This window comes from Thermobia domestica, chromosome 6 (genome assembly GCF_964235325.1).
Source record: "Thermobia domestica chromosome 6, izTheDome1.hap1.1, whole genome shotgun sequence".
NCBI lineage: Eukaryota > Metazoa > Arthropoda > Insecta > Zygentoma > Lepismatidae > Thermobia > Thermobia domestica.
The window spans coordinates 46,241,877-46,313,965 of NC_137459.1; positions in this window are offsets into that span (position 1 = coordinate 46,241,877).

Here is a 72,089-nt window from a genome sequence, read left to right on the forward strand (position 1 = left end):
TTCAAGGATTAAGTATTTGAGGTTTATATTACGATGGTTATTCAACAATATGAACTAATTTTTTGATAGTATGATATTAGGAAAGTTTAGAAAGAACTACGGAAAATATAGAATGAAAATCAACATTAAAAAGGCAAAAGCAGTGATTATAGGAATGAAGATGTCGGTAACAAATATAAAAGTAGAATAGTTGATTAGTTTCTTGAACCCATGTAGTACTAATAGTGAAGGCACATAGGCCAAACGTGAGATAATATCAGTAATGATGAAAGATGCCTTTAGGAAAAAGAAAAATGTGTTATCTTTGAATAAAGAATTAAGATAAAAGACTCGTGTGGATAATAGATGGGGCAGAAATATGGACACAACGTAGAAATGACAAAAAATACAGGATATTCTCGAAATGGAAGTATTGAAAAGAATAGATAAGATAAGCTGGCTTCAAACGAAAACGAATGAGAAGGTATTTCGAAGTATAGGAGAGGAAAAAATTTTAGATGTATTTTTTTTAAAAAAAGAGGGAGAATACTAGAAATGAATACTAAACTCCAACCAACCATTTTATTTCATAAATTTAGGTTTTAGAATTTAGAATCCAATTTTCATCTCTCAACGCTTTTCTGTAGTTTATGGAAGCTAATTTCAGAAGCAAATTGCCACGCATTAATTTTTTCAAGTGTTAGAAAATCAGAACACGAATCATCCTCAAACATTATCAGGTACTACTCCAATGTTATATTGCCAAATTGTGTAGTTTTTTTTTTTTTTTTTTTTTTTTTTTTAGTACGTTGGACAGAGTTTAGGATTAAATTAGAGTATCAACCAGATAGATATCTTAGTGTGGCTCTGTTAACCACATCCGGAATGTTCCGTTTAGAAGACACTCTGACAGTCTGCACTTTACCACGTCTTGATTTTTAACAAACATGCTGTTACATCATTTGAGCATATGGTATGGTAATTAATGAGAGAAGACATTCGCACAGCTTCCTTTTTCTATGCGTTGCAATAGTATCATGATTTAGTATAAAGGCTGAATAAGGACCTCAGATCTCAAGAAGCAAGCCCAATCCGCTAGTGGCTAGAGCGCCCGCCTTTGGGTTCATCGGGTCTCAGACTTTATTCCTGGTACGAGAGCCTGAAACTTTGAATGCAGTGCAGTACGGTGCTTCGGATCCCATCCTCAACTCATATGAAAACAGACACTCCAACCAATAAAAAAGGAAGAAAGAAAGAATCAAATAGCTTCTTTTAATCCATGTTTGTATTTCGCTGAGAAAACTTTCTAAGAATTTAAACTTAAATAATCACGGATTAGAAGAGCTTTTTCGAATAACAACCACAATATGATGGTCAAAAGTAAATAATTAAACCTACACACAATACTGATAGTGCAGTTGCTACCTCAGTAATCGCCAGTATGGGATAATCGAGTGGTCTGAGGGGTTACACTGATGATTGTCAAACTAAACTTATCGTGGGTTCGAGTCCTACCTAACAACATGTGTGTAAATGTTTCTGTGTTCGCGTCCTTGTCGAGTCTGATAAGAATCAAAGCGTACAAATGTGTCACTTAGGAAGTAAACTATGTTTGGTAGTAAAAACATGGTAAAGCCTTACAAATGGGGGACCAAGTGATCAATTCTTTTGTTTATATATATATACTTCCATAAATAGTGCTAAAACATAAAAGCGGATATATTTCAAAAGAGTAGAATATGTTTAACCACGAGTACAAAATTACTTTAGATTCACATTTAATTATTAGTAAGTGTAATTCTGAATTGTTACACATAGAAATAAAATCAAATTTGGTCGCCCCGCATGGCGTACTTGCTAACGCTCTCAACTTTGGTGAGAGAGGTCCCGGGTTCGATTCCCGGTGGGAGCACTTGGTCGAAAAAATGTAAAAGCTTTTTCAGGCTAGCCATCTTGAGTGAGGTTTTTCTGGGTTTTCCTCATTCATACCGGTCAAATGTCGGGATGGTACCTAACATCCAGAACATAGAGATCCCAGGCCTCTTCCTTTCCTTTCCTAGGATAGTGTGATCACCGAGGGACCTCATGACTGACGGGATAACATGGCCTTAGATGCTGAGAGCCCAGAAATCTAATTCTTAATTTCTTAAAATGAAATCTTTGAGTTTAACGTTCCACGATTATGTCCTTTCGGCTAAGACAGACGATGATTAAGGCAATTGAATGATGATGGAATAATTGGTGGAATGAGAATGTGGAAGGAAACGAGAGTACCCCGAAAAGACCCACAGACATGATCTTGTTCACCAAAAAATTACTTGGGCGACGGTCGAACCAGAGACCCCACACAGCAGAGGTAAGTGCTCTGTCACTGAGTCACCGTGACACTTTACAAAGTGAAATAAATAACTTTAAGTCCGACGACATTTTCACAATGCCGGGACAGGTGGAGAAGTCGTTGATGTAGGTCTCTTGTAGGCGGAATAGTGTGGTGGGGACGTATATAGTGTGAGTTCTAATCTTGCATCATAGTCTGTGTTGTGCACCCACCAACTGCATTGGATTCAAGACTCGGCTGTGTATGTTAATAGCAGGTCCCGTTCTTCATAATCTTTTTGTTGCATAAGAACGCAAAATGAAGAAAGTGAAACTCAAAGAAAAATCTTAGAATAAAAGGCGTAACATTTTGCAAGCGCCGGTTGTTGATACAAAGATCTCATCAGTGCGATACGTCTAAGCGAACATCTGTCGTTCAAAGCAATACTGTTCGAACTGTATCCAAAATTAACCTGAAGCCATGTAATAATCACTGTGCAAGACATTGTTGTAATCATTTTTTTTAAGTTTCTTTTTCTAACAAATAAAAAATGGGCGGTTACAGTATCACAAAACAGATTAGAACTCCTGCCTAAACTAGGAGGTATACAGATTAGGTCGAGCAAGTACAAGCTAGCTAATATAAACTGTCTTTCTTCAACAGTTCAAGAGAAAGAAATAAACTTTAAAAAAAAAGAAAAAAAAACTAAGAAATTTATCGCTGCAACAGGACCAAACTTCAAAGTAGAAATCGTTCGGCTGTCTTGAAATGTAAACAAAAATCCCCATATATCACTCTCTAACAGGTAAAACTTCAGATAGGAAGTAGGCGAGAGACCAATTTAGATTTTAGGAAAAAAAAAGTAAAAACCCTTTTATTGTTAAATTCTCATAGACTGGTTGATTCAATCTACGTTAAACATTAAGACACACATTCTAAAATCAACTGACGAGAACAACTCACGAAAAATGCACAGGATTTTTTTAAATGTTAAAATCACGCTATTCTTTTCAAGATATTGTACAGAATCAGAGTAAGTTCCGGAACGTGGAAGAGAATAGAGAGTGCGCAACTCAAAACCTATTGAGATAGAAATACCAGTCATACATCACGTGTCTACTACCACGAGGACTTACTTTAACCGTAAAATTTGAACTAATAAATTTCTTAACTAAGGGTTAGGTTGTTTATTGAAAGGTCAAAGTAAACACTATTCCGCAAAATAAGAAGCAGTCGATTTAGGACAGCAGTGATGTCAAAATTTACTTTATTAGGAGTGGGAGAAGACAGGGGAAAAGGGACAGACTTTCTTATAATAAAAATTAATAAAGCTGTATAACGTAAAACACAACATATTGCTACGTTATTTTTGCAATATTGTTTAATATTTATAACTAATATGCGCTATTTAATTTTAACTTACGAAAAACTGACCCAAAGAAATATTTTCTGTGTATTCTATTCTATACTTCTGAATTTTAAAATTCGGTGAATCTAGAGAGAAAGACGGAATCACAGGGAGACTTTTGCCCCTCCTGCTCTTCTTAGGATGCGCCAAAGGTAGAAAAAGTTAAGTAATGTTCACCTACCTTCTTGTTTTTTCTTCTTTTTCCACGGGAACATTTTCAGAATTTGAGCCAACAGTACAGATTACCACACTGTAGTAGAAACTCCGATATCAAGAGCAATTACTTGCCTTCCGCAACGATGTTGTTGTTCGTTCTTAATTAATTAGCTTTTGCTGCTTAGGAAAAAAAATCACGAAAATTCACAACACTGATGTAGAGCAATTCTGGTTCTTCAACATCTCAAACCAAGTGAATTTTTATTTAAAAACAAATGAAAAACAGAAAATTACGTTTGTATAGACGTAAGATCAGTGAAAAATAACTTGGTATATACTATTACTAAGCTCGGCTCTAAAGAAAAACTGTCCCAAAAACAGTCCACCAAAAATTCCAACGACCCCGGCCGCTAGTCGGTATCGCTCAGTCCTGAGTGGAGTTCCCCACCTTACTGCGGGCGCGCCACCGTTCAACCCACCGTTCGCACACCGACTGAACTGAAGCAAGCGCGCCGACACCAAGCACACAATCGAAACTCCCTGCTTGATTTTTCGCGTCGCCTTGGAAGAATAACTAATCAATTGCCATCTCCCCTCTCTAAGCTCGCTCTATTAGATGAATGAATACGACCTTTCTTTATCTCATGATATTTTGCATTTTAATTACGAAAGAATGATCTATAGCGGCTAGCACTGTAATAGGCAAATTACAACACAAATTATACAATTAAAACACTGTTTCCCCACGTCATGCTCGTGGAATGCTGAAAAGAAAAAAACTTCCTAAACGCGAGTCTCCTTTCTTCTATCTCTTTCTAAGATAAGATTGCCATTTCTATAGTAATTACAGATAACAAAAATTCTTTATATGTACTGAAACAGAAAAAAATATATATGTATCGTTTGCGATTCTCAAGGAAGGTAGTTATACTTTCCCTTAACAGGTGGCAGCACTTCCTGTTTTCCCTCTCCGAGCCATACACAAAATAAAATCGCGCGTGTTCTTTTGCTACCACTCAACTGTTACGAATAATTCATCACGGGCAAGGGCATTATTGGACGCATTGTTTGCGTAAGACAGAGAAAAGGAAAAGAAAAAGCCTGAAACATACCTAGCAGTAGCATTTTGCGGTTGTTAAACGGATTATGCATTGTATCAAAAGGAAATGACAAAAAGAAATTGTCTCCATTTGAATCACTACATAGTTTGTTTTGTTAGGATCTCGCAGTAGGACTTATAATGTTTACTGTTCGTCCGTCCGTCCGTCCGTTCATTAATCTACACGATAACTCTTCAATGAAAGCGATTATTTTAAAATGCAATATATGGCTAAAAGGATTATTTTATCATCTTCAGAGGGTAACTGTAACGTTAATGGTGGCTGCCCATATTCATTCCCTAGCTTCTATGCAACCTGCACAGTAGCATAGAAAATCTATAACAGGTATGTACAAGTTCAAACAGGAGGCGGGCCAATCACAGAGGACTTCCTGACGTCGAGGGACGTGTGGGACAATATATATAACATTGTCATAACAATCGAATGGATATTTAATAGACAAACTCGTTCATCGAACATTTCACATCAGAGGAACAAAAAACTGTTATGACAGTAAACAAAATGTTTACTTGCTAAAGAAATGCGGAAAAACTTATTTATTTGTCATTTTAGAGGAGAATTTGATTCTTCGTGTTCTGAACTAGTCTCTCAATGCTCCGCGGTACAGTCCTCAGCAAAATACCTGCATCATGAGCATGTAAGTTTATTGTGAAACTACTCCTAACAGCCCAGGGAATCAACATAACGTCTAAGTGACATGAATCACGCCAGGAGAAACCTCGGCGTCCTCCACTGCACACTTATTTTGGAGCAAAAGAATTCGTCGTTTCACAATAAACTTATATGCTCATGTTGCAGTTTTTTTTTTTTTGCTTCGGACTGTACATTAGATGTTAAAACGCGGATGATATTTTTCAAGTTGGACATCAGTTATCCAGAAAATAATTTCAATTTAGTTTAAGATTATGTATGAAGTATGTTTTCAATACAATTCAGGCGGGCCGGATGAAAGGATTCAGCGGGCCAGGACTGGCCCGGGGACCGGTTGTTGCACATGGCTGTCTATAACATTCCCTAGCTTCTACGTAACCTGCACAGTAGAATAGAAATGTTGGTTGCCTATGATGAAAGGATATTGAATCACATTATCCTCTTTAATCTCTCATATCAAAGTTTATTGGTGTTTAGCTGAGTGATAGAGCACTAACCTTCTCAGCACCGTGGATATATTGGGTCTATAATATAAAGGGTATTGGTATAAACTACTACTCGGAAAATGAAATGCGACCTATAATTCAACGTCCCACGACTGTCCTCATTAGGCCAAGCAAGGCAGATGATTAATGAAAGAAAATTATTATGAAAGAAATTGTGGAATGGAAATGTGGGAGGGAATGTGAAAACGTCAAAAAAATCACGAATGCAATGTTGCCCACACAATCTCTTGTGACGGGCGATCAAACTAGGGATCCCTTCCACCAGTAGTGAGCGCTCTACCACTGAACCACTTGTCACTCTAAGACAATTCTCTCTCTCTCTCTCTCTCTCTCTCTCTCTCTCTCTCTCTCTCTCTCTCTTGCTAATCATTTTGTCAATCGTTGCTTAGGTCAATGTCGCACTGGTCACCTGAGTCATGATTTTTATCCAGGTCTCCAGGTCCGGATGTCACTTCTCAGACACGGTCTGATCCTGTATCCCAGACTGGTCTCTGGTGGTTGGGACAGACATAGCTACCCAGACAAACACGTCCTGATTTGGAGGAAGCCAAAGTATTAAAGCTGAGCTCGAATACTGACGCATTCGATTCTCAGTGTGATGTTTCTTAGTTAAGGTATCATGTTTTGAATATTTCTCGTATAAGTTCGTTTATTGATATTCCCATACTGAAAAATAATGCAGTGGTTTTGAACACAAACTATGCAGAAAGATTAATCAAAACACTGTTTCGGCTCACCGGCATCTTTTTTAATATATATATATATATATATATATATATATATATATATATATATATATATATATATATAAATGACAAGTTTTCATGCTTTCTTGATTAAATTTCGACTATCTCTCATAAGATAAACATGTAGCTTTTTTCTCTGTGATTTACAAACGCTTATACTTTGATAGACATTGTGGTTATCTCTCAGTGCAATAATTTTATACCAGTAGTGAAACTAGGATATTTTTTTAGGGATGGCCAGTGAGTAGTGATGAGCAAATGCAAGACCAAGACCAAGACCCGGGTGGTCTTGGTCTTCGTCTTGGTCTTGCACTGAAACCCTTGGTCTTGGTCTTGGTCTTGCACATCCAGTTTTGGTCTTAGTCTTGCTTGTAAAGATTCTTAAGCTTTTCATAGGTAAATTTTACTCTGAATATAAGGAATAATAAATTTTACAATGCGTTAATAGTAACGGAAATGTATGTTTCTAAATGTAACATACTGTAGTTTACCTTCGTGTAAGTATGATGATAGTGTACAATATAGGTTATGACCATTTTTTTCAATGGGTGCCCACGCTTCACTACTTATAAGAGAAATCACAACGTTTCGTTATCTTTATATATATATATATATATATATATATATATATATATATATATATATATATATATAACGGATCCAATACTCCACTGGTTCCAAAACTGGGGAGGCTATCTCTGAGATGAATGAAAGAAAATCAAGACGGCACAGATTACTGAAATTCCATGAACTGCAAAATTATGTTTACACTCTATAGCAGCGTTTCCCAACCGCTGTGCCGCGGCACACTGGTGTGCCGCGAATGGGCCATTGGTGTGCCGCGAGAAAATCGAAACAAAATGATTAATTCTATGGCAACTAAATTGGAAGACATGAAAAAAAATGTATATTTGTATTTCACATTACTATGAACGCTACATTGGAAAAAAAATACTGTAATTGTAATATATTATTGTACATACATTACTGTGTGAAGGACCCTTTGCGCATTCTGTCCTACAGTCGGAAGAATTAAATGTCCAGGAAGAAAGTGCATTGTTTGATGTGAGGAATGGCCGAGGTTTGAAGCTCCAGCACTCACAGCAAGAAATGGCATCATTCTGGATTTCTCTCCGGAGAGAATCTCGAGCTCCTTCTACAAAGGCTATGAAAATTCTCATTCCCTTTTCAACATCCTGCTTAACTGAAGCAAGATTTTCTGCAATGAACACAATCAAGTGTAAGAATAGGTCACAACTGTTAACTCCGGGACACGATATATGAGGGTTTGTTTATCAACTATCCGTCCACAATTGACGGATAGTTGCACATTAATTTTGCTTCGTGCATCAACTTGTCTTACTTATTTTTGAAAATTTGTAATTTTCATACATTGATGAACAATTGTAACTTTCAATAAATATTGTGGAAAAATTGTTACATTACTAATATTATTGAACAATTCTAACCTTCATATATTATTTAAAAATTGTAACGTATATTTACCATGTTAATAAATTTTTGAATTATATTTGAAGCATATTTGAATTATAAAGTTTTATGCTGTGTTACTTTACTGTACATTTTAAAGTTGTAAAAAAAGTATTTGTTATTATTATGATCATTATTGCTTCTTTATTATTGCAGACTATTTGGTAACTAAATGTTAAAATATCATTCAATTCTTTCGACAAAGCAAACATGCATACAATTTACCTACATTTGTATCTTCAAAGTACAAGAGTCTTGTTTGTTCGTTCGTTATTTAGTGATCTTCCTTTTTAGTGAAAGGTTGGATATTGTTTTCGAAAAAGAAAGTGTGTTTTTAAAACATGTGTCCTATATTTCATTCAATTGTTTTCTATCTTTAAATTAGAATGAAAATTAAGCATAATGACTTACCATAGGGAACAAAACAGTGATCGAGCTTTCTTTTTGTGAGATCAGTAATTACAAATATATATATATATATATATATATATATATATATATATATATATATATATATACCACGGTATTTTATATTTCTATGAGTGTGCCGCAACAAATCAAGTTCCACCTGTAGTGTGCCGCAAGTTGAAAAATGTTGGGAAACGCTGCTCTATAGGCATTAGATTTTTTTTTTCTTTTCAACCAGAATAGACTTCCAATTAAATATTGAGATTTTGTTTAACTGATTCCAATATGTACTCTATGGGACAGAAACATGGACATTATGCAAAAGCGATGAAAAAATGGAGACTTTCGAAACGTGGGCATGAAGAAAAAAGGAGAGAATTAGCTGGGTTGAACGGAAGACAAAAGAGAAGGTGTTAGAAATAGTAGCAGCAGGAGAGAAAAGATAATTTTAGATGTAATTAAGGTGAGGAAGAGGAGCTGTTGGGACATTGGATGAGGAGAAGCTGTATTATGAAGGACGTACAAGAGGGTATGGTGAAAGAAAAGATAAGGAGGAGGCGAAGGAGATTGTAGTTGAAGGAAGGTATTAAAACAGAAAATTGCTACGTCAAGACGAATTAGCTGAGTACTACCGTACATCGAAGCTTCTCAGTTACAGCAGGTGACCTGCCAATAATGGCTGAATAGCTATAATGATGTCGATAATATGTTTAGCAATATTGGCCACAAAAGAGAGAGAAAAATTAAAATAATAATGATTATAATCAAACCTCTTAATATTTTAGAATAATTTGCGTGAAAACTGAAAACGACTCAGCTGTCTATGGCTTTTGTGTAAACTTAATTTATATAAATACTTTATTAGAAATACAAAATAACGGCATAAAACTCCAAGTTATTTAAAATAACTGTACAAAATCGCTCTCACTTGTGAATATGAATTATTTATTGTTGTATAATGTTATATCTCTCAATCCTCGATATATGCCATATACCTAAAGAAGCTAAAAGTTATATTGAAAAACAATTGTTCAACGTATAAGCATTTGTCCATGAAGTCAAACTTGCTGTCAAATGCACTAAATTTTTGCCAATGTCATGAAAATATTATTTCGATATTAATTTTATGAGCACACACTAAAAATTTCCAACGGATGCTTGAGCCTCGGGTCAAAGCCATACCCATGTAGTCGACACCTATGGTGTACGGATTTTCCGGTGTTCAATATTACATTTCTCTTTAGTTTTGGAAGAACACCACTAATATGTTTTGAAATGAAATTAAACATCTAGTTTAACGTCCAACGATTATGCACCGAGGCTAAGGGAGATGGCTATCATGAGAAATGAATAAAATGGTGGAATGAAAAAAGTAGGAGGAGACGGAAAAATCCAGAGAAAACCCACGCACACTGTGTTTGTCCACCAAAAAAAGCTTACATGGGACAAGATGACATCTGTGTGGCTTGAAAACGAGTAATAACTACAGAGACTCAGAAAATGACGTACCGTAGCTATATGCTACAGGGACAGATCGACTCACACGGATTGCATGAACTAGTGGAAATACATTCACTACAGCGACAGTTTTTACTGAAGCCAAGAAATTCAAGTGAAAGATGTAATGATTTCTCCCCTATCTTTTTACATTCTATAAAACAATTGAAACATCACCGATACTTGTGCAAGACTCTTGCACAAGAGTCTTAGTCTTGGTCTTGGTCCTGGTCTTGCACCAATTGGTCTTGGTGTTGGTCTTGCATCTGGATTCCTGGTCTTGGTCTTGGTCTTGATCTTGGTCTTGCATGCATAAAGTTGCCAGATATTCCGGTTTTCAGTGAAAGAATTAATTGTCAAGAAAAATCCTTCCGGGACGCCTGTTTGTCCCGGTTTTCCTTCTTCAGAATGAAAAAATCAGCCTGCAAGATCTAATATATCTCACCTAAAAACAGAAGGTTTTCGGAAGATTTGTGTAGCCAATTAATTTTACTAAACAAAATCCAAGGAGTTTGAAAATCACATTCATTTTTTTTTTGGCCTATGGGTTCTTTAGCTTCCAGAGGGGAAAAAAGGGCGTTTTAAAAATATTCAAGAAGGGGCATATGTTATAGCAATAATTTCTTGAATATCACTTTCAATAGAAAATAACGTCTTTTTCCCGCTGACGGGCTTTAACTGCTAGTCATTTTATACTTCAACAGCGCAGAATTGCTTCATTGTTGGAACTTAATCAACAATGGCGATACTACTCTCAGTCGTCGCATGTTAACCGCATTTAAACTGTCTACTCCGTCATGTCTGCCGTCTTCTGAGACACTATTTTACAATCAAGCGTTTTGTCCAGTCCAGTGGGTATACCATACATGTCTTTTCAAGTAAAATGAAGTGAATTTGAATTCTTTGACGGTACAGAGTAAAGTCAACGTTTTTGCTTCATATTGCTGGTGTCTGATGTATAAAGTGTTTCATCATTCTCAAGCGCATTCTTTTCTGGGAAAGTATTCATTGACATGGCCATCTGTAAAACGAGAAAGAAATGATCATGAAATGAAGGGTAAAATGTGTAAGTGTTACATTAATATAGTGCATGAAGAAAGAGCCGATATCAAAGATCACATAGCATGCGAAAAGCATAAATCAAACATGTATTCTGCTAGAACTTAAAAAAAAAAAAAAAAAAAAAAAAAAAGTGGACAGTTATTTTGTTCCCAAATTTTCCGAATAGTACAAGCGGCTGAATTAAAAGTGTGCTTCATACACAGAAACATCATATGTAGGGGCAGGAGTTTTTCGCAATTTGAAATGAAATATTTCGCATTTGAAATTAAAAATTTCGTATTTGGTCGCATTTTGAGATATAAAATTTCTCATTTTGTCGCTAAGTAAATAATTTTACAAACTCTAATATGAATTATACAAATTCTAATGTAAGCCCAATATAAGTAATAAGCAATAAATCAATAATGCTCCTTAGGGCAATGAGGTTATTCTTTATATGCAGTTACTAACAACAAATTACTTCTTTCTTCTTTTACAAGTCCAAAAACTTAAAATACACTAGCACAGTATCATCACGATTGTCATCACATAACATCACACATTGTATTAGTTATACACCGAAAACATATATACATGTAGAAACACATACATACAATAAATTAGTGCAATATCTTCTAGTATATCTCGTCTGCAAATTATTATTCTGATGAAAGGTGCAGCATCTTGCATGTTTCAACATTTCCTTCTTTCATTTGTAGCTTTCTATCATTGATTACCAAGCTGTATTAAAAAAAAATCCTTTCAAGTCAGTATTCCTTATTGGAAGCCATATTGCCGACAGACACAATTTTTTAAGTTTAAACTTTTCTTCCCTGTGAAAAATTGTACTTTTTATTTCTGTATTTTAACAACTAAAATTGACGTTTTTAAAAATTGGCAATTTGTCGCGTTTTGCGGCACATTTCACTCAATATGTCAGTTATCGCATTTTGTCGCAACTTCAAAATACCTACTTCCTCACTTAATCTGACGTAGTTCGTTGGAAAACCAACTCTCGGCTTTGTAGGAAAACTTTCGCGATTTCGCAACTTGCGAAATACTTCTGCCCCTAATCATATGTCATTTAAATTGGTGGATTGCACTAGTAAGTTACAGTCTAACATTTTTAGTGATTTCACAACAGCAATAAACATCGCTGTAGCTAGAACTAAAGCAACAGCGATAGTAAAGTCCATTTTAGCTTCTGTCAATACGAAACAAATATGTGATGATATAGAAAATAACTATGACACAGAGAAAATCTTCCCGTTGATTGTTTAATATTTATAGCAAAAAATGACATCACCGTAAAACTGCTTAAACTAGATACGTTAAAAAATGAAAACCTGTGAAATAAGCAATTACTAAGTTAATCATTAGAAGAAGATAACGTTGATAAGAGTAAATGCATTTCGTTCTGTGGTGACAATGCAAGTACAAAGTTTGGTGGTATCTGACGTACGAGTACAAACAATATGTTCGTAAAATTGAAGAGTGAATTGAATCCAAATCTTTTGGGTGTAGGATATCCAGCTCATATAGGGTTACTTCATAAATGTTTTGACTAGATATGGACAAGGTTACAATTAAACTTTTCAAGTACTCTATATACTGAACGCACGGAGCGTCTTAAAGAGTTTTGCGAGTTTGTGGATGTAGAATATCACACATTGTTGTTATACACAAAATGTATTTAAATAGATGTTATCTTTGTAGATCTATGCTGCAGCAGAGAGTATTGACACTTTATAATGCACCGGAATATTTTTCCTCTCAGAAAAAAAAAATCAAAAGTTTTAAGAACCTTCTATGAAAATCCACTAAGTGAGACATATCTTTGGTTTGTACACAGCCAAATGAGTGTGTTCAACATACAAATACTTAAAATAGAAAAAGCAGATATTGGTACAACAGAAGTTGTAATTTTAGAGGACACTCTTACATTGATAAACCAAAGAAAAGAATGTTTTCTACCTCTGAAAGGGAAATCTTTGATGAAGAGACGGTCAAGTTTCTAAATAAATAAATAAATAAATAAAGTCAATCACTTGACGGTTCAATATTGTTCGATCAGCTCTCATAATTAAAACAACAAATAGAAGCAGCGGCGCCCGAAGAAAATCTCCTAGAGGAGGGCCCATTCCATGGTTGCTATATTATGTCTGGTATTTAATATACGTTGTTTGCTATATTATGTATATATTTTCGTGAGCCAGGGAGGGGCCCGGGCCCCGGCCTGGCCCCACCTTCGGGCGCCCATAAATAGAAGCAAACTTGTGAAGGAAATAGACAGTTGGAGTAATAAATGATATCAAGAAAAGTGGACTTTTTTTCTGGCAGTGCTAGTGTTCGACACGATACTCAGAATTGCTAAGACTGTGTGAATTTATCTTCAGTATTCCTGGTCATAATGCTAACGTGGAAAAAGTATCTCTCTCATGAATGTGCGATTGACAGAGGAAAGAAATCGTCTGTACGTGTCAGCAATTGAAGGAATAATTAAATATGTATTCAACTATCGAGAGAGCTGCTTATAATTCTTTGATTATGTAAATCAGTAGGGATGGGCACAAGCGAGTTCGAGCGTGTTTTCTTTGAAACTCGACTCGACTCGAAACAGTGGTCTTTCAGCTCGACTCGATAACAGTAGTAGGGACCGACGTATATGCAGCCGAGTCAGCAAAAATTTTCTCGATTCTGATTGGCTGAGAGAGGTCACGTGACGTTAGGCCCCGCCCACGCGGGAAATTCAAATTTCCAGGTCACGTGGTATGACGTCATGAGTCACCCTCCGGGGAAATCAATCACTCTCTTTTATGACCGGGATTTTTGAAATTCGTTCCCTTTTACGGCTAAGATGAGTGCTTTGGTATCTCGATTCTGATTGGCTGATAGAGGTCACGTGATGTTAGGCCCCGCCCACGCGAGAAATTTAAATTTCCAAGTCACGTGGTATGACGTCATGAGTCACCCTGCGGGGAAATCCCTCACAAAGGATTTTTGAAATTTGTTCCCTTTTACGGGTAAGATGAGTGCATTGATACCTGATTCTGATTGGTTGACAGAGGTCACGTGATCTTAGACCCTGGGATATTTGAAATTCGTTCCCTTTTACGATTAAGATGAATGGTTTGGTACCACGATGCTGATTGGTTGATAGAGGTCATGTGATTTTAGGCTCTGGGATTTTTTTTTAAAGTTCGTTCCCTTTTACGGGTAAGATGAGTGCTTTGGTACCTTGATTCTGATTGGCTGATAGAGGTCACGTGATCTTAGGTCCAGAGATATTTGAAATTCGTTCCTTTTTACGGGTAAGATGAATGCTTTCGTACCATGATGATGTTTGGCTGATAGAGGTCACATGATCTTAAACCCTGGCATTTTGGAAATTCGGGTATCCTCTTTGATGTATACTTTGGTACTACGATACTGATTGGAGGATAGAAGTCACATGATTTTAGGCCCACCACACGGTGAACAGGTTACATGGAAATCCCTCACTCATTTGTTTCCTTTTATGGTTAAGATCAATGTTTTGGTACCTCGATTTTGATTGGAGGATAGAAGTCACATGATCTTAGCCACAGCTTATGCGAGAAATTCAGAGTGCTATGACGGCGATCCATTCTAGACCAGGATTTTAGAAGTTGTTCCCTTTTTTTTGGTATCTTAAAGTTCCCATGGAGGATTCAACCCCTCCTTAACTAACCCTATTTTGGTATCATGATATTGTACTGAAGTTTACCTTAAATATTATCGTTCTCTTTGACAGATAAGATGATTACCAGCTTTCTTACCTTGATGGAGATCCTGTCCTTGAATTAGTAGCCTATGTCTCTGGAAGTAACAATGTTGAAAAAGGGGGTCCATCCTTGTCGCTTGTAGACTTCTTATAACACATTGTTGTGAGTTTAAGCGATTTTTTTAAACGCTCAGCAAGCGCTTCATTAATGGAAACAGTGTTGCCAGATTTTTTCTTACCTAAACTGCTCCGATTCTTTTCAAAACGGTTCCGCAGAGTGCAAGAAATTGTAAACTAAAATTTTTCGAACTAAAAAAAATGTAACAAAAATTTTAAACAAAAATTTTCAAACAAAAAATTTCGAACTAAAAATTTTGAAACAAAAATTTCAAAAAAAATTTCGAACTAAAAAATTTAAACAAATTTTTTCGAAAAAAATTTTAAACAAAACTTTCGAACTAAATTTTCAAATCAAAAACTTTTCGAACTAAAAAATTTCAAAAAATTTTCGAACTAAAAAAAATTAAAAATTTTTCGAACGAAAAAATATTTTAAACTAAAAAATTTTCGAACTAAATTTTCAAATCAAAATTTTTCGACCCAAAAATTGAAACAAAAATTTGTCGAACTAAAACATTTTTAAAAACAAAAGTTTCGAACTAAAGATGTAAATCACATCTAAAAATTTTCAAATCAAACTTTTTATCGAACTAAACTTTTAAAATTTTCGAACTAGAAATTTAAACCAAGTTTTAGAAAAATCCTAATAAATGTTTTTTCCAGGAATCGAACTCAGGTCTTTCAAACCAAAGATGTGTATGCTAACCGCTTAAATGAGATTGGATTTAATCATGCTTGGTGGGTTTCGAACCATGGTTCTTGAAAAGGATGCACACATACTTTAAGAAAATAAATCTGACAGTGTAATGCTTTCGTTCGTGGATTAAAATAAAATGCTGATAGACTTCTTTGTGTGTTCGCACATATGATTGAAATGCAAGCGTCAGCGGATCGTATTACTTTTGTTTTACTACGAACGTGTCAGCATGATTCATGAAAAAAGAAACATTGACATTCTCGTATGGAATATGAGGAAAATGAAATGTTGTCACAATTTACGACAAGTAGTGACATGATCCTGGCAGAAGGGAATTGGCATCGGAATTGCGATACTAGATGTTGTAACTATTGAGAAACGTGAATGACGTCACGATCGATTGTTACACATCGTTTTCGTTCGTGATTCATGACAAAAGCAGCGAGCGTTTTGATTGGTTCGTTGTGATGTCATTTTATAAATTTCCTCGTTTCTGATTGGTTGATGATGACATCGTTTTCACAGCGACCTAAATAAAAATCTAAATTTCATTTTTCAAATCCTACACCGCTCTCAACTATCGAGTGAGAAGGTCTGTTTTTTGAAGTGTCTTCATTTAAGTTTTACTGCACCGACTTTTTGTTCATTGAATTTGAGGTAAGTTCAGTGAGATTTTATTTTTCACACAAGATTCGAAAATCATTTTTATTTTATACTAGCAGCGTTCACCCCGCTTCGCTGGGGTCACCCCGGAACGCAATAAACCTTGTTAATTAGATAATTTTTACTTTTTCGCTTTCAAGTGATATGATAAAAACCATAGTAGATTGCAGTAAATGTTAACATTATATCGCCTGTCATTTATGTTAACCCGCCGAGTGACACGGTCATGCGGGTTGCATATAAATACGTTTATTTTTACCTATGATGAACTAACAAAGGATTTGTACGTTATGGACACTTGAATGGTCAATTATCTCAAGACACTGGTAATTAAAAATTAAAGTGATATGATAGAAACCATCTAGGGTCCAAATCCTAATAACCCCCCAAAAATGAAAGAAATTGGTTCAGCCGTATTAGCGTGATGAGGGAACAAAGGATTTGTGCGTTCTCTTTTATATATAAGATAGCAGCGTTCACCCCGCTTCGCTGCGGTCACCCCGGAACGCAATAAACTTTGTTACTTAGATAATTTTTACTTTTTTGCTTTCAAGTGATATGATAAAAACCATAGTAGATTGCAGTAAATGTTAACATTATATCGCCTGTCATTTATGTTAACCCGCCGAGTGACACGGTCATGCGGGTTGCATATAAATACGTTTATTTTTACCTATGATGAACTAACAAAGGATTTGTACGTTATGGACACTTGAATGGTCAATTATCTCAAGACACTGGTAATTGAAAATTAAAGTGATATGATAAAAACCATCTAGGGTCCAAATCCTAATAACCCCCCAAAAATGAAAGAAATTGGTTCAGCCGTATTAGCGTGATGAGGGAACAAAGGATTTGTGCGTTCTCTTTTATATATATAAGATAGCAGCGTTCACCCCGCTTCGCTGGGGTCACCCCGGAACGCAATAAACCTTGTTAATTAGATAATTTTTACTTTTTCGCTTTCAAGTGATATGATAAAAACCATAGTAGATTGCAGTAAATGTTAACATTATATCGCCTGTCATTTATGTTAACCCGCCGAGTGACACGGTCATGCGGGTTGCATATAAATACGTTTATTTTTACCTATGATGAACTAACAAAGGATTTGTACGTTATGGACACTTGAATGGTCAATTATCTCAAGACACTGGTAATTGAAAATTAAAGTGATATGATAAAAACCATCTAGGGTCCAAATCCTAATAACCCCCCAAAAATGAAAGAAATTGGTTCAGCCGTATTAGCGTGATGAGGGAACAAAGGATTTGTGCGTTCTCTTTTATATATAAGATTTGTGGAGTGGATCACTCATACACTGTTTTACTTTTAGTACGAAATATTTAGACTATGAAGGAATTAGTGGAATGGGAAAGTGGGAGTACGAATCAGGAACCCCCACACATTAAAACTAAGCACGATAAATGATATGTTTAGCGTCCCTTCAGCTTAATGTTGAATGTGAACTCCCGTCGGGAATTGAACCATGGTTAAAGATGTGTGCGCTAGTTTTGAAAAGAATGCATTACAAAATTTCAGAAACTATGCCCGAGAATAATATGGTTCGATACCCTTTGAAACCATTGTTTTAGTTTAGTGTCCCTTCAGCTTAACGTGATATTCGAACAACCACCCGGGATTGAACCTGGGCCAGAGGTGTGTACGTCAGCTATTTAGCTTAGTTTTGAAAAGAATGTATGATAACGCGTGAGAATATTACATTTCAGAAAAGGCTTGACAGCGATCCGATGTGAAAAGCAAACCCCACCGAGGATTGAACCAGGGCCTTCCACGTTAGAAGCATGTACGCTAACCGCTTAAATAAAAAAAGAATGCAGGAATATTTGGTTAAAAGATTTACGCTATACAGATTTTGTTTTGACAATTACGTATGTGTAACGTTAATGGTTGGTGAATCTCTTCAACTTGCAAACCCATCATTTAAAGGTCGTTGTGAGTGGAAAAAATGCTTACGCGTGCTTTATCACATCTCAGTACTGTTGAAACATTCATTCATGCATTCTTTTTATCACTATAGAATGGTAGGTCAGTTACATGCTGATGCAATGGTCTCGAGTTTGACTGCAATAAAACACACATTTCAGTAAAATAATTATTTTTAAAAAACTTTGATTTCTAGTACGCGTGCTTTCATAATGAGATTCTGAACGCCACCGCCAGGGAATCAAACTCGGGACCTTTACATGAATTACTTAGTTAAGAATGTATCATGAATGTTATGATTTCCTGTTTATCAAGTGATTAAGATTTTTCTTTCTTCTTTTCTTTTGTAGTAAATTCACGCTGTTCAATTCCTTTTTTCCCATTACATATTTGTTTTACCGTACCTGTTTGTTTGTTTTCATTTTTAACCATGGCCGAATCGGGTTTTACTGTTCGTAATGAAATCACTCGTCATTATAGACGATTTATGTACGTTTATGTATTATGAGGTGTGTACGTCAATCATTTAGCTTAGTTTTGAAAAGAATGTATGATAACACGTGAGAATATTAAATTTCAGAAAAGGCTTGACATGCCCCCGACGTGGAAAGCAAACCCGCCGAGGATTGAACCAGGGCCTTCCACGTCCGAACCATGTACGCTAACCGCTTAGTCACAATAATAATAAAAAAAATACGCTATACAGATTTTGTTTTGACAATTACGTATGCGTAACGTTAATGCTTGATGAATCTCTTCAACTTGCAAACGCATCATTTAAAGGTCGTTGTGAGTGGAAAAAAAAATGCTTACGCGTACTTTGTCACATCTCAATACTGATGAAACATTCATTCATTTCATGCATTCTTTTTATCATTATAGAATGATAGGTCAGTTAAATGCTGATGCAATGGTCTCGAGTTTGACAGCAATAAAACACTCATTTCAGTAAAATAATTATTTTTTAAAAAACTTTGATTTCTAGTACGTGTGCTTTCATAATGGGATTCTGAACGCCACCGCCAGGGAATCAAACTCAGGACCTTTACATGAATTACTTAGTTAAGAATTTATCATGGATGTTATGATTTCCTGTTTATCAGATGATTAAGATTTTTCTTTCTTCTTTTCTTTTGTAGTAAATTCACGCTGCTCAATTCCTTTTTTCCCATTACATATTTGTTTTACCGTACCTGTTTGTTTGTTTTCATTTTTAACCATGGCCGAATCGGGTTTTACTGTTCGCAATGAAATCACTCGTCATTATAGACGATTTAACATTGAGGGCAGAATGCTCGAAATTCAATTCAACGCACCGCCCGTAGGAACCGATATTATCCAATACGTGCATAATAGTTTCCAAGCAATGCTGGACCATTTGTTAGTCAATGTCGACGATGAGGCGATGGTTGGTTTATCCGTAATATCACCACGCAACACGAATAAACCATTTTGGGTGAGTTTTCGCCAAGCACGAAACCTAACACTGGAAACGATGTGGGCCTCGTTCGAAAGAGTTTTACAAAGTAACAATTCATTTCTCCTGCACGAACCATTCACCGTTCATTTCCATCGTGTGGATATTCCACGTGGCTATGGCGGTTTGCGACAAGGAGTGCTTCAAAACGAAGAATTATTACGTTGCAAGCGAGGGATTGTACGTGGAAAAAATCAAGATTCAAGGTGTTTGGCGTACGCCCTTGTTATTGCTATTGGTCTGAGAAAATACAAGAATGTAGATATGAAACGACATACACAGTATCAACATCAATCGAAATGTATTGTGGACCAAGAAGTCGATGCGTTGTGTTCAAATGCAGGAGTCAATTTGGATCATGGTGCCAGTGTAAATGAAATTCGACAATTCCAGTCATACCTCAAAGAATATAAAATTACAGTGTACACCAGTTTCACAGGCCACGATATCATGTACGAGGGGCCCAACGATGAAAATCGCACTCCCATAAATTTGATTTGTTTGGCTGGCCATTTTGACATCATCCAATCTTTAACTGCTTGTTTTGCAACCAATTTCTACTGTGAGGCGTGCCATAAAAAGTATAGTAAACGTAACAGACATGTGAAAAATTGTCCTGTAACATGCTCCAAATGTTTACAGAGACCTCTATGCGACAAGAATCAAACGCTAGTGCTGTGCAACGACTGCAATCGTCAATTTTACGGCGAAGAATGTTTTAACAATCATCGTAATACAATATATCATCAAGGGGAACCTGTATGCAAAATGGTGAAGCAATGTACTAAATGCTACAGAGTTTATTCTTTTGTACGAAGTGGACAACGCATTCATGATTGTAATGAGATTTTTTGCAATGTATGTAAGAAGATTGTTCCAGGATCACATCAATGTTTTATGCTTCCCGATCGACAATGTTTGAAACCTGGTGTTCCTTCGCTCATGCATGCAAAGAAAGCCTTGTTGATTTTTTACGATATAGAATCTATGCAAGACACGAATATTGGCGATAATACATATGTACACGTTCCGAATTTATTGGTTGCACAACAAGTATGTTATACATGTGTTGAAAACGATAATATCGAGCAGTCTTGCAGTACGTGTGGTCAGCGCCAGCATATTTTCCAAGGAGAGGATCCAGTTTATGATTTTCTCCAGTACTTGCGGGAACGTCGTCCCAATATAAATAGGATTTTCTGTCTCGCTCACAACTCGAAGGGCTACGATGGACATTTCATTCTAAAGACCATGGTAGAACAATGCCAATGGAGACCTGACGTTATATTAAATGGTACCAAGATACTGAGTTTAACGTTGAATAATCTGACGTTCATTGACTCTTTGAACTTCCTGCCTATGGCATTAAGTAAATTGTCAAAAGCGTTCAATTTACCCGCAACCAAAGGCTACTTCCCGCATTTCTTCAACACCAAAGAAAATCAATCATATATTGGACCACTTCCAGAAACGAAGTATTATGGTGCAGATGAAATGGCCGTCGAAGACAGGAACAAGTTCATGCAGTGGTACAACGATCATCGTAATGACACGTTTGATTTCCAGAAGGAAATTCTCAAGTATTGTATTCAAGATGTCAATGTACTGCGACAAGGATGTGTTTCGTTTATGACGTCATTTGAAGCAGAAACCAAAGTGAATCCCTTCTTGGAGACGATCACGATTGCAAGTGCTTCTAATTTAGTATTCCGCCGGAATTTCCTCAAACCCAACACCATTGGAATTCTACCGGCACATGGCTATCGATGGAGAAGTACACAATCGATCGCTGCAATGCAATGGCTGGCCTACATTGAAAAAACCGAAGGAAAACAAATCTTACATGCGGCCCGACAAAAAGAAGTGTTTATTGCGGGATTCCATGTTGATGGCTACTACCAAGATCCTGAGACGTTAGAGGAGCACGTCTACGAGCATGCCGGTGGCTTTTATCACGGGTGTAAAGTATGTATTACTACAGGCCGTAATCAGCCCATCTACGGCAATCCAGAAGACACTATGGAATTCCGTTATGAACGAACGCAACGCAAAAATGCAAGACTGCGTGAATTGGGGTACATTGTACATGAAATGTGGGAGTGCGAATTTAATCAGTTCTTAAAACAAAATCCAGCAATGGCGACGTATCTGAAAAATCATCCGTACATGAACCTCAGACCATTAAATCCGAGAGATAGCTTTTTTGGAGGAAGGACCAATTGCGTGAAATTGTACCACCAAGTCGACGAAAAAGCAGGAGAAGTAATAAAATATTTCGATATTGTTTCACTTTATCCTTACATCAATAAGTGTGCTAAATACCCTGTAGGCCATCCTAGAATTTATCTACAGGGTGATGAAAATATACCACCAATAAATAAAGTCAATGGTCTGATCAAAATGACGATATTACCAAGTCAACATCTTTATCATGGTCTCCTGCCTTACCGATGCAACAAGAAACTACTGTTTCCACTGTGTGCTGCATGTGCCGAAGAAATGAACCCAGACCCTACAGCAACGTGTACACACAACGTTCAGGAGCGGTGCCTCACTGGAACTTGGGTATCATATGAAATACAGAAGGCAATAGAATTAGGATATCAACCGGTGAAAATTTTTGAAATTTGGGATTATGACATTGAACAATATGATCCCATCACGAAAACAGGTGGCTTGTTCACGGAATACATCAATACGTTTCTGAAATCGAAAATGGAAGCTTCTGGCTGGCCCAGTTCCTGTGTCACCGAAGAAGACAAATCAAAATTTATACAAACCGTCCTGGAGCGTGAAGGTATTGCATTGGATCCGACCAAAATTGAAAATAATCCTGCACGAAGAAGTTTATCTAAGCTTTGTGGTAACTCTCTATGGGGAAAGCTTTGCCAGCGTACAAACTTTAGCCAGACCACAATTATTGATCGGCCGGAAGAATTTTATGAAAAACTCACTTCCCCCGACATTAAACTCCATCAAATTGTACCCATCAATGATACGATGTTGTATGCGTTCTGGGAGTACAATGAACATGTGCCTGTTCAAAACCGAAACACCAATGTCGTGTTAGGTGCATTTACAACATGTCAGGCACGTCTGGAACTGTACAAGTACCTGGAAATGTTGCAGGAACGTGTTTTATATTTCGACACGGATTCTGTGATATTTACAGAAAAGCCTGGGGAGCCAACCATTGAACCTTCAACGTACTTGGGATGCTTATCGGATGAAATGGAGTCTTATGGCCAACGAGCGTACATCAAGACATTTGTTAGTGGAGGACCGAAAAATTACAGCTTAGAAATATACAATCCAGATACCAACGTCACCAGCTACATATGTAAAATTAGAGGATTTACATTAAACTACAATGCAGGACAGCAATTAAATTTCAACACGCTAAAAGAAATGATAACAAATCAATGCCGTGGACAAGTCACTATTACCATCCCCCATAAAATATGCAGGAGCAAAGACCATACCATCGTCACACGCAAAGAAGAAAAAATGTACAGATCCAGTACACAAAACGTCGATTTAAAGAACTCAATTCCTATGATACGGTTCCGTACGGGTACGTTAAAAAACAGAAGTTGGAACTGGAAAAAGAAGATGAAGAAGAAAAAACTGTAAACACCCAATAAGGCCGCCATTTCTTTTTCCTTTTCCTTTTTTATCTCCTTAACCACAAAGCAGCAACACCCAGAAAAAAAATGAAGTACCCAGAAGAGTTCATAAACCACCAACACCATCAGTGGAAGAAATGCAGTCATCTCGTATCCACGGGGGAACCTTGACCATAAAAGAGCAACACCTAGAAAAAATGCAGTACCCAGAAGAGTTCATAAACATCCATCAGTGGAAGAAATGCTGGTCCCCGAGGAGGAAGATGAGCCTAACAAATCAATGCCGTGGACAAGTCACTATTACCATCCCCCATAAAATATGCAGGAGCAAAGACCATACCATCGTCACACGCAAAGAAGAAAAAATGTACAGATCCAGTACACAAAACGTCGATTTAAAGAACTCAATTCCTATGATACGGTTCCGTACGGGTACGTTAAAAAACAGAAGTTGGAACTGGAAAAAGAAGATGAAGAAGAAAAAACTGTAAACACCCAATAAGGCCGCCATTTCTTTTTCCTTTTCCTTTTTTATCTCCTTAACCACAAAGCAGCAACACCCAGAAAAAAAAATGAAGTACCCAGAAGAGTTCATAAACCACCAACACCATCAGTGGAAGAAATGCAGTCATCTCGTATCCAAGGGGGAACCTTGACCATAAAAGAGCAACACCTAGAAAAAATGCAGTACCCAGAAGAGTTCATAAACATCCATCAGTGGAAGAAATGCTGGTCCCCGAGGAGGAAGATGAGCCTAAACAGATCCATCATTTACGAGTAAGTTTTTTTTCTCTCTTATCAATATTGACTCGTTTTTATTGTTTCAGGAAAAAAGAAATTCATAAAGTAATCCATTGTTTCTTCTTTTTCTTTACAGGATACGTCTACACTCTACAGGATTCGAAGATGATGACAAGTGCAACATATTCATTAAGTAGATCCTGTATTTATTATGTTAATAAAATTGTATGAGAAGAGCACATACCTTTCGTTAAAATGCAAACTGAAAAAAAATATGTTTTATTATTTCTTGAAACCCCGAACACTTGTTTTCAAATCATGGTAATCTTGAAAATTTAAGGTGGAAAATATATCCAAGATTTGGTTTACATGATTTTGTTCGAAAAATTAATTAAAGAATTTTTAGTGTCCAAAATTTCGTTTATAATTTAGTTCAAAAAATTGATTTGAAAATTTTCAAATGTGGTTTACATCTTTAGTTCGAAACTTGTTTTTAAAAATTGGTTCGAAATTTTTTTTAAACTTTTTAGTTCGAAAATTTTAAAAGTTTAGTTCGAAAATTTTTGATTTGAAAATTTAGTTCGAAAGTTTTTAGTTTAAAATTTGTTTTGTTCGAAAATTTTTTAGTTCGAAAAATTTTTAGTTTTGAAATTTTTTTAGTTCGAAAAAATTTTAGTTCAAAATTTCTTGCACTCTGCGGAACCGTTTCGAAAAGAATCGGAGCAGTTTAGGTAAGAAAAAATCTGGCAACACTATTTCCAATAATGAAGCGCTTACTGAACGTTTAAAAAAAAATCGCTTAAACTCACAACAATGTGTTATAAGAAATCTACAAGCGACAAGGATGGCCCCCTCTTTTACCATTGTTTAAAAAAGTAAGAAAGCTGGTAATCATCTTATCTGTCAAAGAGAACGATAATATTTAAGGTAAACTTCAGTACAATATCATGATACCAAAATAGGGTTAGTTAAGGAGGGGTTGAATCCTCCATGGGAACTTTAAGATACCAAAAAAGGGAACAACTTCTAAAATCCTGGTCTAGAATGGATCGCCGTCATAGCACTCTGAATTTCTCGCATAAGCTGTGGCTAAGATCATGTGACTTCTATCCTCCAATCAAAATCGAGGTACCAAAACATTGATCTTAACCATAAAAGGAAACAAATGAGTGAGGGATTTCCATGTAACCTGTTCACCGTGTGGTGGGCCTAAAATCATGTGACTTCTATCCTCCAATCAGTATCGTAGTACCAAAGTATACATCAAAGAGGATACCCGAATTTCCAAAATGCCAGGGTTTAAGATCATGTGACCTCTATCAGCCAAACATCATCATGGTACGAAAGCATTCATCTTACCCGTAAAAAGGAACGAATTTCAAATATCTCTGGACCTAAAATCACGTGACCTCTATCAGCCAATCAGAATCAAGGTACCAAAGCACTCATCTTACCCGTAAAAGGGAACGAACTTTAAAAAAAAATCCCAGAGCCTAAAATCACATGACCTCTATCAACCAATCAGCATCGTGGTACCAAACCATTCATCTTAATCGTAAAAGGGAACGAATTTCAAATATCCCAGGGTCTAAGATCACGTGACCTCTGTCAACCAATCAGAATCAGGTATCAATGCACTCATCTTACCCGTAAAAGGGAACAAATTTCAAAAATCCTTTGTGAGGGATTTCCCCGCAGGGTGACTCATGACGTCATACCACGTGACTTGGAAATTTAAATTTCTCGCGTGGGCGGGGCCTAACATCACGTGACCTCTATCAGCCAATCAGAATCGAGATACCAAAGCACTCATCTTAGCCGTAAAAGGGAACGAATTTCAAAAATCCCGGTCATAAAAGAGAGTGATTGATTTCCCCGGAGGGTGACTCATGACGTCATACCACGTGACCTGGAAATTTGAATTTCCCGCGTGGGCGGGGCCTAACGTCACGTGACCTCTCTCAGCCAATCAGAATCGAGAAAATTTTTGCTGACTCGGCTGCATATACGTCGGTCCCTACTACTATAACTCGGCTCGAAAAATTTCCTTTAACTCGACTCGAATTCGGATCGAGTTCCGAGTCGAGTCAAGGCCAAACTAACCAAATCGAACGAAATCCTGTGTGTAGTTTTAAGTGCTCTCTTCAAGTATCCTACTTAGACAATATAATTATTATCAATGATACTACTACTATAAATTATTATTATTATTATTATTATTATTATTATTATTATTATTATTATTATTATTATTATTATTATTATTATTATTATTATTATTATTATAAGAATACTTCGTATAAATATGAACGATAGGCTGTTTGCATCTGAATACTGAAAACTAATTGACTGTCGACGTCGGTACTCGTGAAGTCTAGGAGGCAAGGACATCGTTCACGAGGTTCTCGGTTTGTGTTTCGGAGGAGCAAATATTCGGGCTCTAACTAAAAATTGTTAAAAGTTCATCTTAATATGTTCAAAACTGCTCCAGCGACTCGGCTTACAGCTCATTCACTATCGAGCCAAACCGAGAAGTAAGCCGAGCCAATAGCCCTACCAAGCCACCTTTAGCCGATGACCCATCCCAATTAACCCGGCTCGAGCCATCGGCTCAGTTCAGCCGAGTCAAACCGACACAATGGACTAGTTCCAACCAAGCCGGCTCGAGCCAATGGCTTACCTGACCCGAGTCAAACCATGTCGACTGCTCATCCCAACCGAGCCGGTTCGAGCTATCGGCTCAATAGAGCCGAGTCGATGGCTCATCCAACCGAACCAGGTCAAGCCATGGGCTCAATTGAGCTGAGTCGATAGCTCATTACAACCGAGCCGGCTCGAGCTGTTCGTTCAGTTGAACCGAGCCGAACCAGTTGGCATCACAACCCGGGTTGGGCTTCTACATGGAATCAAATATTCGACTGTACAGGTCTCAACTTTGATGATAATAATTGCAGTATATACACTGAGAAAAAATGTAGGTGGTGTACTTGAAAAGGTAGACTACATGCGTAATTCCTGTAGTTTTTGGACTTAACGTACTGCAGACGTATAACTGAAAACTCATGTTTTATAATACTTTCTGTATAAGTGTTTCATCTATACATACTTTCCGTATGAAACAATGTAGGCGGTCAGGATCTCACATACAAATGGAAGTATATAACATATAGCTGCGGAATGTAACATAAGTATATGCACGTGATAGGCGGAAAACTGTTAGATGTCAGACATCCTGCAACGGTATGATGTAACATCTAAGGGCAGTGCGTATGTAGCATACGGATAACCTATGCTCTATATTGATTTCTGTAGTAAGCAAGAGGATTCTGTATATTTGTACAATACACCGCTGTCCGGAGAACGGATTTTTTTCACAAGTAAACCTTAAGTTTGGGTGAATCGAGTTTCTGACTGAGACACATATGAGCAAGTAGTACTAAGTGTGGTCAGTATTTCAGTGAAATTGTAGGTGCGAAGCTCCAGGGGTTTAGGAGATTCAGCTACCAGAACTTCACATGGAAGTACAGAATAGTCTTCATACAGTTGGAGGTAAAAGCTCTGTAAGACCTCTTGTAACGACAAAAGGTGAATAACAAATATATGGGTATATATAAGGACTAGGGGGAAGTCATATAGTAAGAGTATACCTAACGGCGGCCATCTTGAAATCCGCCATTTTGAATTAAGGTTAAGTTTTAAAAATAGGAATAGGGTCATGTGATACATGATTTAAGTCGCAAGTTTAATCAGAAGAACAATGGTGACGTTAGTTTTGATTTACGAGCAATTGGTAAAAAGTTTCAGGGAAATTAAATATTGTTGCAGCATATGTATTAGTTCTTTACCCCACCTTGTAAATTTTGTGTTAATGATAATAATTAAATTAAAAGCAGGTGGATATATTGCCTTGATGGCGGCCATGTTCAAATCCGCCATTTTGAATCATACAACAGTTTTAAACAAAACGCATAACAGTGACACCTTATTAATAGCAAATTTTACTATAAATCCAACGGTAAAACATTTTTGCTTCATCATTAACCAGCATTTGTTACACCACCATTGTATTTCTGATTAACTTCTAGCCCGAAGTCATCTATTGCATTACTCTATTCCCATTTAATTTTGTGCTGGTTAATGATAAAGCAAAAATGGTTATACCGTTGGATTTATGGTAAAATTTGCTATTAATAAGGTGTCACTGTTATGCGTTTTGTTTAAAACTTTTGTCTGATTCAAAATGGCGGATTTGAAAATGGCCACCATCAAGGCAACTCTTACAATAGACCTAATATTTATCCACCTGCTTTTAATTTAATTATTATTATTAACACAAAATTTACAAGGTGGAGTAAAGAACTAATACATATGCTGCAACAATATTTAATTTCCCTGAAACTTTTTACCAATTGCTCGTAAATCAAAACTAACGTCATCATTGTTCTTCTGATTAAATTTGCGCCTTAAATCATGTATCACATGACCCTATTCCTATTTTTAAAACTTAACCTTAATTCAAAATGGCGGATTTCAAGATGGCCGCCGTCAGGTATACTCTTACTATATGACTTCCCCCTAGTCCATATATATACCCATATATTTGTTATTCACCTTTTGTCGTTACAAGAGGTCTTACAGAGCTTTTACCTCCAACTGTATAAAGACTATTCTGTACTTCCATGTGAAGTTCTGGTAGCTGTATCTCCTAAACCCCTGGAGCTTCGCATCTACAATTTCACTGAAATACTGACCACACTTAGTACTACTTGCTCATATGTGTCTCAGTCAGCAACTCGATTCACCCAAACTTAAGGTTTACGTCTCAGTGTACTTACATTTTTGCTTACATTTGAGACTGCCTCGTTATAAAAATCTATTGTCGTCTCGTTATCGAGACGAGACGAGATGCGCGCAGTGTCCCCTCTCGTGAGCAACACTAAAAGCATTCTACGGCTTTCGCTTTCCAATCTAATCATGCATGGTTTCAAAACGAGTTAAAACGAGCTGAACGAACGAGCAATTTACCGAACTCGACTCGACTCGAAACTCGACCTGAAAACAGTGACTCAGCTCGGAACTAAAACTGAGAAATTCACCTTTGACTCGACTCGAATTCAACTCGAGTTTCGAGTCGAGTAAAGTTTTAGCTCGACTCGTGGCCATCCCTATAAGTCAGCGGCAAGATCATCTGTGCAGGTGTTCTAAATCAGATAATTATCAGGAATGCGTAGCTTATTAAATTTATTACAGATGATGTAATGTTCTTTCTTTGAAAATAAAACACATATATGATATTCATTTGTGACAGTAATACCATATATAAATTGTATGTGTGAGAGAGCGAAGAGACATACATCCCTTGTGGTCTTTCATTTGTGTTACCCCTGTATAGAATGCAATGTAATATTGTGAGTAGTAACCTGGAAAAGACAGGTAATTACTTGATTCTGACCAAATGAGTAGGAACCCTGACCTTATGTATAGCCTGAGATTGGTGTCTCGGTTTTTCGTTTACAAAATCTAGCAACCCTATGCATGCAAGACTCTTGCACAAACTGCAAGAACAAGACTCTTGCGCTCATCACTACCACTGAGGGGCCAATAAAATTTTAGGGCGGCCATTCTTGCTTAACACACTTATATATATATATATATATATATATATATATATATATATATATATATATATATATATATATATATATATATATATATATATATATATATAAAATGAAATCTTTGAGTTTTACATCCCACGATTATGCCGACTAGGCTAAAGGAGACGGAGATGATGAGAAATGAGTGAAATGGTGGAATGAAGAAAGTGGGAGAAAACGGGAGGACCCCAAGGAAACCCACGCACACGGTATTTGTAAACCACAAAGTTCACTTGGCGGCAGCAGGAATTGAACCCGGGACCCCATGCACCTTAGGTGAACGCTCTACACTGAGACACCGCGGCCGCAATATATATATGTACAGGGGTTAGACAAAAAATCTAAAAACACTTCATACAGGACACGTAAGTTTGGCCCTCCACAGTACAACACGTGTTGTGGTTGTCGATCGTTTTTTGTTTTCAGTGTGTCATGTGGACTTTCCTCTTCAGTCAGCAGTAACCCGTTCACCTGTGAGTGTCGTGGTGTGAAAGTGGTGCGGTAAAATGGGCGACCTGACAGACTTCGAAAGAGGCATGATCGTTTCTGCCCGTCTGGTTGGAGCTTCAGTGGCAACAGTGGCGAACATTGTGGAGGTATCGAAAGGCACTGTGTCCAATGTCACGAGGCCATACACAATTCATGGGCAAACAACGTCTGCAAAGCACAACAGTGGTCGAAAGACAATCCTGTCAGATAGGGACAGGAGGGCATTAAAGAAGACCACTGCATTGAAAATTACGTCTGAACTCAATTCCGGCCTACAGAACCCGGTTTCATCGAAAACAGTGCGACGGGAATTTCATAAAATGAATATTCATGGCAGGGCCACTATCGCCAAACCCCTGGTCACAGCAGTAAATGCGAAGAGGCGTATCCAGGGGTGCAAGGACCACAAGGCGTGGAATCATGAGCAATGGAAACACGTACTGTGGTCCGATGAGTCGACCTTCACCTTGTTTCCAACAACCGGTCGTGTTTACGTATGGAGAACACCGTCGCAGTCCTATGATACAGACTGTCTGCTCCCAACTGTAAAGCATGGGGGTAGTTCTGTTACAGTATGGGTAGTGATATTGTAGTTTTCCGCAGGTCCCATCATAGCCCTGCATGGAATGATGAATGCTAAGGCGTATGAGGCCATTTTGGGGGACGAGCTTCTACCCATGGCCCAAATATTGTTTCCTGATGGTGCTGGCATCAACCAAAATGATTTGGCACCCTGTCACGCTCAAAAACGGTGAAATCATGGTTTGAGGAGCATGACCAGGAGTTATCACACCTCCCCTGGGTCCCACAATCACCAGATCTGAACATCATTGAACCATTGTGGTCTGAGTTAGAAAAGCGTGTTCGGTCTCATTACCCTCCACCAGCATCCCTTAAGGAACTGGAGCATGTTTTGGAGGAACAATAGTACAAAATTCCACACACAACGATCCAGGAGCTGTATATGTCCATTCCACGTCGAATCCAAGCTGTTTTGGAATCAAAAGGAGGCCCCACACCATACTAGGTATGATTTTCACACTTTTGCAAACGTTTTAGATTTTTTGTCTAACCCCTGTATATCAGAATGTGACCCCGCGTGGCGTAGTCGCTATCGCTTTCGCATTTTGTTACGAGCGGTCCCGGGTTCGATTCCCGGTGGGGGCACTCGGTCGAAAATGTGTAACAGCTTCTTCAGGTTAGCCATCTTAGAGTGAGTTTTTTCCTGGGTTTCCCTCATTCACACCAGGCAAATGCCGGGATGCTACCTAACATAATGGTCCCAGGTCGCTTCCTTCCTTTCCTTTCAGTAGATTGTGTGCTCGCCAACAGACGTTATCCCTCATACGTGACGCGCTAAATGGCCATCGATGCCGACAGATCAGAAATCTTAATTCCTAATCCTAAAGAATCAGATTATTATTATTATTATTATTATTATTATTATTATTATTATTATTATTATTATTATTATTATTATCATTAGCTGAACCTGCGCTCTCTACACAGCGAATCATTCACATATGAGCATGAATCTCCTTGTTATTCCTCACATCTGTACATGTCCCTTTACAGACACAAGTGAAAGATGTCGTGATAAAATTCGGCAAGAGGTACCATAAAGGGGAGATTTGTTGGATTTTTTTTTTTTAATACTTCGCACCGTTTGGAGAATTTGAGCCTATTTCCTCTTGAAATTTCTAATTCTTGTATGACCAATACATGAAGAAATTAAATGTCGACTAAAAGCAGGAAATTCTTGTTATTATTCAGTTCAAAATCTCTTGTCGTCAAGAATACTGTCGAGAAATTTGAAGCTTAAAATATATGAAATGATAATCATGCCTGTTGTTCTGTATGGTTGCGAAACATGGAAGCTTACTCTGAGGGAAGAACTCTAGACTGAAAGTATCTGAGAACAAAATTCTGAGACGAATATTTGGACTCAAGAGGAACGAGAATGGGGAATGGCGAAAACTTCATAACGAGGAATTTCATAATTTATACTGTTTACCAAACATTGTTAGGGTCAGGAAGCTCAAGTGGGCAGGTCCTATAGCCAGGATGGATGAAATGAATAACGCTTTCACAGTCTTAACTGGAAGAACAATCGAAAAATGACCATTAGGAAGACCTAGGTGTAGATGGGAGGACAATGTTAAGATAGATCTGACAGAAATAGGGATAGAAAGTAAAAACTGTATCCAGTTGGCAAGGAATAGAAGTGTGTGGAGAGCTTTTGTGAACGCAGCATTGAACCTCCGGGATCCATAGGCCATAAAGTTAGTTAGTTAGTTAGTTGTATGACCAATGTTTTCTTTCCTCTTGCATGCAGTATGTAATACGCAAATGCATTACACGCACAATTACTTATATTGTCAGTGATATATGATGTCATTGGGCAAAACATTCCGAACAACAAAGACTGATCTTAGACTGGAGAAATGGTTATCCTTCGTTTTTCATTATCATTTGCCCATGAATCAAACGCCTGAGAGGTATACAGGCCCCTGTACACAAGTATGTGCTGTTGGAATGTATAACTCGTAGGATATGAAGGATTACTTTTTTTAAAATTTTAACACCTCCAGTGTACCCCCGTACAAATGTAATAAAGTAAGAAGGGATATGTTGTTTTTTTAAAACAAATATTCAATTCGAACTGAACAATCTACACAAAATTGGGAATCGACCAGTGAAAACGGCACGTTTCTAGCACTTGTGGTTTTCGAGATCTCATTGTAGAAAGGGTTGGAGACAAACATATAAACTTTTCTTTAGAGATACACATATAAACCTAACATTTTAATATATAGATTATTATTATTAGCAGATTTATCATCCCACCATTATGTTTCGAGGTTAAAGGACATGGTAATGATCAGATCTGTAGCTAGGCTGAAGGAGCAACGACAAAGACAAGTAACACCACAAAATTGTTTATTTATTTCTATGGAATCTATAAGAGAGCAGTAGCTCCTTTTACAAACAGTAGAGTACACAATTCCAAGAATTCAAAGGCTCATCATTAACATACAATCAGTGTAGATAGCTTACCTCTTGTGCATGGTGTCTCTGGTTCGATCCCCGGTGAAGTAAGTTTGTAAAGGAGAATATTGTGTCCGTGGGGTTCTCATTTCCTCTCACTTTCCCATCCCACAAATTCTTCCATCATAACTCACTTGCCTTAATCATTGTCTCCCTTAGACTCAAGGGCGTAATCGTGGGATGTTTAACTGAAAGATTTCATTTAATTAACATACAATTATTGGATTTAAAGATAAAAATGGCTTTGTACTACATTTACACTGGGGGCCGCGGTGGCTCAGTAAACAGAGAGGTCACCTCTGGTGCGTGGAGTTCGTGGTTCGATTCCAGGTCAGGCCAAGTGAACTTTGTGGTGGACAAACACCGTGTACGTGGGTTTCCTCGCACTTTATTCAATATTCCATCATTGCATTCATTCCTCATCATCACCAACTCCTTTAGCCTAGCCTTCCTGGCTATAGATCTGGTAATGGTAATGGTAATGATAATGGGCGAAATGGTGGAATGAAGAAATTGCAAGGAAGCGGAAGAAACAAAAAAAAAAACACACAGTGTTATACAAATACAAATCTTACACAAAATAATTTTATAACAAACATTTTACTTCAGAGACATCATAATAAACGTTTTTATTTCCTGTGCTCAGCTCAATGGCTGGTACTTTAGGGATTAACCGCAGTTGAGAGTGCATTAAAAATAATTATGAATGTTTGATAGTACAAAGTAATTATCGACCAGTATTGCGGCTTTTAATATTTTAGTTAGTAGTAACAAGGTCATAACCGAACAGAGAGGCTGTTCCCCCCCCCCCTCCAGATTCAATTTAGCCAGTGTTTGGCACACACAGAGAGATTCACACAACAAAAGAGAAAGACAATTATGTATTTAGTGAGAACAAACAGAGAGGAGGGAAAGGAAAAAAATGCTTTAGTTATAATTGCATTAACAGTATTATACATGCTTTCCATATGTCTGATAATGATTCGCCTTTGGCGTGGGAGACCAGGGTTTGATTCCCAGCGGGAGCTCATGTGACTCGGATTGCAAGTTAAGCTATAGATCCACGTCTCATACAGCCTCACTGCTAAAAGGAATGCTTAACTAAAAATCAAATCAAATCAAATGATAAAGATTTATCGTGTTCAGATCACACCGGCTTTATCAGGGTCACTGAATCAAGTGGATTGCGGATTATGCTACTTCCAGGTCATGGGTCACGAACTTTGCGGGCCGTTTTATCACTGCATTCATAATCATAGGAATCAGAGGTATCTGCTTTGCAGTAACTTCGCTGGAATCCGAATTCAATTTCTATTGAAGTTGAGTTTATATCTACGGAGTTATCTTTGGTAGATACACGTGAAAAGTATCAAATCGGTTTGTAGTTTTATCTACTAAACTGAACTGAGGTACCAGTACTTCATCTGCGAACAACTAATATTAAGGGAAAATACGAGGCATATCCGTAAAGTAAGGTTACAACCCTGTAGACAAAACTAATATTTTCGTGTGCGTAAGTTGGATACACTGGCTTTCATTGTCATCCTTTCGCAATGCTGTTTCTCATTGTGTTGAGTCTAGTGTGATGCACGTGTTTATAATAGCTGCGCCGATTCATAATTTCGCCAAAAGTGAGGTCCGTTAGACGTTTTTTTTTTTTTTCAAGCGCAAGACAAGCGCCCAGCTTATATGCCTATTCATAAAGCATTTGTTCCCGGTTATACGTGAAATCATATTGCTGAACAATACTTTCACGATAAAGAGATCAAGAACAAAGCTGAAGTGTGGTTCCAGCAGCAGGCGCTAAATTTCTATGACTGTTGGGCACAGAAGCAAATAAATACCCCGGCTTAACAAATATTTTGACAATGGTGGCAATTACGTCGAAAAATTACCCCTCTGTCATTAAATACGTTGTAGTAGTCATTTTATCAAACTTTTTTTCTAATGAACACTAGCCGTTGTAACCTTACTTTCCGGACCCGCCTCATATTTCAAAAATGCATACAACCTTCTCGCGTCTTCCACAATTCAGTATCGTTGTACCAAATGACGTTTTACAATGCCAAGACCTCCATTAAATCGTTTTCTAGTACTTGAAAATAATAAGACTTACTCTATTTCGTGACAAAAATGTCATTAGTCGATTTTTCAAGAACGTTGATTTACCATTTGTCAGTATCCAAAAGACTAAAAAATGACAAGGAGAGGATAGATAATTTTGTGAGAACGAACTTGAGTTCGGCTTTCGTTCATAGTTTCCTAGTACGTGGATACTATTCTTATAAAGTACGATTGTCTTTAATAAGTTACATAGAACCAAACGCACTTGAAATGCATTGAACAATTAGCATATTTTAATGTGAATTTAATATCCTCTAAAAATTGATTATAAAACGATACGTAATTTTATCAAGTGAATACAAAGAATCCTTGCCCGGCAACGAGGAAACCATTTGTAACTCTCATGAAAAGAAATAGGCAATTCTGGAGCAGCTTGATTGGCATAAAAAATGAAATGTTGCTTCCGACAATACACTTGAATGTCTAAAAGCAAGAAATGATTAAATCCATCCTTCCTTCCTTCAGCGATGTAAGGAATCATTATTCAGTCGATAAAAATCTATCGCATTTGGCTCGTGTGATAAATATTCTGAGCATCTGAGATATATCGAGTTGTAGCTGCTGTCTTTGCAGCGTTGCGTGGATTTTGTCCGTCATAGTTCCTCCCCATAATGATTTCCTGCTAACGGCTATTTTCTTAAAGACATTAGTTAAATTCTGAAGGCTCTATCTGAATCACGGACAAACACAAAACTGAACAAACTCGACAAATCTTATGAAATTGCTTTTTCTTCATCTTCAACCAAAACAAAGCAACAAACCACAAACTAGATAAAGAACTAGATATTTTAGATATTAGATTGGTGCAAATGAAATGTTCGCTTTGAGATCTGGTAGGAGACTCATTTAAACACAGGGATGGACTAAGGTCATTGTCTAGCGCCACAAATTCAGTACACGCCCAGCAAACAGGCTGACGTACCCAAACAGTCAGGTGGCAGTACATTGTTGAACAGAGTCGTATGAAAATTCACCATGGAAAACACAATTGAGAGTTATTTTTCTTTGTGTGTTCAAGCTGTGACATTCTGCACTGAAAGATGCAAAACCATTAACAGTGCATTTGGGCCAGGAAAGATAATGAAACGCAACATTCGCCGTTGGTTTTCCAAAATTTCGTTCCGGTGACGAAGCACTGTAAAATGAGCAACATAGACACCGACAAATATCATGGTCGGGCGAGCTCCTCAGAAACAGTGTGGAAGCAGACCAATGGGAAAGTGTTCGTGTAATTGAAGGCAAGTTAGGCTTATACGATACCACTGTCTCCCGGTGGCTCCGTCCGATCTGTAAGGTGAAAAAGCTGGACTTAATGAGTATCAAGTAAGTTCGCACGGCAAACAAGAATCACCGTCTGGACGTATGCAGTTCTGTGGGTATAAAGAATAATTGGGAAAGTTTTCTGCATCGGATTGAGAATCTTATATGGCAATCATAAACGTTCAGGACAATAATTGGATTGCGATGAAAGTCCATGACGGTTTCCAAAATCTATGGAAGATTTTGTTGCTATTATAGTGATCTATGGTGAGATAGATCCATCATGTCATTCTTAGGCAAGGTGGGGCTATCAGTGCAGATCATTACACTGATGGACTGCATGAAATGTACCGCAAACTTGTACGTAACCACTCAGCAATGGTCAACATACATTATGTCTTTATGTTGCACGAAAACGCTGTTGCGAAAAGGATGGTGTAGGCTGCCCATGAGATTCAGCATGAAATCATTTCTCGCTCATTGTTTTGCCCCGATATACGAGGTGTGATCCAAAAGTACGGTGAATACTTTTATTTATTTATTTATACAGCGCTAGAGCATTTTACACTGAAACTTTTTAACAATTTGATAACATAATAATTTAATAACAATTTGAGCTCAAGATGGTACAACACAACAGCGATATTACAAAAATAGTTTATTTGTAGACGACCTAAAAGTATACTCACTTGAAAAAACGTCTACAGTTTCTGGTAACTAATTATATGTACTGATAATTCGGTCTAGAAGGGACCTTTGGACAATATCAACTCTCGCCGCTCGAGTGTAAAAGAAATCACTAGACCGTGTTGTTCTAGCGGGTACGCGAAAATTGATCTGACTTAACAACTGTTCACATGATATGTGGCCATTTACAATTTTTTTGCAAAAATGTTAGGTCAGAAATTTTGTTTCACACTAGGGGAGGTTTGATATTGAGGGATTTTAAAACGTCATTTTTTGGAAGTGTTCGGAGGTGAGGTACTCGGTAGTATACAATGGCTAAAAAGAAATTATTTACGGAATCTAATTTTCTCAAATAATTAGGGCAGACCATAGACCAGACAGGAGAACAGTACTCAATAGTGGGAGCAACATATGACTTATAGAACAACTTAAGGAATTAGGATTTTTTATGTCAGTGAAGCAATAAAGGAGTCCCAGTTTTCTCATAGCAGTACAAGATATTGTGCTTATATGATCCGCAAAAGTAAGCTTACTGTCAATGATAACACCAAGATCTCTGAAAGAGGAGACAGGATTTATGTTCTTATGATCAATTTTGTAAATGTGTTTTATAGGTTCCCTTTTTAGATAAATCGTAAGAGAAGCACATTTTTCGATGTTTAAGCTAAGTTTCCAAAAGTTACACCAGTTGAGAAGAATTGAAGGATCATGTTGAAGAGCAAGCGCATCGTACTCGGATTGAACTTGTCTGTAGAGTTTGCAATCATCAGCGAATAGAAGAATATTGGTAGAGCTCTTTGTGAACAAAGAAAGCAGATCGTCCATATATAATAGGAATAGAAGTGGATCCAGAACACTGCCTTGAGGAACTCCAGAAGTTACGGGAATAAAATCAGAAAGTAACCTGAAACTGAAATTCGTTGTGTTAGATACAAGGTAGTAGGCTTACATGGAATTTGATTTAATCTCTTTCAAAGTACTGTCCTTTTCTAGCAATGCACTTATCCCAACGTTGAACCCATGACTGCAAGCATTCCTGGAAGGCTTCTTTTGGAAGAGCGTTCAGCTGTTCTGTCGTAGCCCTCTCAATGTCACGAATGGTGTCAAAACCCTTTCGTTTAAGCATGTTTTTCTTTCTTTTTTTGGGGGGGGAGAGACAGAAGTCACATGGTACTAAATCTGGTGAGTAAAACGGATGTGAGCAGACAGGAACATTTTTTCCGGCTAAAAACTCGCGGATCGAAATCAAGGTGGCACGGTGCGTTTTCGTGGTTTACAAAGAAGCCATTTGCCCATTTAATCGGCAGTAAAATGCTTTTCACGGATCCATACGAGATATTTAGTCCTTCGAAAAGCTCTTGGATAATCATTCGCCTGTTTAAACAAATCATTTGCACCGCCTTTCGCACGTTTACATCTGTTTTTGATGTCGAAGGACGCTCGTTTTCAATCGATTCCTTCCCGCTTGTGAATCGCTCATACCACTTGAAAACAATCTTTAATGCCAACGCTTCATTGCCATACGCTGATTTGTGACATTTCGTGAGCTTCTTTGGCAATTCTTTTTTCAGCTTAGAACAAAGTTTAATGTTGGTGTGCGATAGACACTCTTAACACGTCTTCACTCTTCTGCCTCTGGAATCCAACTAACATATCACAACTCGTTTAAACTCGACAGTGACTGCACCAAAGGTTTAGGTTACCGGGCTTACTAGTTAAAATAGATACAACATTGATATATGGCGCTGTGCAACTACATTCACCGTACTTTTTAATCGTACCCTGTATCTTCCACTGACTACCATCTCTAGCGGCATCTCACTTTCTTCTTCGGAGGAAAAACCTTCTCTGATCATTGGAAAGTGCAATGTGTGGTTGAGAACTTCTTCGCATCGCGGACTTCTTTCGTCGTGGAATCCAATAATTGGCTGAAAAATATCAAAAGCGTGTAGTTATAGACGGCGGATATTTTAATGAACCAGATATTGTTTTTTTTTTTTTTTTTTCGCCTTTGGAAATGAAGCGCCTGAGATGGACATTTCGCTCACTCAACCTTATATAGCGCTATTGGAGATGAAAGAAAGAAATAACAACGGTGGTTCCCAAGCTTTTTTTCACTGACGGCACACTTTACTTAACGTGTACGACATTGCAACACACTTGCTTAATTTTATTAATAACTAGCAGAATGCAAGTTTTTCGCACGGGAAGAATACGTTTCATTTAGAATATAAAGGACATCAAAACTGTCACCAATCAACTTATGGACCCCAAAAACTATGAATTCAACACTAATATCGGTCATTTTCAATTATTTTTAAATATCTTCCTTTCCCCTCCCCTAAGTTGCACCGTCAAAGTGATATGATAAAACCCACCCCAGGCCCGAACATCATCTATGTTGAAAATTTGATCGAGATCGGTCAAATTCAAGAGTTATTTGGTCACAAATATAGTCACACAAAATTTTTGAACGGTCCCTAAATTGAGTTTTCGTATTTTCTACGGAATAAGCACATCATACTGAATTAAGTGATAGTTTGGGTTTAACTATACTGTATGTAGTTCTTCAGATACCGTATAAGTCGTAATAGAAAATTTTTGATTGAAATATATTGGATCTTTTGAAACGCTCTCCGATATCAGTCATTTTCGATAATTTTATACATACCCCTCCATTTTCTCCAAGTTGCGGGGCTGAATTTGGATTAAAACGGCATCGAAAGTGTCGCTGTTCATCTAAGCGACCCCGAAAACTATGGATTCGACACTAAGATCAGTCATTTTCAATCATTTTTATATATCTCCCTCTCCTCCAAATTGCACCGTCAAAGTGAAATGATAAAAACCATCCCAGACCCGAACACCATCTATGTTGAAAATTTGATCGAGATCGGTCGAGTGGTTCAAGAGTTATTAAGTCACAAACAGAGTCACTTTCATTTCAGAAAATAGATAGAAGGCAGTGAATAATTGTTCTCAATTTATATGGTGATACGAATTAAGTCTAAATATAGAGTTGAGAATCATCTGATGTGATTGCGTTTTTAACTGGCTAATAAAAACGAAACATTTTCGGATGTAGTTACTGGGATCTGATATCTTATAATTTCAGTAGGCCTAGCTGCTATAACTGAATAATACATCAAACTAACAGCTTCCCCTAAGTAGAAAACTATTTTACGTACAACCTTCTAATTTCGAATAAATATTTCCCTAGGATCCGAGGCTGAAAACGAAGGTGAAATTTCGGAAATTGTATATCATCCTTAGGGGAGTGGTCAGTGGGGCTTAAATAGGATTTTGGCGTCTTTGTATTATTCACTTACCTTCAATATCAAAGACGAATAGGAGTTGAACGCAGGAAGAGGAAGAGATGCAAAATATTTTCCGCGGTAACACATGAAGCTAGTACTGAAATAAAGTATTTGATGAGAATTGAACAAGACACTGAAAATATTTCCATGTCACAAAAATAAAACAAAATAAATCCATCATCATATTCAAGCAATGAAAGGAAATACACTTACTTTTTTTCTGTAACCACTTTCTACATTGTGTATCTTCTTGCTTTCCGAAAAGTATGTACATGTGCCATCTAGCGGCTAGAATTTGAATTGTTACGATTCAAGTAAAAGGAAAAATACTTGTTTACTTACAAGTAAACCTTACGTTTGGGTGAATCGAGTTGCTGACTGAGACACATATGAGAAAGTAGTACTAAATGTGGTCAGTATTTCAGTAAAGTTGTAGGTGCGAAGCTCCAGGGGTTTAGGAGATACAGCTACCAGAACATCACATGGAAGTACAGAATAGTCTTCATACAGTTAGAGGTAAAAACCCTGTAAGACCTCTTGTAACGACAAAAGATGAATAACAAATATATGGGTACATATTAGGACTAGGGGGAAGTCATATAGTAAGGGTATACCTGACGGCGGCCATCTTGAAGTCCGCCATTTTGAATTAAGTTTAAGTTTTTAAAATAGGAATAGGGTCATGTGATACATGATTTAAGGCGCAAATTTAATCAGAAGAACAATGGTGACGTTAATTTTGATTTACGCGCAATTGGTAAAATGTTACAGGGAAATTAAATATTGTTGCAGCATATGCATTATTCCTTTACCCCACCTTGTAAATTTTGTGTTAATGATAATAATTAAATAAAAAGCAGATGGATAAATATAAGGTCTATGGTAAGAGTTGCCTTGATGGCGGCCATGTTCAAATCCGCCATTTTGAATCAGACAAAAGTTTTAAACAAAACGCATAACAGTGACCTTATTAATAGCAAATTTTACCATAACTCCAACGGTATAACCATTTTGCTTTATCATTAACCAGCAAAAAATTAAATGGATCGATCGCTCCTTACGACTACTGCTTTGACGGAATTGTTAACGACAAATGTGTCAAGTGTAACTCGATTGCCTTTGTCAGGTGTGCTCACTGTGAGCAGAGCATTTGTGCAAGTCATACACTCTTTTCTGAACTACATATTGATTTTACTAATTGAGGACTTTTCTGCAAGAAAGACCCAAGTTCAATTATGACTCAATTCCACTTTGGTCATTTTCCCTTAAACCACCAACTTGTTTATGTGATAACAAATGCAGATTAATGATAAAGAGAAAATGGTTATATCGTTGGAATTATGGTAAAATTTGCTATTAATAAGGTGTCACTGTTATGCGTTTTGTTTAAAATTTTTGTCTAATTCAAAATGGCGGATTTGAACATGGCCGCCATCAAGGCAACTCTTACCATAGACCTAATATTTATCCACCTGCTTTTTATTTAATTATTATCATTAACACAAAATTTACAAGGTGGGGTAAAGGAATAATACATATGCTGCAACAATATTTATTTCCCTGTAACTTTTTACCAATTGCGCGTAAATCAAAATTAATGTCATCATTGTTCTTCTGATTAAATTTGCGCCTTAAATCATGTATCACATGACCCTATTCCTATTTTAAAAACTTAAACTTAATTCAAAATGTCGGATTTCAAGATGGCCGCCGTCAGGTATACCCTTACTATATGACTTCCTCCTAGTCCTAATATGTACCCATTTATTTGTTATTTATCTTTTGTCGTTACAAGAGGTCTTACAGAGCTTTTACCTCCAACTGTATGAAGACTATTCTGTACTTCCATGTGATGTTCTGGTAGCTGTATCTCCTAAACCCCTGGAGCTTCGCACCTACAACTTCACTGAAATACTGACGACATTTAGTACTACTTTCTCATATGTGTCTCAGCCAGCAACTCGATTCACCCAAACGTAAGGTTTACTTGTTAGTTTAGCATGCCTCTTCAGCACAGAGATTACGTGAGACATGGGCCTTAGTTCTTTAACGTGAGATTCGAACCATATTAGTTCGAACCGAGAATTAAACCTGGGTCTTCTTACATTATAAGTGTGTATCCTAGTCATAGATATATATTCATAGATATCCTAGGCCTAGATAAGATACAAAGAACGAACACATATAAATGTCATTATTAATATACAACACTAGAATTCCTTCGTGATTAAATGGATAGGCTACACGCTTTCGACGCGAAAGGTGCTGGTTCGAATCCTACTGAAAACTCACGTGGTTAGGATCCTATACGTCAACTAGGTGAAGTAAAAGGTCCATACCTCATATATTCTTGGTGCTCGAAAAAGAAACGTTCAACTCGAAGTAAATCGCTCAAAAAAGGAGTGTCCAACTTGAAACAAACCAATCATTTACAATATACTGCTGGTGAGGGGTATATTTTATTTTACTGCGCTCCTGACGTATTAAAACATAACTCGTCCCGCATCCGCTTTATACCCTACAAATCAGTGAGCACAAGCGTATAGATAACAGTATGTCGTTAGAGGGGCACTCGATTTTAGTAGCCGAGCACAATTTCAAAAACGAGGACAAATTTGTCTTAAGTAATGTACAGGGTGTTCATTTATTATGTAGCCAAAATCCACTGGTGAAATCCCCACACTTAAACAATAAAAAGTCCATCGCGTTGTTTCAAATTTACGAGATGACGAAATCGAGAAAATTGAAAACTTTGAGGCTGCCTAGTTCGGAAACTATGAGAGATATCAAAGGCATTTAAAAAAATATTAGAGGAATAACCATGTTTCAGAGTTGGGGCGTATCGGCGCAACGGATGTTATAGAGGGAGCTGCGGAATAGGTTCCGCTCTTCCACACCTCTCTCAAAGATCATGTGCGCTGTTACAACTCAACCCTGAAATATGGTTATATAGATAGACATTGTACTAGTTCCTCTAATATTTCTTTAACCGCCTTTGATATCTTTCATAGTTTTTGAGCTAGGCAGCCTCAAAGTTCCAATTTTCTCGATTTCGGCATCTCGTAACTTAGAAACAATGCGTTTTTAGCCTCATGTTCATATGGACTTTTTTTTTATTGTTTAGCTGTGAGAATTTCACCAGTGGATTTTGGCTACATAATAGATGAATACCCTGTATATACATTTCGTAATGCTTCTAATTCAACAACATTTGCCCTTCAAATTAATATTTAATTTGAATTAAAACACACTCTCACAAATGTCATGTACTACAATTGGCAGCATTGTCAAAGATCAATCTAGAATGCTAATGAAAATGAAAAATGAAATCTTTAGTTTAACGTTCCACGATTATGTCTTTTAGGCTACGGTGGATTGATGATTAAAGCAAATAAATGATGATGGAAGAATTGGTAGAATGGGAAAGTGTGAGAAAACGGGAGTACCCTGAGAAAACCACTCCTTTAGATGTTGTCCAACCACAAACTTACTTGGCTGCGGATCGAGGCAGAGACCGCACACACCAGAGGTAAAGGCTCTATCACTGAGCCACCGAGCCCTCCTAGAATGCTAATCTATTTGGGGTTAATGCAGTGCCGTGCCGTGGAAAATCAGCGCCCGGGGCGAGAGTATACGACGGCGCCCCCATACATATATTCCAAGTATTTTTTTATTTTTCTCCCGATTTTTTCGCCCCCCTTACTTCGGCGCCCGGGGCCGTCGCCCTACCACGGCACGGCCCTGGGCTAATGCCCTTATTTTAATAAGCCAAAGTGACCGACCCAAAAATATTGAGGTAGTTTCATCCCTAACATTTATACTTTTGTTTTTAATTCGTTATACAATACCGGGGTTATGAAGGACAACACCTATAATTTAAGTATAATTAGACCTAGTGTTCGGCTTTTTATATGAAAGTGATAGTTCCAGCAAGATTTGAATGGGTTGAACCACAAACCAAATGTACTGAAAGTAAGCGCTTTAACCATAATGTTACTGGGTCGCTGCATTTCTGAAGGATCGACATTAGTAAAAACATTGCAACCTGGCCATGTAAAACCTCTACAGGCACTATGAATTCATTCAACTCATGTAGGCTACTGTGTGTTTTTTACATAACATCAGTGGCGGCGATTGGACGTTAAAAATGGGGGCAAGACATGATTTAAATATTTGTATATCAATGTTAGTTTTCCTGGTTGTTTCTAACACTTTGTATGATGAAAGGTTGTATAACTAATAGGATATTATCTTTTTCACTTAAAATACCGTATATTGTGCTTCATAATTTATTAAGTAAATCGACAAGAGCAACGAAAAGGTAAGGAGAGATTTGATTCATTGATCATGAACTTTTTTAAAAAATTCTATCTAGAAAATTGTGAGATCATATTATTTAATAACAAATTTTGAAAACAAATAAATAGAAAGGACAATATTAATCATAGTAATGAATAATGAGGCTTTTCTGGTAGAAGTTATATTAAAACGGGGATTAGTGAACAACTTATATTTCTAATTCCACATGTTATTACGCTTAGAAAATGAAAGACAGTAAATATTACAAGCATATGATACGAAATTTAAAGAAATACGCAATTGCAATATTAATTGCTTTGAATTGCTATTAAAACGCAATTCCTGTAGCTTTCTTGACTCCACGGGAATACAAATAATCAATACGTACCCAAGAAACGGCAAATATTATATGGCACCTTTTTTTTATTTTTAATGAACCAGTAATACATACAAAAACTGTACATTTTCAAATGAAACTATATGCATTAAGGGGTCACTTCAAAAAGTGGGAGGCAACTGCCCCTTCCCCCCCTAATCGCCGCCCCTGCATAGGATTATTTGTTATAGCTGTGGTTTATGTCACAGAAGGTGAATTGATAGACAGTGTTAACTTCTACATCCAACGATACATTTGCACTGAAACGTATAAAGCTATGTATTTATTTTCCAAGAACCTTCACAGTCGTTAATGAAATGTTCATGAAATACATGCAGCAGGTTGGCAAGGACGGCGTACTATGTTCGGAAGTTCTAATCATTAGAAGCAATATGCCAACTCTATCAAAACACTCACGCACAACCGAGCGTACAGACACTCGTGCTGAATACAAAAGTGACATTTACCTGCTCAACCACCATTGGCAAGTGTTTTCATGTTCTGTGCGTCAGGTGCAATATCTGGTGAAACCAACTGCTTGTCCAAATGGTTTCTCTAGCGTAATAATGAGTTTTCTGCACCACTTGTTGATTACGATTGACGAAAAATCAATTCACTCTATCCACTTCGTATTATATGCACTAAACTAGATAAATGCCTCCACGTAATATGTATAATGTTTGAGAAGAGGCTCCATTGTCATTCAAGAGACAAACATGTTTCTTCCTAACTAGGAATACAGCAAGGCCGGCATCTACTGCATCGTCGCAGAATAGACGTGGGCGATCATATTGTATGTGGACAATATTCTTTTGAACCAATACTACCGACGAAACAAGCAATTACTTAAGTTGCTTAAAGAATTTCATAGGCGTAGTGCATTTTACGAAAAAAAAATATATATACGAAAGTTAAATATTGCATTATTTTCTTTTCGGCTCAGAATTTTAAAGAGATTGCAATGTTACTTTGATCCTACTTTACTTACTGAATTGAGAATCAGCTGTAACGCATAAATAAGACGACGAGTTGAACGATGTGGAAGTGCCCTCAAGAGCAATGGTTCCCAACCGATGTGTCGCGTAGTCCCATAGGTGATTCACGAAATTCTTGAGTTTAAAAATACTGAAATATTTAATTCATAATTGAAATCAATTCTGAGTCTGACTAAATCAGTTAACACCTCCAATGGCAGGAAGAATGCTCACTACTATACACATTGGTTGGCTGGATTTGAGTTTAGGGTCCGTTCAGCAGCGAGGCTACATGAAACGTGGACCTACAACTTAATGTAGGATCCGAATCACATGAACTCCCATCAGAAATAGAACCCTACTGTTCTGTACAAAAATTGCGTACACTAACCACACAGCCACGAAGGAGCTTCACTACTTTATGGAAATTTATAGCTCTACACTGTTATAATTTAAAATTTATATTATTATTATTAAGATTCTTCATCCCGGCGAAATTAAAATAACGCTAATTTTACAGTAATTATGCGATATCTCCAAATAGATAAAAGATAATCGAAATGTGGAACAAGAGCGCCCTAGACAATATCATTTTACATGAGATACAGTTATCACGACTCACTTATCTGCTTTCGATTTCGAGCCATTTTGAAAATCGGCATTTATTTTCGCGTTTCTACACAGCTGAAAACGGAAAGCCACAAGGTGATTTGTGATAACGGTACCTCATGCAAAATAGTATTGTCTAGGGCGCTCTTGGTCCATATTTCAATTATCTTTTATCTATTTGAAGATTTCACATAATTACTGTAAAATTAGCGGTATTTTAATTTCGCCGGGATGAAGACTCTTAACAAAAAATCAAACAATTATGTCGTGATGTCGTGGACGTTAAGAAAAGTCTGCCGTCAGTCAAAATAGTTTGGGAACTTCTCCTTTAGAAATATCTGCACGGTTCCACATCTGTTGAAGCTCAACATTTTCTCTCACCGAAAAGAAAAAAGAAAAGAAGAAAGAAAGAAAGAAAAGAGAATAAAGAAAAGAAGAATAAAGTAGCTAATAGAATAATTGAATAATTCATTGGATTTTTGGATCAAAAGATCCAATATATTTCAGGCAAAAAATTTTCTAGTAGGCCTTATATCTGGTGAACTACATACAGTGTAGCCAAACCCAAACTATCACTTAACTCAGTATGATGTGCTTATTCAGTAGAAAATACAAAGAGTCGATTTAGGGACCGTTCAAATATTTTGTGGCCCCTGATCCAGAAACTAATTATTGGCCAAGATCAGAATCTTTTCATTTTTTTTTTTTTTTTTTTTTATTATTCCTAAAATTCTTGGATCTTTTGATCCATTTTTGGGACTATTCCTAAAATTCTTGTTACATTCCTTTTCAGCGCAGAAGTTACAAGGGACAGGACTGTAAACTACTATTCACGTTTATGTAACAAGAGCGTCCTAGGAGCATAGACAGTAGGCCCAACTGTGGGAAACGGTAAGGTAGTCAACTACTACCGCTTTCCCAACGTTTCAATTTGCCGATTCGCCGAGCATTTCCCAACCAACAATTGGCAACGTAGTTTTAACGAAATAAGTAAATTTGTGCATAGAAGTGCGAGTTTGGAACTGCTGCATGAATTAAAGGCAAATTGTCGATTTGTGAAAATACACTTTAAACTACGTTAGGTCAATGTATTTTTAAGCAGTCTGGTTTAAAAAAAAAAACTCCTTTATACCGGGTGTCCAAAAAAGAGTGTATCTTTTTCTTTATTTCTCTCTAAGTTCCCGTTGTGTGGAGAGAGATGTTAGTGACAAGGATTGCTACTAGATACTCCAAGTTGTGATTCAATTATCCGCCGTTTTCAAGACCACATTTTTTTCAAAATGGCGCTCACACAGTAACAGGAAACATTTTCAGCTGTGGAATATTCAAAGAAAACATCTGGTTTCACACTTCAACACAACTTTCGGCGAAGTTTGGGGTCGATCTACCCAGGGCCGGCGCTAGCAATTTTGCTTCAGTGGGCTGTACTTTCACATGCCGCCCCTTTAATCGCAAACCTTATTATGACACACGCTCAAGTGTCACGAATCACTACCATAACTCATTTAAAAACATTTATGAAATGGAAAAGTAAACGAAAAATGAACTAACTCTGTTTTCTTGGGATACAAAATCTTATTTTTAGATAGTTGAAATACGAAAAGAAACTTGAAATTTCTTAGAACTGTGTGTATGAGAGGTGCGAGGCAGTAGGCTGAGCAAAGGCGGGGATTTGGGATAGTAGAACTTTTGAACCTGAAGTGATACACAAATAATGGTTATACCAAATTAAGCGTTGTTCACGCACATATTTTTAAACTAGGAAGCAACGATTGAAGTACACTAGGAACCACACAGTGTTGCCAGATGTAACCAAAGGTGTAAATCAACTTTTTTGCAAAACATGTAAATTGACTCATAACTCATACGTATGGATTTTCTGTCGTTAATTTTCAGTTTGTTTAGTTGGAGTAGCTTAGAAACTATGAAGCAGAAAAAAGAATTTTTCATTTCAAGCGATAACTAATCGGATGAGGTCTCCGTAAGGAGGAACTAGGGAAATCGTAGTTTTCATAAATTAATACTCTGAATTGGCAACCCTGCTGATGTTTCAGTGCATCAAAAGGTGTGTTAAGGATCTGTCTACATTATGCAATTCCTGAAAATAATGAAAAACAAACTTTGAAATTATCTTGATAAAATTTTTACTAACATGCACCCGGCAACACTGCTATTCATTTCTATGGGGGCTATTTAAAGCAAGAGGTATACAAGAACAATTCTCGAACTATTCAAGACCTGGAAACGAACATTCGCAGTGCCATTGAGAACATTAACACTTCCAATCTTCGCAAAGTTGCTCCCAACCTGGTGAAACGTGTGAACCAGTGTTTGGATCAAAACAGGAGACACTTCCAGCATCCGCTGTAGAGCTGGTAGCTCATTTCTGATAGTAGCAGTGTGGCCGGGCGCATGTAAGTAAATGTTTTATCATGATAATTTCAAAGTTTGTTTTTCGTTGTTTTCAGGAATTGCATAATGTACACAGATCCTTAACACACAATTTGATGCACTGAAACATCATCAAAGTTGCCAATTCAGAGTGTCAATTTATGAAAACTATGATTTCCCTAGTTCCCCCTTACAGAGGACTCATCCGATTAGTTATCGGGGGAAATGAAAAATTCTTTTTTCTGCTTCATAGTTTTCAAGCTACTCCAACTAAACGAACTTAAAATTAACGACAGAACATCCATATGTATGAGTTATGAGTCAATTTACAAGTTTTGCAAAAAAAAAAAAAAAAAAATATATATATATATATATATATATATATATATATTTACACCTTCGGTTACATCTGGTAACACTGTGTGGTTCCTAGTGTACTTCAATCGCTGCTTCCTAGTTTAAAAATATACGAATGAACAAGGCTTCATTTTGGTATAACCATTATTTGTGTATCTCTTCAAGTTCGAAAATTCTACTATCCCAAACTCCGGGTTGCATTGTACACTCATGTCCAAGATGATTGTCGCATATCTATAACTGTCTTCTTGTAAGAATATAATTTGATAATGTTTTTGCAAGGTACTTTTAATACTGATACTATGTGTATAATCGGGAAATGTACATTTGTAGTAAATTTCCTAGGAAAAGGACTATAAATACGAAAATTAGAATGAGTAAAACAAAAATGTTGCTAAATGGAAAAGAAAGATTTATTTTTGTTTTATTGTTCTTATTTACTGCTCTTTTGACATGAAATTTGCCACATACATGTCTTTACCGATTATACACATACTAACATTATAAGAAATACTAAGCAAATTCGTTATCAAATTTAATTCCTACAACAACATATTTATAGACATGCGACAATAATTTTGGACATGAGTGTACATTGGACACCCTGTAGTAATGCATAAATTTAACATATTTTAATTGAAAGAAACTTTTCTTGTTTTGATATGAGGGTCAATCCATACGAAGTGGTCCAGAGGTGGTTGCTCGACTATCTCCTAAAATTATAGAAATTGGAGTGTGACGAACCTTGTGTATGAGAAGGTCAATAACATCATTCACGTTGTTGTATGTACAGTCCACAGCAAAAAAAAACTGCAACATAAGCATATAAGTTTATTGTGAAACGACGAAGTCTTTTGCTCCAAAATAAGTGTGTATGGAAGGACGTCGAGGTTTCTCCTGGCGTGATTCGTGCCACTTAGACGTTATGTTGATTCCCTGCGCGGTTCGGCATAGTTTCACATTAAACTTACATGCTCATGTTGCAGGTGTTTTGCTGCGGACTGTGCAAGTGTTCCTGAATGGCGGCCATCTTTGTTGTCGGTGGAGTGCTATTTTTTGCATTTGCAAGCATTTACGAAAATTACAGTTGCTCAAGATATACGTATCAAACGAACCCCAAACAAAAATGAATGTTTTGTGGAGAGACTGAGGTACACGGAGAACATATACTCTTGCTTCTAAATAAATATGCAGGGTTGCAAACCAATACATGAAATCACTAGAAAAAGTACAGAAAATTCCAATTTTAAAGGGGCTGTATGTTGGAATGGCATAAATTGGGGGGTTCATAAGTTTTGTACTGAATACTACTGCATGTAAAGAGTCTGCAGAAATATCCACACCTATGATACTACTGGCACCATACATTTACGGGGGTCCGAAAATTGAAGTTTCTGATTTTGATGCCATGTTTGGGGCGTAATATCTCAGGAGGGCAAAGTCTTAAAAATTGCAGCTTAGGCCACCAAAAAATTATGTATGTATATAAACTATTGCAAGAAAATCATGACTGATATTACATGGAGAAAAAAGTGAAGACATGCAAAAAATGCTAAGAAAGCACGCGCGTGACAATGGCCGTAGCCCGGAAAAAAATTAAATGTTTTCATAAGTTTCATGTTAGATCTCAAAAACTACGCATGCTTCAGCAATTAGGCCCGCTTTTGTTTGTGTTCCGTTGTGCAAAAGCTTGCGAGTGGCATTTGTTCCATCTTTCTAGCTCCACCATCATTGCCACGTCTACAGAGTGGACAATTTATCTTGACCATCCGCTATAACGGACAAACCAAACGAGAGAGAAAAGTAAAACTTTGCACGAAGCAACTATAAGAAAGGGGGTATCTTTCTACGTATTAAACAGAAAGACTCAACAGTGTTGCCAACCTAATATAAAGTTTATTTTTCAAATGGCATTACGTCAGATTATTATATATTTAAAATCAACGTGTCAAACGTAAACTTAAAATACCACTTTTATTATTCATTGCTGCAAACTAAGAAAAAAAATGAAATGAAATGAAATCTTTAAGTTTAACGTCCCACGGTTATGCCGGTTAGGCTAAAGGAGACGGTGATAATGAGAAATGAGTGAAATGGTGGAATGAAGAAAGTGGGAGGAAACGGGAGAACCTTCAGAAAACCCACGAGCACGATGTTTGTCCACCACAAAGTCCACACGGTGCTGCAAACTAAGGATGTTATAGTATCACAAACATCCAAATTTCGGAAGCCTCTAACGCAAATACAGTATAAGGGAGATGCACAGGATAATACACATCGAAACTACTTAAGTGTGGTTATGGTATGACTTGTTTCAAATGAATAGGAATGAAGTTACTAGGGCTTGAAATATTTTTTTAAAGCATTTATTTCGAAAAAATGTTTAGATAAGTATCCCATCTAGTTACTTGTGTGGTTTGTAATGGATGTGTAAATTATTCTGCCGTTTACAGCACTTCGGGATTTAGGATTTAGATTTCTGGGTTTTCGACATCTAAGGCCATTCAGCCTTTCACGATTTAGAGGATGACGTCCCTCTGCGAGCACACTATCCAAGGAAAGGGAAGGAAGTGGCCTGGGACCTATAAATTAGGTACCACCCTGGTATTTGCCTGGTGTGAATCAGGAAAACCCAGGAAAACCTCGTTCAGGGTGGCTGGCCTGGAAAAGCTTGTTACACTTTTTCGTCTGAGTGACCCCACCGGGAATCGAACCCGGGACCGTTACAGCACTTCGATATCTTAAACAGTTCCGGAAATATGATAAACATTGCTGACGTTAGCAAAACTGCTTAAATGGTGTAACTGCGAGAACATGTTGTAGTTACAGCTACTAAAAGCTATTGCCGTAATGCTATAGAAGAGAAGGGAAACAACAATCATTTTAAATATTTTCCACAAATAAGCCATTTTCAACAGGATAGGATAGATAGATGTAACCCAACATTGTGAACGCATTAACTTCAGTAACTGGAATTGGATATCAATGGTACTTTTCTATTATATTAAGTGCGTCAATATCGCGGTTCAGTTCGACGATGGGTGTCGTGGGTGCAAGGGGAAGCTAACCCCCTTACCATGTAGACGTGGCAATAATCATGGAGCTACAAAATGGAACAAACGCCACTCGCAAGCTTTTACACAACGGAACACAAACGAAAGCTTGCCTAATTGCTGAAGCATGCGTAGTTATTGAGATCTAACATGAAACATATCAAAACATTTAAATTTTTCCGGGCTACGAGCATCGTCACGCGCGTGCTTTCTTTGCGTTTTTACCTGTCTTCACGTTTTCCTCCATGTAATATCAATCATGATGTTTTTTGCACTAGTTTATATAAATACAGATTTTTTTGTGGCCTAAGCAGCAATTTTTTTTAGCACTTTGCCCTCCGGAGATATTACGCCCCAAACATGGCATCAAAATCAGAAACTTCAACTTTCGGACCTCCATAAATGTATGGTGCCAGTAGTATCATAGGTGTGGATATTTCTTCAGGCTCTTTACATGCAATACTATATAGTACGAAACTTATGAACCCCCCAATTTATGCCATTCCAACATATAGCCCCTTTAAAAATTGAATTTCCTGTACTTTTTCTAGTGATTTCATGCATTGGTTTGCAACCCTGGATATTTGTTTAGAAGCAAGAGTGTATGTTCTCCGTGTACCTCAGTCTCTCCACTAAACATTCGTTTTTGTTTGGAGTTTGTTTGATACGTATGTCCTGAGCAACTGTAGTTTTCATAAATGCTTGCAAATGCAAAAAATAGCACTCCACCGACAACAAAGATGGCTGCCATTCAAGAACACTTGTACGGTACATACGACAACGTGAATGATATAATTGACCTTCTCATATACAAGGTTCATCACACTCTAATTTCAATAATTTTTGGAGATGGTCGAGTAACCAGTTTCCCCACTTTGGACTACCCATGAGCAAATTCCTTTATCAAATTCGCGTAGTCCAATGCTTCAGCCAACTCGCGTTCTATTGATATCACCGCTAGACCACTCAAGCGTGTTTCAGATATGGAAGAACATATATAGTTTTAAATAAGCTTAAGTTTCGAAAAACTTCTTTCTCCACTTACCACTGTTACAGGCAATGTTAACAAAATCATAGGTGCAACACTGACATTGGTAGCAAAGTCATATTCCTTAACCTCCTCCCCATGTTGAGAGCCACGGCATCGGAAGTGTCATTGTTCATCTCAGCGACCCCGAAAAGTATGAATTCGACACTGATATTGGTTATTTTGATTTTATCTATCTATCTATCTATCTATCTATCTATCTAGATATATATATATGTATATATATATATATATATATATATATATATATATATATATATATATATATATATATATAATATATATATACAGATAGATAGATAGACAGACAGATAGATAGATAGAGAAATAGATATTGGTAGTCTTGTAGAGTTTTATATACAACAATAGACCAACAGGAGGTCTAATTCAAGTGGTATTTTGTATATTTTTTGTAAGTGTGGTTGGACAGGTCATTAGGAGGGGAAAGATTTATTGCCCGACCGTTAGGTGGTTAGACTGGTTCCTGGAAAGGTTGACCGTTAGGAGGAATGGTGTATAGTTTCTAGAAAGACTTGTTAAAATATGCATAACATATTCTTGGGAAATTATTTATTCTTTCGCTTCATTAGAACAGCTATGCTGTGATTATATTAATTATTTTAATTTGCTCGTATCTCTTCTATTCTTTCGTTTTCATTAAAGAAAACTCAGCATATATGTTGGATCGTATACTAAAGCATACTGTGTAGAACAGCCATTATGTGATCATACTAATTATTTTAATAGGATCGTATGTTTTTATTCTTTCGTTTTCATTAAAGAAAACTCAGCATATGTGTTGGATCGTATGCTAAAGCATACTCCGTACAACAGCTATGCTATGATCATATTAAAAATAAAATTAATCTCGAACCCAAATTATTTATCGGAGAAATTTTTATTTATTTAATTACATAATATTATTTCATTCGTTCGTATGTTATACATACTCCATAGAACAGCTATGTTGTGATCATATTAAAGATGGGGAGGGAATAAACTTGATTCATGCGGGACTTTTTTAACTCATCGTAATGATTACTCGAACACTGTGTGAACGTACTAAAAGCTCGTTTTAAGGAGTACGTATACTCTGGCATGATACGTTATGCTGGTACATATACGGAGCATGATCTTCGTACGTCTTTTGCTGGTGAACTCAAGACACCAACTGAACTTTTCGCGCGCATTTTGGAAACCGGTTGGGCGGAGTAAAAAATGGCGTTGTTGGGTAATGACCTTACAGCTACGTGTTAAAACATAAAGACAAATACAAAAGAAAACCGACACCGCGTCGGGTAAACATCACAGAAAGCCGACAGAGTAATAAAAACAGGTTTGGTGGCGCGGTAGGAGAACATAAGACATTGTCGGCGGAGAATACAAAAGAAGATTGAGGTCGCGGTAGATAACATCACAGAATACCGACACAGTATAAAAACAAGTTTGATGGTGTACCAGATGAAAATAAGACATTATCGCCGGAGAATACAAAAGAAGTTTGGCACCACGAGTGGTGGAACATGACGCGACACTGAACGCGATTACAAAAGAACTGTTGATCCTGTTGAAACATGAAGCGGTACTGAATGTGGATACAAAAGAAGATTGTAACATTTATGTGATATCGAATGCGAATACAAAAGAAGTTTGGTAGTATGAAGGGTATTGATAATAGAATATTAGTTGTAATCCTTTTATTTTACGTAGATATGTGATTGCTTGGTAGATGTTGTGTTCACGCGAAAAACAATAATGATGGAATGTTGTTGTAATAGAAGATCTAAAAGAACTCATGAATAACATAGATTTTCTCTTAAAAATATGTAAATTATTTATTTGCACACGGACCATTTAAATATTTTCTTTGTACATAGATGACAAGTGATTTATTAGTGCGCGATATGAATAAAATAATTGAAGGAATACCGCTGTAAGATGTGAATGATCATGGCACAATGTAAATAGCATTAATGATGATGTTTCAAAAGAATGTTTTGATCAGGTGAATGAGATATGAGATCATAAATGAAATGTAAGTACACATTTTCCCCGCCCCTATACCTATGAAAATTGTATAGAAAATTGGGAAAGTATATGTAAAAATATTTTCATTGTTATAGGGGGAGTGTTTGAAAAATTGTTTTAAAGTACCACGTGATATGACATCGTAGCTAAAATTTTCCTTATATATGGGGTATGAAGAGAAGACTGGCATAGGATCATCATGGAGTCGTTTGACAGGTACAGCGAGAAATTGAGCTCTGCAAAGAAGTAGATTGGGATTCATCGTTTGAGTTTGTTGAATCCCCCAAGAAAAAATTTAAACCATAAGAGAATCTCCGGATTGTTTATCGAGGAGGAAACTTGCTATTTTTATACGGCTTCTCCAGATCTCATTATAGAGGAGGAAATTGTTTATTTATGAAAAGATCCAGTTTTAATTCCTATATCTTCACTGGGATCTCCATCATTATTTGCAGTAGGTCCAACATTCCCAGTAACATCTTCAGATGGGTCACCACAAACTTCACTTGCTCCAGCATTGCCATAAGCAGTATCATAAGTATTAGAATTCCTTCAATGAGATGGACCTTAGTGGAAAAAGAAGAAGAAAGACCACCATCTCCGAAGTGGTGGAGAAGTGCAGGAAGAAATTTGTAATTTATTTAATGAGCTAGACGATTGCAAACCGGACACACCAGCACCAAGTGTTTCACCAGTGGATTTTGTATGTTCACCGCAAAAATATCCACTACATTTATAAGTGCGGCGCAAAGAAAAAGAAAAGTGCGAGTGCGAGTGTGACTTCATAGATGAAAACTGAATAAAAACAGTGTTCTAAAGTGGGAACCAGAGTGCATTACTTTGCCAAGGGAGTAGTTTAAATTATTTGGTGTCTCTTTACCAATAAATTAACACTTGAGGCAGAAGCCTGAAAAATTACAGCCAGTAAAAATGTGAGAGACGAAGTGTATGATGTTTATGTGAGATTACATCCTCATAGTAAAATAAACGAACAATTGTTTGTGAAAAATATAACATCTTATTAAAAAAACACAATATATTGAAATATTAGTGGACATTTTACTAGAAAGGGACAGAAACGATGGATTGTGATTTATTTTTGTATATATGTATATAACATTATCTGTATATAATTTTCTATAGTTATGTGTGTATTATTATTTTGTTTGTATATATATTATTTTTTTGTATCTTTGCTTACATATTACGTTTTTATATTGATATATATATATATATATATATATATATATATATATATATATATATATATATATATACAAATATCATTCCTTGATTTTAATTTAATAAAAAGACTTTTCCTAAATAACAGGTATCATTGGTATTTTACAAGGTGAAGCTTCTATCGTTTCCTTTTGGAAACTCGTTTAAAGAAATTATGTTTGATGAGTGTTTTTTATTTTTCTTGAAATCCATTACCATTACTTTGAAGTATTTAAAAATGTTTGATGGGTATTTTTCTACTTTCTTCAAAATTTTACATTGAATTATTTACAACTTCGCAAATAAAATTTGCTCTTACAACTTTCATAAATGAAAACGAATTTTTGCAAGTTCACACTGTAAGTGTTTTGTTGAGGTTTCAACAGGATTCGTACGAACTAAAGTCAACGAGTTTCTGCAACAAACGTACCATTGAATAAGAAGAGTTCGTGTAACTTACGAAGCATATAAATAAATAAGAATAAATTTCCAAACGAAAGAAAACAAACCGAGTTTCTACAAGAATTTCAATATTCTCGCAACTATGTTGCTATGAGTTTGAACGGCAAACGAACGAATAAAAAATCACACTGTAAGTGCTCTTAACACTTTACGTAGTAATGATTTAACAGTACACAACTATGTTGCTGTAAGAGTATTATTGAAAATAATACGAAATAAAATACAATCAAAAAACTTAAAACTGACTTTCCATTGGGAACGATATTTTTAGGTTCAGACAGTAAGTATTCTTATGAGCTTCTACATGAAGAAAACCAACACAGTTGAAACTGATCTATTAATTAATTTTAAAATCTCTGTAATGCTGTACTGTGATTTTTATTTTATATACTTACCTTATAAAATGCAATTTTTCACATACGTGCGTTATAAAATGCAGAAACTTATTTTTTACATACGCGAATCATAAATGCAGAGTTATTTTTCACGTTATAAAAATGCAGAAACTTGTTTTTCACATCCATGTAATATAAAATGCAGAATTTTTTTCACGTTATAAAAATGCAAAAAGTTTTTTTTCACATACGTGCGTTATAAAATACAGAAAGTTTTTTCATATTATAAAATGCAGAAACTTATTTTTCATATCCATGTAATATAAAATGCGGAATTTTTTCATGTTATAAAAATGCAAAAGTTTTTTCACATACGTGCGTTATGAAATGCAGAAACTGTTTTCTACAAACGAGAATCATCAAAATGCACAAACTGATTTTACATACGCGAATCATAAAATTCAAATTTTTCACGCTATAAAAATGCAAAATGTTTTTCACATGCACGCATTATAAAATGCAGAAAGTGTTTTTACATATGCGAAACAAAATGCAGCAACTATTTTTCACATGCGCGCATTATAAAATACAGAAAGTTATTTTTCATATACACATGTTAAAGTTTTTAATTGCAAGAAATAATTTTTACACAATCTTATAAGTACGGTAATGTAAAACGTATTTACACAAGAAAAATTTTAAAAGACACATGTATGAAAATAATAAGAACAAGTAATATAAAGTGATAAAAATTTTATTTACAAATTTAAATATGATATATTTTACTTAAAAATGCAATTGTGATTTTAAAATGTTAACATCCCTTTAAATATTGTTTAATACAATCAATATTTATAATATTATATGTACAATTACATGTTGACCAATTTAATGCTGAAAGTATTTTATCGCTTGTTTTCGTTAATTTACGCACTTTGTTTTTATTATTTTGTAATTGATTAACAGAAAAGTTTTTATTTTTCAATATTATTATTTTACAAATTTAAAATTGCATATTATATTGTAATTTTTTAAGAATAACTGTAATTAACTGAATATTGTCTTTGTTTAACAATATGTTATATAATACATATGTAAATGTCCAATCATTAATTTCAATATCACTATGCACTAATACAAATTCTTCATATAAGTTATCAAAAGTTTGCACATTAACCATAGCACGCAAGGCATTATAGCATATCATAGTCTGAATAATACACCCATGTTCATCTAAAATACTGCGATTTTCAAAACAACCGTAACACAAAAGTTTATATTGTGGTTTCCATCGTGCAATACACAGTAACACACATTGTTCATCTACAGAAAAAGAAGAACACTGATATTTGCAATGGTCGTGCACATTTAGGGAAACACATTGATTCTCACACTGACGATTGTTGAATCATGCTTATCCTGTTCAAGATATGCTTCTCTTAAATCAGAAATATGATAATCATTACATGTAGTCTCTTGATATGTATCGTTAAATCTGTTTATAAGATGTGGAATAATGTGTGCATCTATGTATTTCACATGAATTTTAGATATTATTTTAATATTTCTTCACGTGTTGATTTCCTAATTAGGAAATTCCACACAATAGTATTAAATTTTTCATCACTTTCACTTATACATTTATGCAGTTTCTTTCTCACTACGAATTGCACAACTCTCACAAAGTAATGGTTCAAAAAGTTTATATTTTTCTGCTAACTGTTTTACACAAACTTCACTTACCTCGTTAGGAGTACAACCACACTTCACATCATTGAATATCAGAATGTAATTAGAAATTGTATTTTGACCTACTACTACTTCCTCTTCAGAGGGTATATCATTTGGGTATCTGAAATCTCGTCTATACACAACACCACGTATTATATCTTGTGTGGGAAAAATAAACTTATATGATTCAGCTTCTTCAGAAATAATGTCAGGATCATTTGGATGTACAAGAATAATTTCCTTTTGTTTTTCAAGTCAAAACGTTTTTCACGTGGTGAAATATACTTAGACTTTACGTGTTTACTTTGTGGTAAGGAAAGATTGGATTCAATTTCAGCTTTCCTTTTCTTATTATGAGAAGAAGAATATGTTTTTACATGCTTAACATCATCCAAGTCTTTATTTATTTTTCGCTTTGCAACCGCTGAAACAGCTAGCTTTTGACTGTACATCTTAACACCATATCACTCAGTTTATTTGTGCTAGTACAAGTACACGCATGCGCGGAATTTATAGTGCAAGGGTAGGGGCTGCGCGAAAACAAATGCGCAGAAAATGAGTATGAATATATTAACAGTTTTTTCGTTGCAATGCTTGTTTATATATTGAATTACATTCCATGTATTTTAAATAAAAAATATTTAATTCGATACGTCAGAATAACTTCTTTTTAGGGATGGTACCGAGACCGAGACTAGTCTCGGTCTCGTCTCGGTCTCGTCTCGAATTATCGAGACGAGACCGAGACCGAGACGGACTTTTATATACCGAGACGAGACCGAGACCGAGACGGACTTTTAAATACCGAGACGAGACCGAGACCGAGACAGACCTCTATAAATCGAGACGAGACCGAGACGAGACTTAGGTCAGTCTCGAAAGTCTCGGTCTCGTCTCGATTATTGATATTGATAGATACTAAAATTGCCTTCGCTCAAAATTTATTTCGTTGCTGTGTTAGATAATATGAGAACGGTTGACTGATGTACAGTGGCGTATTTAGGGGTTGGTTATCGGGCTCAAACCCCTCCCGAAATAAATTTGTGATCATTTTTTGCATTGCACGTACAACGCAAATGTTTCTTAGTCGTTCCTCAAGCCTCCCCCGAAACAAAATTCACTGCTGATGCAAATAGAATTCTCTCTCTCTCTCTCTCTCTCTCTCTCTCTATATATATATATATATATATATATATATATATATATATATATATATATATATATATACAGTATATATATATAGGGTCGCGGTGCCCCCCAGGGCAGTCCTGCATAGGTTCCCGGGACCCAACTTTAATTTTAAATGGAAGCAAGGGGTGAGTGGTACCTCGTTCGATAGATCTTTGAAAACTAAAAATCGTTGTGGCGAAAGATCTTTCATATCGGGCACTGTATTCAAAATGGCCGCCAAGACATGTTGCCTCTATCAGATACAGTAAAACGTGCAGTACCACTAATATGAAAACGGTTGAACATAAATAAACCGAACAAAAACTCAAATAGAAAATGTCATGTGGCACATCGATTGATATTGTCGCGGAGGTTTCCAGGGCCATCCTTCATGGGGGCCCAGGGCGCAACTTCAAAATTGTAAATGGAAACATGGGGTGAGTGATATCTCGTTCGATATATCTTTAAAAACTAAAGAGTGCTGTTGCAAAAGATTGTTCGATGTTTTCAAAATGACTACCAAGACATGGTACCTGCATAAGATAAAACGTCCAGGATCACTAATATGAAAACACCAGAACAAATATTCGAATAGGAAATCACAGAGGTATTTATCATTCTATAGGTCGGGAATGTTGCAACAGTCGAAAAGATGATTAGAAGAAATCTAACTTTTAGAAATTTATCCTAACCTCACTCCGTAAGTGAGTGAAGCGGGAAGGATCGGTGAAATTGCAAATCAGAGCCTTAGTTTTTGCAAATTATATCTACGAAACAAAGTTATTTGAAATGTGTTTTTATAAGAGATAAATGTCTCTGTAATGGGATAAAGTATGTAAAATTCTTGTTAAATGGTATCTTCCATTTTGATTGCAGGCAATAGTTTGATGCAAAAATGAATAAACTGAAATGCGAAACCAATTTGTCGAACAATGCAATTCTAAAACAATGTTTACAAACGTTGGTTTTGTTCAACAGTCGTCTGCATGATATTGGTTTGCTTCTTTTCCTTCTATGTCTTCTTGCATGTGATAGAATATGAGTTTTACTGAGATGTCCACAGTTATATTCCGAATAACTTTCAACGGTAATTTCAGTTGTGATCCTTTGTAACGAAACGGTACATACTGATGCAGATATGTCCCAAAAATCTTGCACGCATTGCGTTAAATTATCAGGGACGAAGGGGCGGGCAAAATGTTGTTAAACTTGAATTTCACCTTATTTTTATTCACCTTATTTCACTTTATTTTTATTCATTATAGTACCAGTCATTTGTGCACATAAGTGTTTCAGACAAACCATATCTATTGCAAATAAAAGTGAGATTCTCATTTGAGATTTTACCATTCATTCCCGCTTCACCTAGTTACGGACAGAGATCGGAAATATAATTTTCTATCATTTCCTTCTTTGCATCATGTCAATTATATTTCAATCATCTTTTTCTCCGTTGCATTATACTCGAGCCGTGGAATGATAAATACCCTATGTGCTTTCCTATAAGAGTTTTATTCTGTTCATTTATCTCCAACTATTTTCATATAAGGGTCTAGTGGTACTGGGCGTTTTATCAGATACAGGCACCATGGCGGCCATCTTGAATACGGTGACCGATATGAAAAATCTTTTGCCACAACGCTTTTTACTTTTTAAAGATCTATGGAACGATGTATTACTCGCCCCATGTTTCCATTTAAAATTTTAAAGTTTGTCCCTGGGACCCCATGAAGGGCGGTCCCGGGAGGCGCCGCGACAACACCATTCGGTGTGCCCCATGGCATTTCCTATTTGAGTTTTTGTTCGGTTCATTTATGTTCAACCGTTTTCGAGATATCTCCGTGGGGCACACCGAATGGGTCCCAGGGCCAAACTTTAAAATTTTAAATGGAAACATGGGACGAGTTTCCATTTAAATTTTGGATTCATTTATTAAACACATATAACTAATATATTAAAAATGCTGAAATTTTGTACCAAATTAGGAAATTCTTCTAAATACTCTGCATTACTAGATAAACAAGCAATGTTGCTAAAGCAAAATAAAGTTGTATTTTCTCAAAATGCGCTACGTAAAGTATTACATATTTCTAATTTAATTATTTAACAAAACCACAATAGCCCATACATTATTTAGTGTAACAAAGAACAACACAGTATCACTAACATCAACATTTTGGAGATCTCTAATAACTCAAATGGCATGGCCGGTAAAATGCGCATCAACTGTATCTTAGCGTCAAACACTATGATCATGGAATAATATATTTCAAATGAATGAAGGAACAAAGTTACAAGAAACGGAAAATTTAAATGTTTCTAAAGACTTTACTTCGAAAACGCGCTGACATATCACGTCTCATCATGCAGATGCTTCCAAAAGAGTTAAATGCTTATAACGCTATTTACAGCAATTGTTATTTCAAATCGTTTCAGAGATACCAAACACATTGGTAGTGATTGTTATAGTGCTTAAAATGACGTATTTCTATTCTATTCATCTCCCTCGCGGGAGATTTTATAATTAAAAGTCACAGCACTAAGGCCAAGTTGACTGCTTCACTAGAATTGTTTTAAATCTTTTTGTTGTTATTATAATTGTAGAAGATGGCCCGTTCCAAAATGGACGAATTGGCCTGTTTCAAATAGTTCTGTTTCCACACTAGTTTGTGAATTAAAAAGGAAGGCAGAAGCGTAGAACATACAAAAAATTATATAAATACTATAAAAATTGTAATACACTAAATCATGTCCAAAATTGAAACTGTTGTTAAAAATTAAATTGAAATAATTGAAGAGCATGACGCTCCATTGTGTAGAACATTCTACACCATCTTGCCAACCCAAATGACGTATTTGTATTAAATTTTTATAATGATTATTGCTTTCCTTTGCTTCTATAACATTACAACAATAGTTTTTGGTGGTTTTAATTACAACAAGTCGCAGTTACATTATTTTAAGCAGTGTTGCCCACTTAAATATACTGATTAATATTATTCTAAATATGCGCAAATAACGTAGATAAACTGCAAAATATTTTAGAATTACTCGTAATTTGTTTTATGGTGCAAGAATGCTTTCAAGAGACGACGTTTTTCATAGTCTTTGGGCTACTTATAATGTTAATGTTTTAAGTCTTCGTTCCAGCAATACATGTAAATGCAAATTGTAACTGAAATTAAATGTAACTGATACATTTTCAGTAACACTAGTTGTTCCCCCTAAGCCTTAGGCCTGGTGTACACTTTATATTAAGACCGTGCTTAATTAAAGGTTCTAATTACACCCTAATTATATTTCACTTGTTTTAGTTTGACCACCGACCACCTCAAACTCGATCCATACCATATAGCTATATGCAATTATTCAAGGACTTACGGTTAGTAATACACAGTGTTCATTCTTGTTTTGTTTTGTTTTAGTTTAACGTCCCACAGTTATGCTAGGGCGGCTAAAGAAGACGTGGAGCGAATGATTATAGTGGAATACGAACCACTTCGGTCGTTCAACTTTACCCCTATCGGAAATCGAACTTGGGACCACGCGAACCGAAATCAAGGGTGCTAGCCGCTAGACCAAATAGGGGTCCTCACATTGTGTTGATTTAAATCATTCAGTCAGTGTTGCCAGATCCGAAGATTAAAAAGTAGTGTGTCTGTACTCCGAAGGTAGCGAATTTGAACTATTTGAAGCCCAAATATATAGAAATGAATACTGATGGTGCTAATGAAATAATTTAATATGAGCTGGAAGATGTGCTGGAAGAAGGAATTATGATCGACGGGCGAAAACAATTCTAGACTGGATACAACGAGACAAAAACAGTCTAGGAAACCTCCGCATACAAGAAGGTGTGACGAAATCAAGCACCACTGAGGAGTAACCTGGAAAAGAATTGCCCAAGTTAGATAGTTGTTGGAGAAGACTTGAAAAGACCTTCATCCAGCAATGAATTGATAATGGTTTATTATGATGATTTTATTATATCTGGACCAAGTCATAATTTCATAATTTTAGAGAAGCGAAAAACCGGTTTCTTAACTAAGACCTATAGTACTGTTTTTGAAACTTACTAAATAGTTACAAAGTAGTAAGATGCTTTCAGACTTACATTATTACACCACTAGAAAGAACATAGTCTATTAAAAAAGTACTGTTAACTCAATTTCAACCAAAAAGTGACTTAGCATAGTCTACCTCTAACGTTCAGATACATATATAACTTTTACTAGGTAAGGTAGGGTAAAAATGGATCCAAAATTTAATTAAAGTCGCAGAGCGAAAAAAAATATATTTGACTATTCAATTCATCATGTTGCAAAAAAACTACGAAAATTAATACAAAAGAAAACTAGAAAGTTAAGAATCATTTGTTTTGGCGAGTGAGAAAAAATAGATACAGATAACTCTAATTACCTATATACTTATCTGATATGTATGTTCAAGTTTCGCAAGTAATTTTCAATCAATATAAAATTTTAACGTAATGAACGCACGATTAGTTTTCTCGAATAAAGATTATATGCACTGTTGAGAGCTCAGGAATAAGATTAATCTATGTTACGGCACTGGATATGTGCTTACGTAATGCATTACGACCTTATAAACTTGTATAAGAAATAGAATGCACTTAAAATGAGACGCGAACTATGCGAAACATCGGACTTTGAATCTAACTTGTTTTGTGATCCAACTCGAGACCTCACTTAGCAAAGATCAGTGTAGTAGCTCCCACCACAAAGTTCAGGACCTTCGTGTTATAAAGTGTCAATTAAACACTGAGATGTGAAACGGTAATAAAGCATTTCATCAATTTGAAACAAAATACGTATATTGTAGTAATAACTTACCCTATTTGTTAAGATAATGAACGTTATATTCTGTTTTTAAAATGACAGTCAAAGCAGAATGTATTAAATAATAAATGAGAAATTGTAAAATTTCAATTTCGGTACGATTTAATACATTCGTGCTGCTATGTGTTGTGTTATCCGTTAGGAGGTATTGAACAATTCTGATTCAAAGGAAGGAAATCAACTACTGTATAGTACTGCAGTTAATTTAATAGAGTTTAATTGTATAGGCAGCTCTGAGGCTATATGAGACAAAGTTTATTGCTGAAAGTGAAATATGGGTTACTATTAGGGTTTTAGGGTGATATACCCACTGATCATTGAACCTGGAATACACACATGGAAAGCATTAGCACTAGCAAATTAGCTATGAAGAGGTACACCATACCATAATTCTAAGTCAAAGTGAAAGGAAAAAATAAGCGGAAACGATAGACTATACGAGAATAATACTTTCACTATTTTAATTTCACACTATTTATTTCGAGACTTTCGAGACTTTCGAGACGAGACCGAGACTTGGTACTCGAGACCGAGACCGAGATCGAGACATGCATTTGTTGACCGAGACGAGACCGAGACCGAGACGGTGATTTTTTACTCGAGACGAGACCGAGACCGAGACCGTTATTTATCAACCGAGACGAGACCGAGACTGTACAAAGTCTCGTCTCGTCTCGTCTCGATACCATCCCTACTTCTTTTATTTTTTTATTCTGATTGAATATAATAATTTAAGAAAAACATTAAGTATATACATGATCATATGAAAATAAACTGTGACAAAACATGAATTTTTATTCATACAAATGTAATTGGGTGACAATTCAGTATTTGGATGTTATAGCACTATATCCATGAGTAATGTTTCATAATACAATACACATACACAAAGTAAAGCAATATCAAAAAAATAATTCTGAAATATACGTGTAACGGTCGACTTATGTTTGCCTTATGCTGCACTTACATGGAGGAAGAAAGTGTCAGCGAGTGTTTCCATAGTGAAAATGATCGTGCCATTAGTGGAACGTTCTGTATCCCAGAACTTCATAGAGCGCTACAAAACGGATATAAGATACTTGTAATAAAGGAAATTTGGGAGTTCGAACTCGTAGGTTCAGAGGATTGTAATGCGCGTAGTTTGCTCCGTGACTACATGAATTCTTTCCTTTAAATGAACCAGAAATCTAAGATTTCCTGCTTGGTGCAAAACGGAAGGAGACAAACACAAATACATAGCAGATTATTATGCCCATGAAGGCATACAATTGAATTAAAATAACATTAGGACGAACCCTGGTCTGAGGTATATTGCAAAAACATTTTACAATTTAATGTACCAAAAATTGACACAACGATCAGACTTACTGCAAACAAAATTTTGACTTACTGTTAACGCAATGCAACTTGCAAACAGTAGTGCGCCTTTGGTGACGAACATTTGATTGTCACATACACGGACATCGAGAACGAAAATAAGGCTTTAAAGTTTGAAAGGAAATGATAAAGACATTGGTAATGCTAAAGGTTTACAACGTATTGACAACAGTTGGATTAATGCAATATTACACGGGCAATATTATATTTGTGCAAAGTTCAAACTTACAATTAGATTTTTACTTAGGAGTTCAAGTAGGTTGAAATGTTATCGTTTAATTACAAGAATATAATTTCGTTATTACAATTGTTACGCATGCAATTGGTCAAACAACCTGATGAGCTTATTGATTTGGTTATGTTTTCCCTAACCTACTGTACTATACAAGGACAAGAGTAGTTGAAAATTACCATTCCAAGGGGATACGTGTAGCCAACGAAAAATATCAACATTTGTTGATCGAACAATAGAGACCTTTTTCGGGTAGACAGGATATTATTATTTAGCAGAATGTAAATTAGTATTTGATATCACTGATCATTACAATGAAATTGGTAAGATTAGAAAGATAAAGAAGTAGATTTGTAAAAGAGTTCAATCAATTGATATTGCTAGATAAAACCTATGAAGTTAACAAGATCAGGACACATCAAATACAATGTATGGTACCATAGTTTGAAATAGTAAAGACATTTCGTAATTATACGTACAGCGTGCTAAAGGGAAAAGAAATAAGTATTAAGTGTACAAGTGAAAATGAAATATAAAATCCTGAATCCTATATCCGGGCACTATTTGATTTTGTAATGAAACAAGTGTTAAGTTGTGTTGATTAAAATGCCCAGGTAGGAATAACAATTGAGAACTCAACTTCATAGCTGAACAAGCCTCTATGTCTCATGGAATTGTAAATCTGAATTGAACTCGGAGTTTCTCTTTTCCGTAGTAGAAAACACCCTCAACAGCAATGAGACGTTCATAATCGGAGGTGTCGTCACGTTTAAGGTGCATAGTGTGCAATTCTGAAAGGGAATAGGTAAGAATCCGTAGATCGGCCAAGTATGAGGATATTACAACTCTTTTGGAAAAGTGTACCATTCCGATGGAAAGAAATATCTATTGTATTCCCAAGGCTATCATCCTCGGTAAGGCTAGGACCGATCGAAATTATAGTCAAGTATATGCATTAAAAATCATCCTGAGCGATTATTAAAGCAGGCCATGAATTTGTGTGATGATGCTGATGTTACCATTGACCATCAAAATGGTTGTACTATTGCGATGCAAGAAATCCAAAAACAAACTTGGTTTGTTTTACAACCGAGATGAGAAATTCGTCATGGGCAACATTAAACAAAACCGAAATATGTTTGCTTAATATCACGTTTCTGCTTGTAATGGTATGACCTGAGCGATAATAAGTTTCTAATTTTTAATCTTCTACGAGATAATAATTATTATTATTACTATTATTATTCCTGAAGATTTGATAGTTCAAGTATTGAAACATCTGAGTATTCAAATACTTGAATATAATAAAACGTATCATCGCCGATCAATCGCCATCAAAATTCCTAAAGTAAAAGAAAATGCCCGACGTGGATTCGGTCCATGAACCTCCAGATTACTGGCCACGCGCCTTGACCACTGAACCACAATAACTACGCTGTAAATGATTCGCCTTTAGTCTGGTTACGTTAGGTTTCTTTGCCTCCGCTTGCAAAGTTGTATGTTATTGTTCTTCGTTTCAAAAAGTATTTCATATTTCTTTTATGATAAGTTAATAATATTCGGCAAAGTTTATATTAATAACATGAGTTGTTCTCAAACCTTTGCTTCTTAAGTTTGTTCTTCTCCACACTAAACTACAGATATGACAGATTTAATTCTCATACTCTGCATTTGTTTCAAGGCAGTCGCTATTACCTGGTCAAAGATTTATGTCCGCTACGGTACACTTAAAAACTATAAAATGTCTTGCTTGTGTGATTACAAAACTAACTTTTTTGGCAAAAATAAGTATGTGGGAGAAAAAGAAACGACAAAAATCAATTATGTCTGTCTTAGGGCGTGTAAACCCGTACTTCACTTAAGGACTTTCAACTGGATAATATGAAGCCTTTTAACAAATAGCATAGTGAGTAAAAACTTTTTACACCTTAACTTTAGTGCCATTCTGCTTGATGAAGTAATGCCAAGTTTTGAGACGAGGTTCTTTTTGGTTGTTACGACTGTTGTTACTAGCAGGCAGGGTCAATACAAGCTGATAGGTCGGCATCTTAAGTGCCTTGTTTTGGCCATTGTAAATGATTCAAATAAGTTACACTGCTCTTGAAGTGGAACCTGTTCATAACATCTATTTACACAACAGTAACTAACCAATGTAAAAGCTTTTGATGGAATTATGTTACCTTTGTGCGTAACATATTTTTCACCTCGAACTTTACTAATTTCTGAAATTTCTCATTTCTTATATATATATATATATATATATATATATATATATATATATATATATATATATATATATATGCATCAATGGTCTCTTCAACTGACTCAGTTATATCCATCACTATAGTTAATTAATAATGAACATTTAAGGCACAAACTACAAAAACACCGTATCAGTATGATATGTTATGATTCAACAGGCTCACAACAACAACTACTCTGAAACATGTGTTTACTAAAACTGTACTACTGAAGTCACGTGCTGAGACATTGAACTGAAATTTTCACAGTGTTTTCTCAACACTATGACGTCTTAGGTCTATGTGTTCTTTTTCTCGATGCCGCTTCAATTGTGGGACGGTAAACTAAAAGAAAAATAATTTCATTAATCCTCACCATTTTAAGGATATAGTGCGCCACAGATGACAAGATAGACGGAAAATATGCGAACTAAAAACAGTGTTGCAAATTTATGAACTCTAGTAGTTACTATTGTTATAAGAATTATATTGCATTATTAATGCAGAAAGAAAAAAATGTATAATTTTCTTGCGTTCATTTTATTCCTTTCCTTTTCATTGTCGTCGTACTCGAGAAATATATTATTTTCTTTCACGGCTGAACAATGAGGAGGTCCATATAGCTATAATGAATATAAATACAATTGGTTATGATATGATTTTTTTAAATTTGAGTTTAGCGTCCGTTTCAGCAGCAAGAGTATATGGGACGTGGACCTACAGCTTAACTTGGGATCCGAACCACATGAGTTCTTGCCGGCATTCGAACCAGAGTCTCCCGCGCCACAGGCACTTACACTATCCACATACACACGAGGGTGTTCTACAGAGAGTTATGAATAAATATGATTCCTAAACATTTTTAACCCTCTTAATCTATAGGTAACTTTTTGTTTTCACTTAGCATGCTTCAACAAGATCTGTTTTCTAGCTACAGAAGCAACTGAGCGAGCGTTATAGCAAGGGAAGGCAAGGGAGTATTATCAGGCAGCTTAACTTAGGATTGAAAACATAAGCTCCCTTAAAGATTCAACCCATTACCTATTAAAACAACGTGAAAAGACAATCATTTAGCCACGATGAAGTATATTGCTTCTCTGGAATAGCTATTTAAGTAAGTGCATGATATTACACAACAATTGAATGATTCTGCGAACAACAGGATTTTGTTATGTCAAAATAAAGAAGCTGTGTTTATAGTAATTTAAGATTTAAGTTGGTCTGAATTTCGTGTTTCTGTGTAGCTACCTATCTTCCACTCTGTGTTTTATTGTTTTTTGTAAGATAAAATGAAAGAATGCCCTACATGATAAAGGATTATCCACAATCTGCACTCACAACGAAAATACGATTTTTTATTAAAATTATATATATATATATATATATATATATATATATATATATATGATAAGTAATGAGACTCGCCGCGCCGCGGCGCGCGTGTCGCTGGAGCGGGTTTGTCGGTGATGGAGGATGTAGGGGGGGGGTCCGAGCAAAGCAACGCACCGCGCGTCAGTTGGCTCCGAGCCTTAGTGGAGCGCGGACAAGCCTTGGACAAAGCCCTTGTGAACATTCTTGTCACGGCGGAAAATCAACAAACATGGAGGGTTCCATCGAACAGCGTTATGCGATCAAATTTTGCGTTCGCCTGGGGAAAACGGCTACTCAGACGCTTTCTCTCATCACGGAGGCCTACAAAGAGGAAGCCCTATCCAAAGCCCAGGTGTTTCGTTGGCACAGTGCGTTCCGGAACGGCCGGGAAAGCGTTGAGGATCTGGAGAGGGCTGGACGCCCGACAACAGTGACTACGGACGAAACTGTGGCAAAAGTGAGGGATCTCCTGAACTCAGACCGTCGATTATCGTTGAGATTGATTGCTGATGAACTCGATATGAACCACACAACAGTGCACAAGATTGTGACGGAACAATTGGGAATGAGAAAAATCTGTGCGAAACTGGTGCCGCGAGTGTTGACTGACGAACAAAAGCAACGACGTGTTGATTGTTGTCAGGAACTGTTGAACCTCATGAACAGTGACCCTAACTTTGAAGATGACGTCATAACAGGTGACGAGTCGTGGGTGTTCCAGTACGACCCTGAAACGAAACGTCAAAGCGCGGAGTGGCACACTCCTGCGTCCCCGCGCCCCAAGAAGGCCAGAATGTCGAAGTCAAAGGTGAAAACAATGTTGATTGTTTTTTTTGACAATGTGGGGGTGGTCCACAAGGAGTTTGTACCCCAAGGACAAGCCGTCAACGCCGCCTTCTACAAACAAGTCCTTGAGAGACTGCACAGGAGCGTCAAGCGGAAAAGACCGGCGATCGCTAGCCGGTGGAAGTTGCATCACGACAATGCCCCTGCCCACACCGCCTTCTTAGTGACCTCCTTTTTGACCCGGATTGGGGTGG